The 63084-nt window shown below is 55.8% G+C and overlaps 3 protein-coding genes across 3 annotated transcripts; 1 reads left to right on the forward strand and 2 right to left on the reverse strand.

Moving 5' to 3' along the window:
- Positions 1–1836: 1836 nt before the first annotated feature.
- On the reverse strand, positions 1837–10562 carry SLC30A2 (solute carrier family 30 member 2). The gene is made up of 8 exons (XM_001516216.3): positions 10482–10562; positions 7878–8086; positions 6393–6539; positions 5861–6014; positions 3917–4076; positions 3301–3406; positions 2285–2419; positions 1837–2203 (listed from the first exon to the last, which is right to left on the reverse strand). Exons 1-8 carry the CDS (start codon positions 10529–10531, stop codon positions 2058–2060), a joined length of 1107 nt encoding a protein of 368 aa, XP_001516266.1. The 5' UTR covers positions 10532–10562; the 3' UTR covers positions 1837–2057.
- A 2758-nt stretch (positions 10563–13320) lies between these two features.
- Positions 13321–25072, reverse strand: TRIM63 (tripartite motif containing 63). The gene is made up of 9 exons (XM_029080225.2): positions 24815–25072; positions 23836–24002; positions 22294–22462; positions 21374–21469; positions 20012–20245; positions 19066–19088; positions 18377–18501; positions 14677–14751; positions 13321–13955 (listed from the first exon to the last, which is right to left on the reverse strand). The coding sequence occupies exons 1-9, from the start codon at positions 24971–24973 to the stop codon at positions 13945–13947; spliced, it is 1059 nt and encodes a 352-aa protein (XP_028936058.1). The 5' UTR covers positions 24974–25072; the 3' UTR covers positions 13321–13944.
- A 13633-nt stretch (positions 25073–38705) lies between these two features.
- On the forward strand, positions 38706–50626 carry LOC114817167 (serine/threonine-protein kinase PDIK1L-like). The gene is given in 7 exon segments (XM_029080294.2): positions 38706–38955; positions 44634–44935; positions 49825–49909; positions 49912–50196; positions 50199–50213; positions 50216–50475; positions 50477–50626. Coding segments are annotated over 7 exon segments (1188 nt in total). The 5' UTR covers positions 38706–38819; the 3' UTR covers positions 50582–50626.
- Positions 50627–63084: the final 12458 nt, after the last annotated feature.

Here is a 63084-nt window from a genome sequence, read left to right on the forward strand (position 1 = left end):
TGGTATTTGTTAAGCGCTTACTATGTGCCGAGCACTGTTCTAAGCGCTAAGGTAGATACAGGGTAATCAGGTTGTCCCACGTGAGGCTCCCAGTCTTAACCCCCATTTTACCGACGAGGTTACCGAGGCAAAGAGAAGTGAAGCGACTCGCCCACGGTCACACAGCTGACGAGTGGCAGCGCCGGGATTCGAACCCATGACCTCTGACTCCCAAGCCCGGGCTCTTTCCACTGAGCCACGCTGCTCTGCACATGGTAAGCGCTCAATAAATACTAGTGAATGAACTAAAGAGAGACAATCCCTGCCCGCAGCGGGTTCACAGTCTCCCCTGTCTCCGGTTGGGCGGAGGATATTATCCTCCCAAAAAGAAGATTCTCCTCTATTTAAATACCCTCATGGGGGCAGAGAGTTCCCAGCTTCACCCAGTCCTTCCCACCTCCCTGGCTCACTGTCTTTTAAGTCTGCCCCCAATCCCTATTGCTGCAGTTGGAGTGACTGTTAATGATTACCTGGGAGGGAAAGCCAAAAGCTGGGCGGGGAGAAGCAGTGTGGTCTAGTGGATAGAGCACGGGCCTGGGAGTCAGCGGGACCTGGGTTCTAATCCCCGGTCAGCCCCTCATCCGCCGTGTGACCGCGGGCGGGTCACTTCACTGCTCTGTGCCTCAGTTACCACATCTATAAAATGGGGATTAACTGTGAGCCTCACGTGGGACAACCTGATTACCCTCAGTGCTTAGAACAGCGCTCTGCACCTAGTAAGCGCTTAACAAATACCAACATTATTATTCTTACTTCACTCTCTGGGCCTCCGTCCCCTCATCTGTAAAATGGGGAATAAAGCTGCGAGCCTTATGTGGGACGGGGATTGCGTCCAACTTGATTATTTTATATCGACCTCAGTGCTTAGTACGGTGCCTGGCACAGAGTAAGCGCTTAAGAAATACCATTAAAAAAAAAATATATTGCAGAACTGCAGTTCGGGGCGCCGGCGAAGAGGATCTCCAAAGGTCAGAGGCAGGCGGCCGGGTAGCCGAGTCCAGGGGCAGGTGGAAATGGGCACCTGCGGGCGCCCTGCCCGCAGCGTCATTCATTCATTCAATAGTATTTATTGAGCGCTTACTATGTGCAGAGCACTGGACTAAGCGCTTGGAATGGACAGATCGGTAACAGATAGAGACAGTCCCTGCCCTTTGACGGGCTTACGGTCTGATCGGGGGGGACGGACAGACGAGAACGATGGCGATAAATAGAGTCGAGGGGAAGAACATCTCATTAAAACAATAGCAAATAAATAGAATCGGGGTGACGTACATCTCACTAGCAAAATAAATAGGGCGATGAAGATATAGACAGTCGAGGGGACGAGTACAGTGCTGAGGGGACGGGACGGGAGAGGAGCAGAGGGAGAGGGGGGAGAAGAGGGTTTAGCTGCGGAGAGGTGAAGGGGGGGTAGAGGGAGCAGAGGGAAAAGGGGAGCTCAGTCCGGGAAGGCCTCTTGGCGGAGGTGAGCTTTAAGTAGGGTTTTGAAGAGGGGAAGAGAATTAATTTGGCGGAGGTGAGGAAGAGCGTCCCGAGAGAAGCCTGGAAGCTTCAGTGGTCGCCGCCGCTGACGTCCTTTGGCACGGGTGCCAGCCAGGGTGGGAGCCACCAGCCCGCAGCGGCCCCTCCCCGCCTTCCCGGCGCGTGCGTCGTTCACTCGCCACCCCCTGCCAGGCTCAGCCACTCCCCGGCACGAGGGCCGGACCACGCTCCACCCCAGACGTGGCCGCGTCCTCCCCCTTCTCCCCGTCGGCCTGCCGGGGGACGCGAGGGAAGTGGAGGAGAAACCGCTAGAGATGAGTTTTTTGATTAATGTTTATTATCTCAAAGTAATAAATAGACTTCACGGAGCGGGGGCCGGGGGAGGGGAAAGAGGGGAAGGGGCTGGTTTACAAAAAAAGGGAGAGACCCACCTCCCTCCAAGGCTTCCGGCCGCTCAGGGGCCAGGGGAGGCCTAGCCTACGGGGGGGATGCCGAGGGGAGGAGAGCGCGTGAGCGCGTGTGCACGTGCGGATCCGTCAGTCCGGCGGACTCTGGCACTCCCGGCAGTCCCGCATGTCGTCGCAATAATCCTCGATCTGGATGGTGACGGTGTGGAAGTTGAACTGGCCCTGCAGCTTGGCGTTGGCTTCCTTCAGCACGGCTTGCGGGTCCGTGTTCCGGGCTGCGGGGGGGGGCACGGGGCGGTCAGGGACTCCCCGCGGCAGCCCCCCCCGCGCCTCGCCCCCGGGGTCCCCGGGCTCACCGATGGCGATGTGGACCGACAGCACGGGCTGGGACACGGTCAAGGCCCAGATGTGGAGGCTGTGCAGGGCGGCCACGCCCTGGACCGACAGCAGCAGGTCCCGCACGTTGTTGAAGTCCACCCCCTTGGGGGTTGCTGGGAAAGCACAGAGCCGCCGCCTTCAGCCCTGCCCGACGGAGGGGGGGGCTCGGGGGCCGGGACCCCGCCCCGGGGGGCCATCTGGTCGCCCTGCCTCCTCGTGGGGTCGGCTAGAGTTGGGCCAGAGGGTCCGCGGGAGACTTCCGGGGAGGCCTGGCTTCCGGTCCCGCTCTGCCTCCTCTCCCCGGGAGACCGTGACCAAGTCCCCAACCTTGGGCCTCAATTTTCCCCATCCGCAGGGTGGGCGGGTAGGCTTCTCGGAGACTGGCACATCCTCCTGGGCTTGGGATTTGAGATGGAAGTTGTTGCTCTCTCCCCCTCCCCCTCCTTCCATTATCGAGTCTTGAGAGTCTCTCTCTCTCTCTCTCTGTCTCTCACTCTGTTCTTATGCCAATCTGACCCCGGATGACCGGGAACAGCAGGGTCCCCCGAAGCCCTTCCGCTACCAAGAATCGCCAGCGCCCGTGGGCGGGCCCGGGCCGGCTGGCGATGCCGCTGGGGTCAGATTCACGGCCGAGCCAGTAGAACGGCTTCGCGAGCCAGCTGGGGGGGGGGCCGACTTTCCTCACCCGCGAGCCGAGTCCCGCTCGACTGCACGCTTACCCCCTTCAACCCCGACTCGAAATCATTTCGGCGTCTGCCTCCCCAGCGCGAAATCATTTCAGCGTCCGCGGTCCCGGCTAGGCCGGGAGCTGCCTGAGGGCAGGGATCGTGTCTCCTAACTCGACTGCACTCACCCAGGCGTCCAGAACAGTGCTCTGCACCAATCGCTCAGTACATACCGGCGGACTCCCGAGCCTCATCTGCGGGAGCACCTCTCCCCGGCCCCGCCGGCGGCCACGGGGCGGGAAACGGAGCGGGGTCGGGCCGGGGCCTACCTTCCATCAGCACGAGGAGAACGTCCCGGAGGATGGTCAGCGTCGTCCCCAGCACCAGGATCGAGAACAAGAAGGTGCAGACGGGGTCCATGAACTTAAACTCGGGCTGGAAGGTTAGAGCGGAGACAGCGGGGCTTACTGGATAAAGCCCGGGGCCCGGGAGTCAGAAGGACCTGGGTTCTAATCCTGCCTCCTCCACTTGCTTGCCGTGTGCCCTTAGGCAAGTCGCTTCTCTTCTCTAGGCCTCAGTTATCTCATCGGGAAAATGGGGATTAAGACAGGGAGCCCCGTGTGGGACAGGGACCGTTTCCAACCTGATTAATCATCCTAATAATGATGATGGTATTTGTTAAGCGCTTACTCCGTGCCAAGCACTGTTCTAAGCGCTGGGGTAGACACAAGGTGATCAGGTTGCCCCTCTGTGGGGTTCACAGCCTTAATTCCCATTTTCCAGTTGAGATCACTGAGGCACAGGGAAGTTAAGTAACCCGCCCAAAGTCAGCCAGCTGACAAGTGGTGGAGCCGGGATTAGAACCCAGGTCCCTCTGACCCCAAGGCCCGTTCTCCAGCCACTAGGCCCCGCTGCTTCCCCCCTGAGGGGAGGGGCCCGGCTCACCTTGAAGAAGATGACGAAGGCGGCCACCATGACACCGATGCTCTGCAGGAGGTCTCCCACTACGTGGATGAAGGCTGCCCGGACGTTGGGGTTCTGCTGGCTGTCTCCGTGGCCCCCGTGGCTGTGCCCGTGTCCAGACTGGTGCAGGGTGAGCCCCATACTGAGCGATAAGCAAATCGACCCGTTGCATTTATTAAGCGCCTATGGCTTGCCGAACACCGTGCCAAGCACTTGGGAGGGGACAAAAGGTTTAGAGAACATGATCCCTGCCCCTATAATAATAATAATCATGTAATTTGTTAAGCTCTTACTATGTGCCAAGCACCGTTCTAAGCGCCGGGGAGGATACAAGGTAATGAGGTTGTCCCACGCGGGGCTCCCAGTCTTCCTCCCCATTTTACAGACGAGGGAACCGAGGCCCAGAGAAGTGACTTGCCCAAAGTCACACAGGTGACAGGTGGCGGAGCCGGGATTAGAACCCACGGCCTTCTGACTCCCAGGCCCAGGCCGAGAAGCAGCGTGGCTCAGCGGAAAGAGCCCGGGCTTGGGAGTCGGAGGTCATGGGTTCGAATCCCGGCTCGGCCACTTGTCAGCTGTGTGACTGTGGGCGAGTCACTTCACTTCTCGGTGCCTCAGTGACCTCACCTATAAAATGGGGATGAACTGGGAGCCTCACGCGGGACAACCTCATTACCCTGTATCTACCCCGGCGCTTAGAAGAGTGCTCTGCACATAGTAAGTGCTTAACAAATACCAACGTTGTTGTTGTCTATCCACTAGGCCATGGATAGTAGAAAGCCTGGACAGTCCTTGCTCGCAAGGAACTTCCACTCTAATGGGGGAAAGAGAACTAGAGAAATCACAATAAAGAAAAAAAAATCACTGAGACTTAACGGGGAAGGCCTTGAGACTCCTCAGGGAAGACGTGTTCAAGTATGGGGGCCAGAGACCAAGAATCCCCCCTTGCTCCCTCCAACTCCTCCTCTACTTATTAGATATAGTAGCTCGTTTTGGGGCAGGGAACACATCTACCGACTCTCTTGTATCGTACCCTTTCGCTGACTGAATGGTCTGCATGCCCAGAGGTCACCGAACCTAGGGTGGGGAGGGGAGGAGAGACTGAGTCAAAGTAGCCCCCACAGGAGGGTGGACGTCAGGGGACTCTGCTAGAAAGCAGACTCGAACGCATTCGGTACAGTGCTCGGCACAATAGTGAGTGCTCAATAAATACCACTGATTGGTCAAGCGTTAGATCTGCTGTGAGAAGCAGCGTGGCTCAGCGGAAAGAGCCTGGGCTTGGGGGTCGGAGGTCAAGGGTTCGAATCCCGGCTCTGCCACTTGTCAGCTGACTGTGGGCGAGTCACTTCACTTCTCGGGGCCTCAGTTGCTTCATCTGTAAAATGGGGATTAACTGGGAGCCTCACGTGGGACGACCTGATGACCCTGTGTCTCCCCCAGCGCTTAGAACGGTGCTCTGTACCTAGTAAGCGCTTAACAAATACCGACACTATTATCTGCTCCAGGAGAAAGAGAGAGAGAATGAGAATATGTAACTGGGACAAGCACGGGAGAGGGGGAAGATGTTTAACTGCCCTCCCTGCCACAAAAAAATAAAAGAATTGGCTCATTTTAAAAACTCACTGCTCAAGATGGTGGACTCTGGCTCCGCCTACCCCGGTTTTAGGCCTTCCTTTCATTCATTCAGTCTTATTTGAGGGCTTACTGGGTGCGTAGCATTGTACTAAGCGCTTGGGAGAGTACAGTACAACAATAAACAGACACATTCCCTCCCTCTGCAGCCCCAGAGGCCCCCCACCAATGAGAGGAACCGGCTCTGGCCGGAGGCTGGTCACGGCCCCCGCCTCCTTCAGCTCTTTTCCCCGGGTCAGCCCCCTCCCCAGGGTGGGGCTCCCTGGCCCGGGACAGCTGAGCCCGCGTACTCACATGAAATTCACGGCCACCGCGCAGGCAGAGGTGATCAGCATGGTTTCGCTTTTGATCTCGTACTTCCCAGAGATGAGCCGCTGCACCGCCAGGTAGACCAGCACTCCGGTCACCACCCAGATGGACAGTACGGACACCAGGGCTCCCAGGATCTCTGAGGACCAACCAGCCCCCACAGCCATCAGGAAAACAGGGCCTGGGAATGTCGTCCTCGTCACCCCCCACAATGACATCAATCGGGGCGGGGGGTCCTGTGAGCCGAGCGTTTGGGGGCCCTGCTTCAGAGGACGTGACCGGGTCTAGGTTTCACCTCGGCTAGAGACGTCGCGTCCGCCTCGGAGGGCCCCGGATCAGAGGGGCCGTGCTCGGGTCAGACGTTAACAAAGGGCACACCGTGCCCCGACTTCCCCAGACCCCTCTGAGGTTCTACGGGATGGCGAGGAAGTGGGGTGAGGGCCAAGTCCCCGACCGTCGCCCCGCCAGGCTAAGTCATGGTCCCGTTCGAGAACGGCCAGGAGACCACCCCCCTCACCGGCTCGCTGCCAGCCGAAGTTCATGGTTTTGGTGGCCGGGCGGGAGGCCATCCAGAGGGAGAAGAGGCTGATGAGCATGCTGGCAAAGTCCGTCAGCAAGTGGGCGGCGTCCGTCATGATGGCCAGGCTGTGGGCCAGGTAGCCCCCTGATAAGAAAGAAGAGAATGATAGAGAAGCAGCATGGCTTAGTGGATAAAGCGCGGGCCCGGGAGTCAGAGGTCACTTCCCTTCTCTGGGCCTCAGTTATCTCATCTATGAAATGGGGATTACGATCGCGAGCCCAAGGCGGGCCAGCCTGATTAGCGTGTGTCTACCCTAGTGTTTAATACGGTCCCTGGCACGTAGTAAGCACTTGAGTGATTGAAGCGCTTAATACCATTAATAAAAATAAGACCACAGCACTTAGGTGTGCACTCTGTACCAAGCGCTGGGGCCGATTCAAGATAATCGAGTCAGACACGGTCTCTGTCCCGCATGGGGTTAACAGTCTAAGTAGGAGGGAGAACGGGAGAACTGGGGCACAGAGAGGTGAGGTGACTTGCCCAAGGTCACACAGCAAACAGTGAGCAAAGCCGGGATTAGAACTCAGCTCCTCTGACTCCCAGGCCCTCACTCTATCCAGTAGGTCATACTGCTTCAACGAGCCTCCCCCCGAGCCTCACGAGCAAAGGAGGAAAGTTGGATGGGACCCCTCTCCCCCAACCCTGGAATTTTGCTCCTGCCTCTAGGCAAGGCTACATCAGAAATGGACCCAGGTTTCCTGGAAGTCTTGATGGGAAGCCAAGGAAACACCTTCCCCCCTACCCTTCAAGGTTCAGGAAGCTTTTCCCTTCTACCCCGCATCCCTCTTGCTGTAGTTTCAGCCCACGGCCTCCATTTCCAAGGAGGCAGCGTGCCCCGGTGGGTCTGGGAGTCGGGAGACTTGGGTTCTAGTCCCACGTCTGGTCACGTCTGACTTTGGGCAAGCCACTTAGCCTCTCTGGGCCTCTCTTTTCCCCCCTATTTGGGGGACGAGATCCTCGTTCACCGTCCCTTTTAAGTTGGGAGCCCCATGTGGGACAGGGAGTGGGTCCGACCGGTTCATCTTTTCCTAGTCCAGTGGTGGGCACACAGCGCTGACTAGATCGCACGACCCCCCCGAGTGGAACGAGCCAGCCGTTCCCAATCTGCGGGCACAAACCCTTCGAACCATCTGAGCTTCGGGACTTTGCCCCCTCGGGCCCGGTCGAGTCTCCGAACCCGTGGGCCCCTCTGAGCTATCTCAGGGGACTCCCGGACACGTGCCTATAGGGAAGCTACACTTTTCCGGGGGGTGGAGGAGCAGCCCCTCAAGGCTTCCCCCTTACTGCGATGTCACAGAGATTACCAGCCATCCTGGAAGCCGCCCCCCCAATGCGGGGGGGAGGGGGGGGTCTGCCGTGCCGACCGGTGGCGGTCAACGTGACGACGACAAGGGCTCGGAACGGGGAGCCGGCACCCCTTACCAACGGTCTCCCCGATCATGAAGACCAGGCAGATGGCCGACGCCAGGTACAGCTTGCGTCGCGCCCGATCCTTCTCTTCGTTTCTGTGGCGGTCCGTGCTCCACCCATCGTGGCAGTGCGGGTTGCTCGGGGCGGCCAGTTCGAAAGCGTCCGTGTCCCGTGGGGGGCTTGGCTTGGTGCCATTCTTCCACGGGGCTCCGGAGTAGGACCTGGGAACAGGCAGAGGGAGGAAGGGCAGATACCCTGCATTCATAATAATAATAATAACTGCGGTACTCGCGAAGCACTTACTACGTGCCGAGCACTGCTCTAAGCGCTGGGGTAGACACAGGGTAGGACCCGGTCCTCGTCCCACCTGGGGCTCACAGTCCTCATCCCCATTTTACGGATGAGGGAACTGAGGCACAGAGAAGTGAAGTGATTCGCTCGAGGTCACCGAGCAGATAAAGGGCCGAGAGCCAGAATTAGAAGCCAGGCCCTTCGGACTCCCAAGCCCGTGCTCTCGCCACTGCGTTAGAGTGGAAATTCCTCGTGAACGGGAGATGCGTTTTCTGCTTCTGTTGCCCTTTCCCCATGCGCTTAGTACAGTGCATTGCACTCAACAAACAGCACGCTTGCTAAGCTCCTCGAGCTAAGCCACAGGTGCCGGTCAAGCCGCGGTTACCACTTACTACAGCCCACAGCGTCTGGTGTAAGGCTTGCACCAGGAAGCAGCATGGCTCAGTGGAAAGAGCACGGGCTAGGGAGTCGGAGGTCATGGGTTCGAATCCCGGCTCGGCCACTTGCCAGCTGTGTGACTGTGGGCAAGCCACTTCACTTCTCTGTGCCTCAGTTCCCTCATCTGTAAAATGGGGGTGAAGACTGTGAGCCTCACGGGGGACGACCTGATGACCCTGTATCTCCCCCAGGGCTTAGAACAGCGCTCTGCACATACCGACATTATTATTATCTGCCCTTCCCCTCATAAGATTGGAAGCTCCTTGAGGGCGGAGCTGTGTCTTCCTCTGGTGGACTCTCCCAAGCGCTTGGTACAGAGTTTGGCACAAGGTAGGTGCTCAGTAAGTACTACTATTGGATTTACTGATTGTATTAAATGGCAGCACCTGGGATCTTGTGGCAGCACAAGAACAGACACAGCCCTGCCCTCCAAAGCATTAAAGCACGAGGAGTGAAGAGGGCCAGACAGGGCAGACCACTTTTCCTACCATCACCAGAGGCAGAAACTCAAACTGGTGGTCCGGGTGGCTCTCGAAGCCTGGTGCCTTTTTCTTCTTTACTGGTATTTGTTAAGTGCTTACTAGGTGCCAGGCACTGTTCTAAGCCCTGGGGCAGGCAACAAGCTAAATCAGGTTGGACACAGACCCCGTCCCACGGGGGGGGGGGGTCACAGTCGTCACCCCCACGTCACAGATGAAGTAACCGAGGCCCAGAGAAGTGAAGAGACTTGCCGGAGGTCGGGCGGCAGAGCCGGGACTGGAAGCCGGGTCCGTGGTCTGCGCACCGGGCCCCGCTGGGGTTCCGGGAGTGGGATCGGGGCCATCCGGTGGGAATGGGGTGGGATGAGATCATTCCAGAGGGTAGCCGAGGTGGTGGGAAGGGAAGGGAGGGGGGGCTGGAAGGAGAAGAAGGAAGGGCCCTCCAAGCCAGGTAGGGAGCTGGGATTCGGGGCTTTTGGCCAGGAATTAAGGGGATCACGGCCAGGGAGAGCCGAGCCAACAAGCCCTCCGGCCACAGCCTGAACAGGAAGGGTTTGGGGGGGTTTTAGGCGGTTCCTGCTCTCCGGGGGAGCCAGGAGCCTGGGGGACACTTCAACAGAAGGGTAAAATGGGGGGCAGGGAGGGGGCTACGCTCACAGCTTTTCATTCATTCATTCAATCGTATTTACTGAGGGCCTCCCGTGTCCCGAGCACTGTACTAAGCGTTTGCAAGAGACACGATCCCTGCGCACAACGGGCTCACAGTCTGGGGGGGGGGGGGGGGGGGGGGGGGGGGGGGGGGACACAGACATCAATATAAGCCACCAGGCATCAATATAGATATAAACAGAATCACAGATCTATACCTAAGAGCTGAGGGGCGGGGAGGGGGTCAGGGTGACGCGGAAGGGAGGGGGAACTGAGGAAAAAAGTGGGGCTTAGTCTGGGAAGGCCTCCTGGAGGAGGTGAGCCTTCAGTCGGAGGGATTTGAGCCGCCCCGCGGAGGTAACATTCATTCAGTCGTATTTATCGAGCGCTCGCTGTGTGCAGGACACTGGACTAAGCGCCGGGAAAGGCTTAATTGGGCGCCAAAGAGAGACAATCCCTGTCCACACCGGGCTCACGATCTAGCAAGGGGGAGACGGGCGTCAATATAAAGAAAGAGAATCAGAGCTATAGGCGCATCGAAACGAGGAAGCGGGCGTCAATCGAAATACATGGAATTGGAAAGATGGACACATCAATCCACAAGGGCCGGGGGGCGAGTGGAGGGCCGGGCAGGAGGAGGCGGCCGAGTCCGGGAAGGCTGCCCGGAGGAGGTGGGGTGCGGGGGAAGGAGGGGAGCCGGGGTGGTCTACCCGTCTGTTGCCCAGCGCTCAGCACAGTGCTCCGCGCGCGGCCCGCTCACCGGCTCTCGTTGTCGACCACCAGCAGGTGCTGCTTCTCCGTGAACTCCATGGAGCGGCGGGAGGCCGGAGACCCCCCCCCCCACCCCCCACCCCCGGACACCCCGCCGCCCCTGTAGACCCCACCACCGGCCCCGCCGCCACGTGCGGGACCCTGCGCGGCGCGCGTCTCCTCCTCCTCCCGCTTTATCCGGCCCCGGTCCGAGCCGCCGAGTCGTGTGCAAAGGGGAGGGGGGAGGGGGTCCGGCCGCAAAGGGAGCCCCCACCCCCCATCCCCACCCCGGGCCGTGTGCAAGGCCCCCGCCCCCCCCCCGCCCCCCCGGCCTCGAGGGCACGGGGTCTGCCCCGGCTCTGCCCTCGCTCTGCCCCGGCTCCTCCCCTCCGCCCCCCACCCCTGCCCCAGGCCGGTCCAGGGTCCCCCGGTCCAACGGGACCGACCCCCTGCCCTCCCCTGGCCCGGGGACCCCGGCGCCCGCCAAGCGGCCGGGCCCCGTCCGAGTGGCCCGCGGCCAGGCCCGCCGCTGTGACCCCGACTTCGCCCCCGGCCCTGCCCACGACCGCGGCTACGATTTTGCCCACAGCTTCGCCCCCGACCGTGGCTACAACCTGGCCACGGCCACAACTTTGCCCGCAGCCCCGCCCACGATCACGGCTACGACCTGGCCTCGTCCGGGCCCGCTGCCATGGCCGCGGCCTGGCCCCCAGCTATGGCCACAACTTTGCCCGCAGCCTCGCCCCCGACCGTGGCTACAACCTGCCCACGCCCGTGCCCACAGCCCTGGCCACAACCTGGCCCACAACCCTGGCCACAACTTTGCCTCCAGCCTCGCCCACGACCGTGGCTACGACCTGCCCACGTCCGTGCCCACGTCCCCGGCCACAACCTGGCCCCCAGCTATGGCCGCAACTTTGCCTCCAGCCTCACCCACGACCGTGGCTACGACCTGCCCACGTCCGTGCCCACGTCCCCGGCCACAACCTGGCCCCCAGCCATGGCCACAACTTTGCCCACAGCCTCGCCCCCGACCGTGGCTACGACCTGCCCACAGCCACGCCCACAGCCTTGCCCACAGCCATGGCACAGCTTTGGCCAACAACCTTGCCCACAGCCATGGCCAAGGCATTGCCTCTAGTCAGGGCAAGGAATGCATCTGTTTATTGTTGTATCGTACTCTCCCAAGCGCTTAGTACAGTGCTCTACACACGGTAAGCGCTCAATAAATATAATCGAATGAATTAGGGCATGGACGACGGGGGGCCCCGGAGCAATACAGCAGCAGACCGACCAACCTGGTGGGCAGCAAGCCCACCTAGGCCGGGCAACGGCAAGGGGCTTATTCAGTTGAAGCAGTGATAGCACTTAGGGAGCACTCATTTAGTGCGACGCACTGTGGAGACTACTTGGAAAAGTCCCCCAAGCCCTTAGTACAGTGCTTTTACCTCAGTAGGTGCTCAGTAAATACTTCTGATGGACCTATAATAATAATAATAATAATGTTGGTATTTGTTAAGCGCTTACTATGTGCAGAGCACTGTTCTAAGCGCTGGGGGAGATACAGCGTCATCAGGTTGTCCCACGTGAGGCTCACGGTTAATCCCCATTTTACAGATGAGGTCACTGAGGCCCAGAGAAGTGAAGTGACTTGCCCACGGTCACACAGCTGACAGGTGGCAGAGCTGGGTTTCGAACCCATGACCTCTGACTCCCAAGCCCGGGCTCTTTCCGCTGAGCCACGCGGCTCATTTTGACCAAAATATTCCTTTAGCCCATGAGCCCCTAAGATCCTTCAGTTGCGGCTCAGGCCCCAGACCACTGGGAGAGTAACATCTGCACTCATTCTAGGTGGACGGGCTGGCGGGCTTCCCGACACAGGGTGTGTGTATATGTGTGTGTCGTTTGTGTGTTGTGTGTGCGCATACGCTTGCGCACAAAAGGGCACGCCTGTGAGTGTTCGACTTCAGAGAAAAGGGGTTATAAAAATAGAAAAATGAATGTAAAGATAATGAGAGGGTGAGCTATTTTCAGAGACCAGCCCTCTGAGGATCTGAATCCCAGCAGCGCTTACCCTTTGGGGGGGCCTTGGAAGAGGCTGTTAATTGTATCTGGGGCCCCCCTTCCTCCTCCTCCTCCTCCTTTTCCTTCTCGGCCTCCTCCTTCCCCTGTTCCGGATCTACTCCTGGAGTTTGCACCCTGCCCTCTCCGGCCAAGGGGCGCCGATCACCAGATTGCTGATCCTTCCTCCCGACAAGGTGTCTGGACTGTTTTACTTTCCAGGGAGCCGTGGCTGGGCAATGTGGGCGACAAAGCCGGGTGCCTGGCCCGCCGGGCCCCTCGGAGCCCCGGGTGGGGTGGCGGGCAGACCCGGCGGAAGCGGGCAGGGGTGGGCAGACGGGACCGAGGCCGGAGGGTTCATCTTGTTCTCTTGGGACCCTGGGTCAGAAAAAGGGCGGGATTGGCCTCTCCCTTCCTTTCCCATTCTTGATCCTATTCACTCCGGACCCCGAGACCCCTCCAGCCAGATCTCCCTCCATTCCCCAGGCCCCGTCTTTGGAAGCGGTCCCTTTCTCAGCCCCCTCCCGACCCAGGTGAACCCCAACTAGTAGCTTTCCTGTCTGTGGGAGCGGTCGCTCTCTCTCCGTCTCTGTCTCGGCCCCCTCCCCGCTCAGGTGAACATTAACTATTAGCTCTCCAGATCGGGCAGTACATTCCGAGCGCTTAGTACAGTGCCCTGCACATAGTAAGCGCTCAAATAAATACTATTGAATGAATGAATAATTCTGGACCCTCCCCGCCTCCCCCACCACGGCCCTCGCCACCCCACCGCCGACTGCCAGGCCAGCCCGACTGCACTGTGAGTTTATTTAGTAAACGACTTATGACAAACTCAATAAATAACCCCGTGAGGCAGGAATAGTCCACGAAATACAGTACTGCACGTTTTCCTTCTCTAGCTCCCAGCCCCTTCCTCCCGGCACAGCAAGGGGACAGAATATGAGCCAACTCCCCCCCACCCCCGGCCCCCGCAGTGACCACCATCAGATGGCAAGCTAAGGGTCCTATTACAAAAAGCACCAAATTCCCATCCGTTTACAAATTATGTACAAAAATGACATTTAAAAAAAAAAACCCCAAAACTCTACAAAATATCCCATCTCGCCCCAGTGTAGAAAAGAAAGTGTCGTGTGTGTGTGTGTGTGTGTGTGTCTGTGTGCGTGTGTACACGTGCATCTGTTCAAGCAAATTTCCGATCCCGGTTCGGCAGGCCTCTCGTGGATGCTCCCCGGCCCTCTGCGCTCCGGCTAGAGGGTGGGGGCTGTTCCCCCTCCCTGAAACCTTCCCCCCTCCTCCCTCCTGGGGTCCCCCGCGAAGCCCATAACAGCTCTCCCTCCCCGCCCTCCGCGGCCTCTCGCCCTCTCGGGGCGGCTGGACTGTCTCTCGTGCTGGTGACTTCTCCGGCACAGCGATTAAAGAGGGCCTGAAACGAAGAGCACAGAAGAGTGGGGTGAGGGGTGAGGGGGAGGAGGCCCGAAGCCCCTGAGGAAAACCCTGGGCCTCTCTCCGAACCTCTTCCCCCATCCCCTCTAGACGCTAAACTCGCCGTGGGCAGGGAACGTTTCTGCCGACCACGTTGTGGTCTCCCGGGCGCTTAGTAGAGTGGTCTTTTTTTATGGCATTTGGCAATCGCTTATTTTGTGCCAGGCACTGTACTAAGCCCTGGGGTAGATACGAGCTAATCAGGTTGGACACAATCCATGTCCCACAGGAGGCTCACACTCTTATTTCCCATTTCACAGACGAGGGAACGGAGGCACGGAGAGGTCAAGTGACTTGCCCGCGGTCACACACAGCAGACAAGTGGCAGAGCGCTATCCTAGGCCGTTCCGCCTCACAGTCTGCACGTAATAAACACTCAAATACCACTGAATGATTGATTGATCTCCTCTAGACTGTAAGCTCCTTGTGGGCATGGAACGGGCCCACCAACTCTCTCTCAAGCGGTTAGTACGGTGCTCTGTACCCAGTGAGCGCTCTATAAATATTATTGATCGATTGATTGGTTGGAAAGGTTGAGGTCGATCCCATAGCCACTGAATATCAATCCCCCGGGGCCTCACACCCGGAAGAAGCATAAAGAGTTAATTAACCCCACCTGCTCATCTCTGTCTTCCAGACCCAGGGCCAAAAAACATTCCTACCTTCCCCCTTCCCCTCTGGACACTCCTCCACTTCCGGAATTTCCTCTTCCTCCACGAGCTCCTCCTCGTCCTCATCTGCGGGGAGAGAAAACAAAGGATCGGAAAAAATCGGAAGCTTCTTAAGGGCAGGGATGGCTTCCACTCGCTCTTCTGAATCCTCCCACGAGCTCAGGCCACTGCTCAGCAAATGCTAACGGCTGAACTGGAGCAGCTGGGAGCGGGGCTGATTGGAGGAAGGTGGGGGGCCATCTAAGATCCCGGGATTTGAGGAGGAAATAATAGTAACGGCGGTATTTGTTAAGCGCTTGTCTACTGGTTTGGTTCTGTTGACTGTCTCCCCGCTTCTAGACTGGGAGCCTGTTGTTGGGTAGGCATTGTCTCTATCTGTTGCCAAATTGTACTTTCCAAGCGCTTAGTACAGTGCTCTGCACACAATAAGCGCTCAACGAATACGATTGAATGGATGAATAATAATGGTACTTTTTAAGCACGCACTAGGTGCCAAGCATTGTTCTAAGTGCTGGGGTAGAGTCAAGTTAATCAAGTTGGATTAACCTGACCCACATGAGGCTCCCACTCAGAGAAGTGAAGTGACTTACCCAAGATCACACTGCAGGCAAGCTGGGGAGACAGAATTAGAACCCAGGACCTTCCGACTCCTAGGCCCGGGCTCTAGCCACAAGGCATTCTGTTCGACTTCAACCCACCGGGGACGAAGTCATTCCGATTAGACCGTCAGCCTGTCACTGGGCAGGGATCGTCTCTATCTGTTGCCGAATTGTACATTCCAAGCGCTTAGTACAGTGCTCTGCCCATAGTAAGTGCTCGATAAATATTATTGAATGAATTCCCTGTATACTGTTGTACTGTACTCTCCCAATTGCGTAGTACAACCTACAGTAAACACTCCATAAATACGATTGAATGAATTCCCCATGGGGATGCGTGGTAGAGAGAGGTTAAAGATCTCCTTAATGGTGAATAGCGTATTGTGGGCAGCATTCGGGGTCAGACCAGAGGGTTAATTTTCTCGTTCCTCACTCCTCACCCCCCACTGAGGAGAAAAAAGACATCCGTCTATCAATACAAAGCCAAGGCCTCTGAATCGCTCCTCTGATCTGCGTATGGGGAGCCCAGAGGGGGGATGGATCGCCCTCAACATGGAAGATAAGTGCTGCCCGGAAGTAGGGAGAACCGAGACCATCTGTCTTCCAAGGTCAAGATCCGAGAGGGCAGCGTTCACCCTCTGGCTCCGCTCTGCTCTGAAAGACCCCATACACCTCCCCCCATTCCCTTCTGCGTCGCCCTTGCTCTCGGATTTGCACCCTTTATTCAACCCACGTCCACATCCGCGCTTTTGTCATTTATATCAATGTGTCTCCCCCATCAAGAATGTAAGCTCCTTGTGGGCAGTCGGTCAATCATATTTATTTTTTAAGCTCTTGGGGGAGTACGGTGCCCTGCACACAGTAAGCGCTTAATAAATTAGACTGAATAATAAATACGATCGAATGAATACAATACAGCAGACTCAGTCCCTGCCCACAAGGAGCTTATAGTCTAGAAGGGGAGATAGACAATATAAATAGATAAATTACAGATGTGTACATTTTGCATTTAATCTACGTCTCCAGCCCCGATCTCTCTCCTTCTCCGCGGTCTGGCATTTCCTCCTGCCCTCAAGGCATCTCTACTCGGGTGTCCTCCCGTCACCTCAAGCTTAACGTGTCCAAAATAGAGCTTCTTGTCTTTCCACCCAAACCCTGTCCTCCCCCTCAATTTCCCATCACTGTAGACGGCACCGCCATCCTTTCTGTCTCACAAGCCCGTAACCTTGGCGTTTTCCTCGACTCCTCTCATTCAAACCACACATTCGATCCGTCACTAGATCCCGTCAATTCCACTTTCACAACATCCGCCCCTTCCTCTCCATCCCAACTGCAACCAGGCAACATGGCGTAGTGGCTAGAGCATGGACCTGGGAGTCAGAAGGTCATGGGAATCTAATCCCTGCTCCGCCACTTGTCAGCTGTGTGACTTGGGGCAAGTCACTTAACTCCTCTGTGCCTCAGTGACCTCATCTGTAAGATGGGGATTAAGACCGTAAGCCCCACGTGGGACAACCTGTATCTAACCCACTGCTTAGAACAGTGCTTGGCACATAGTAACCATCATTCTTATTAATACAATCACTTATCCTATCCCGCCTTGATTACTGTATGAGCCTCCTTGCTGACTTCTCAGTCTCCTGTTTCGGTGACTCCCCACGCCCGTCCATACTTCACTCTGCTGCCCGGATAATTTTTCTACAAAAACATTCAGGACATGTCACCCCACTCCTCAAGAAACTCCAGTGGATGCCCATCCACCTCTACATGACACAAAAACTCCTTACCATTGACTTCAGAGCAGTCTCAACACCTTGCCCCCTCCTGATTCTCCTCGCTACTCTCCTACTACAACCCAACCCCCACATTTCGCTCCTCTAATGCCAACCTTCTCACTGAACCTCGATCTCATCTGTCCCGCTGACGCTGACCCCTCGCCCATATCCCGCCTCTGACCGGAACGCCCTCCCCCTCCTCAAATCCGACAATGACTCTCCCTTCTTTTAAAGCCTTATTGAAGGCCCATCTCCTCCAAGAGGCCTTCCCTGACTAAACCCTCCTTTCCCCTTCGCCCGCTCGTTTCTGCGACACCCTGGCTTGCTCCCTTTATTCATCCCCCCTTCCAGCCCCTCAGCACTTATGTACAAATCTGTAATTTTATTTATTTATATTGTCTGTCTCCCCCTTTAAACTGTAAGCTCATTGTGGGCAGGGAATGTGCCCGTTTATGGTTCTATTTACTCTCCCAGATGTTTAGTACAGTGCTCTGCACAAAGTACCCTCAATAAACGTGTTCGAACGAATGAATGCATCCGCCCCGATGCCTAGCAAAGTGTTGGTCACTTATTAAATGTAGAAGAAATGCCGCAATTCTAAAAGGAAGGGAAGTCAACCTTGGGCAATAGGAGGGTTTAGCCACGGGAGCTCCCCCAAGGACCACCTCAGCACCCCCTTTTTTATAGTATGGGTTAAGCACTCACTACATGCCAAGCATCGTTTTCTAAGCACTAGGGTAGAAACAAGTTAATCGAGCCTGACAGAGTCCCTCTCCCGCATAATGTTCACAGTTTCAATAGGAGAGAGAACAGGTATTGAATTCCCATTTTACAGTTGAGGAAACTGAGCCCCAGAGAAGTCAGGTAATCTGCCCAAGGTCACACAGTAAGCAAGCGGCATAGTCCATAGTAAAACCCAGGTCCTGAGAAGCAGCGAGGCTTAGTGGAAAGAGTCGGGAGCCGGGAGTCAGAAGGACCTGGGTTCCACTCCTGGCTCCTTCGCTTGTCTGCTGTGTGACCTTGGGCAAGTCGCTTCACATCTCTGGGCCTCACTTCCCTCATCTGTAAAATGGGAATTAAGAGTGCGAGCCCTGTGTGGGACATGGATCTGCGTCCAACCTGATTAGCGGTTATCTACTTCAGCGCTTAGTTCGATGTCTTACGTGTAGTAAGCTCTTAACAAATACCACCAAAAAAAACCCCGAAAAAACATGACCTGTGTTCAACTTAATTAGCTCGCATCTAGCTCAGCGTTTAGTACAGCGCCTGGCACATAGTGCTTAACAAATACTTTTTTGAAAAAAAAAAACCCCATACCGACTCCAAAGTCAATGGCCCTCAGGGTGTCGGCCACAGGCTCCAGGTCCAAGGAGAAGTAATCCATGTTCTCAAAGCCCTGTTCCGTCTTGCCCAGTTGGCAACCTTTGGAGGCCTCGACGATCCTGAGGGAGCGAGAAAGGGAAACTTGCCTGCGGCTCCAGCTTCCCGTGGTCCGAAGGGCGCCCGGCCTCAGGGGGAGGACCTGCTCCGGAGTTGCTCCTTAGCCTGTGTCAGAAAATGCTCCCCACTCCGTCCCCTCTCCCACCCAGCTCCTCACCCGTGTTCCCTTCCCTCACCCTCGGGGCCCTCTCTGGAAATTCCAAGGTTCCCGTCTCCCGTTCGGGGCCTTCTCAGCTCCGTTAGGAGGAATGGCGCTAGAGATGGGTCGGGAAGGCTAAGGCCGCGGGGGGGCAGGGAGCAGGGAGACTTATTCAATCAAGCACTTGGGTGGGGAGGCTAGCTGGGCTTCATTAAGGGTCCCATCGAGATTGGCTGGACTTCAGGGGGTCCCATAGTGATCGACCGGGTTTTGGTGGGGGTCCTGTAGAGACTGGCTGGACTTAGCGGGGGACCTGAGGGAAGTGGCTGGGCTTTAGAGGCGTCCCATAAGTGACTGGTTGGCTTTAACGGCGGGGAAGGAGGAGGGGAGGGTCCCGTAAGGATTGGATCGGGGAGGGGAGACTCACGTCTTGATGAGTTGCTTGGCGTTCTGTGGGGAGAGAGCATAATCAATCAGTGGTATTTGTTGAGCACTTCTTATGTTCAGAGCACTGTACTAAGTGCTTGGGAGAACACGATACAGTACAGAGGTTAGAGCTCAGAGTCTGGGCACCCTGGAGCCAATTTCCCGGGCTGACTCTGTATGAAAGCCTCCTTATCAGGGTGCAGACTAGCTACTTTTTTTAATGGTATCTATTGCGCTTACTATGTGCCAGGCCGTGCTCTAAGGGCTCGGGTAGACATAAGGTAATCAGGTTGGACACAGTCTCCGTCCCACACGGGACTCACGGTCTTAATCCCCATTTTACAGATGAGGGAACCGAGGCCCAGAGACGTGAAGTGACTTGCCCCGGGTCACCCAGCAGACAAGTGGCTTAGTGGGTAGAGCACGGGCCTGGGAGTCAGCGGGACCTGGGTTCTAATCCCGGTCCCGCCACAGATCTGCTGTGCGACCTTCTCTGAGCCTCGGTTACCTCGTCTGTAAACTGGGGATTAAAAGCGTGAGCCCACGTGGGACAGGGACTGTGACCCACCTGATGAACTTGTATCTACCTCGGTGCTTAGAACGGTGCTTGGCACAGAGTAAGCACTTAACAAGCACCACTACTGTTAGTATTATTACGAAGTGGGGGAGCCCGAATTAGAACCCAGGTCCTTCTGACTCCCAGGCCCGTGCTCTAGCCAAAAGGCCACGCTGCTTCTCGGTCACCCGGGGTCCAACGAAAAGCCCCAACTCTGGAGAAATCTGGGAGTTGGCTTCCCCTCCTCCCCCTCCCCCCAACTCCCGGCACGACGTGGTTCAACCCCGACGCTTTTGGATTTTGCCTTCCTAGGGCCCTGCTCCCATCCTACCGTCCCTTTCCCCACCCCCCGACACTCCGTGGGCCTGGGTTCGAGTTCCACCCCGCTCACCAGGAGGAAGGCGGCCCCTCCCGGCTCATCCATGGACTGGATGGCGGTCTCCACCAGCTTGGTGGACTTTTCCAGCTGCTCGCGGTACTGCTGGATCAGGGCCTCGATGAAGCCGATCTTCTCCTCCTGCTCCCGGGTGACCCTCTGCAGCAGCTCGCTCTTCTTCTCGTCCAGGATGGCATAGAGGATGTCAAACTTCTGACTCAGAGACTCCTTCACCTGGTGGCTATTCTCCTGTCGTGACGACAGTCGGGGAGGACGGGGGGCGGGGAGGGGGGGGACGCTCAGATCCCCAGGCGGGGCAGGGCGACCCCAGCCCTCACCCCCACCACTGGGGATCCGTGGCAGGGATATTCTGGGCCGGTCAGGGCTGGCGGGAGGAGGGATCCACGAGGAACGCTGTGGGCGAGGGGAGGAAAACGCCACGGGCTCGGACAGGCCCCGGCGGCTACTGGTTGGGCCCCGGAGAAGCGTCCAGCCTGGTTTTGCCCTCCGCTGGCCACTGGGCGTTTCAGTCAGTCAGTCATCGTATTTACTGAGCGCTCATTCTGTGCAGAGCATCAATCAATAGCATTTATTGAGCGCTCACTCTGTGCAGAGCGCTGTACTAAGTGCTTGGGAGACTACAATATGATAATAAACAGACACATTCCCTGCCCACAACGAGCTACAGTCTGGCTGTGTCACAGAGATGCGTCCGGCCTGGTTTTGCTCTCCGCTGGGTATTTCATTTATTCATTCAATAGTATTTATTGAGCGCTTACTATGTGCAGAGCACTGTACTAAGCGCTTGGAATGGACAAATCGGTAACAGAGACGGTCCCTGCCCTTTGACGGGCTTACAGTCTAATCGGGGGAGACAGACAAAAACAATAGCAATAAATAGAATCAATAGAATTTCAGTCAGTCAGTCGGTCGTACTTACCGAATGCTTACTGAATGCAGAACACTGTACTAAGCGCTCAGGAGAGGACAATAGAACACTATAGCAGACACAATCCCTGCCCACGATGAGCTTACGGTTTAGAGGGGGAGACAGACATTAATAGAAAGAAATAAAATTACGGCTATGACATAAGTGCCGTGGGGCCGGGATGGACGAGGAATGTGTCCGTTTATTGTAATATCGTCCTCTCCCTAGCGCTTGGTACAGTGCTCTGCACACAGTAAGCGCTCAGTAAATACGGTTGGCTGACTGGCTGAATAAAGGGAGCAAGTTGGGATGACGTAAAAGGGAGTGGGAGAAAAGGAAAAGAGGGCTTGACCTGGGTCCACTCCAGCACTTAGAACGGTGCCTGGCACCTAATAAGCACTTAATAAATACCACAGTTATTATTATTCTTGTTATTCCCCACTCCTCACCTGGGTGACTTTACAGGAGTCCTCCAGCTGCGTAATGATGGTCTGTACCCGGTCATTCCCTGCCACCAGCATGGAGATGCAGTTGCCCAGTTCTGTCTGGAGAGGGAAGGAATAATAATGATAATAACTGTTTGTATTGTGGTTATCTGTTAAGCGCTTACTCTGTGCCGGGCACTGTACTAAGCACCGGGGTGGGAAACAGCATGGTGTGGTGAATAGAGCACGGGCTTGGGAGTGGGTTCTAATCCCAGCTCTGCCACGTCTCTGCCGTGTGACCTTGGGCAGGTCACTTCACTCTCTGGGCCTCAGTTCCCTCATCTGTAAAGTGGGGATCGAGGCCGTGAGCCCCCTGTGGGACAGGGACCGTGTCCAACCTGATTAAGTTGCTGTTTGGTATTGCCGTATTGTAGTGAACTTTTCAAGCGCTCAGTGCAGTGCTCTGCACACAGTAAGCGCTCAATAAATACAATTAAATGGATGAATGAACTGGGATCCACCCCAGCGCTTAGGACAGTGGCTGGCACATAGTAAGCGCTTAACAAATATCACAATGATCATTATAATTATTATTAGGGCCTGGACTACCCCTCAAGGGCCTCAGCAGAGACAGTTGAACCCCTCCCTGGGCCTCAGCCCCTGGGTGGTGATAACCCGAGCCCCCTCTCCCTGAGGATCCAGACCCTCCGTGACCCACCCACCCCCTGTAGCTCTCAAGTGGCACTAGATTTAGCCGGTGACCTCACGCCTCCGTCTTGGACGGGGGGCGAGGGGAGCGGGGAAGTCCCTCCCGTCTATTCCTGAAAGGATCAGCGCATCTCCCGAGACCGGCTCCCCGCGCCCTTAATCCCCCTCCCCGCTCCTCCCCAGGGACAGGTGGTCGACCCCATCCGGCCAAGCGGCAGGGGGAGGGGACCCCCTACCTTCTGGCCCTGGAAGACGTTCTGCAGCGGGGCCACCTCGCAGTCCTTGTGGGCTCCGAACACCTTGCACATGGAGCAGGTGGGCGTCTCACAGGTCACGCAGTAGATGTTGATCTTCTCGTCCTCGTGCTCCTTGCACATGGGGTGACTGCCTTTCTGCGGGGGACGGCTGCGGAGCGGACACGGCCCGGTCAGCTCCCGCCCCGTCGTCCCCAGCCCCGGGGAAGGTCCGAGGCCTGGGGGACCCTCTCCGATTGACCGGCCATCCAATCGGCGGTGTTTAGCGAGCGTCTGCTGAGTGCGAAGCAGCGTCTAAAGCGCTCGGGAAAGCCTACGGGTAGTCCCTGCCCTCAAGGAACTTACGGGTGAAGCAGCGCGGTCTAAGTGGAAAGAGCCCGGGCCTGGAGGTCAGAGGAGCTGGATTCTAATGCCTGCTGTATGACTTTGGGCGAGTCACTTCCCCGTCCTGTCTCTGCGCCTCATTTTTTTCAACTGCAAATAAAACGGGGATACCTGTTCTCCCTTCTACTTAGACTCTGAGCCCCAGGCGGAACGGGGACCATGTCCCACCTGGTTAACTTGTACCTACCCCAGCGTTTGGAACACTGTTTGAAACCTTATAAGCGCTCAACGAATATGATTTTAAAGAAAGAGACGGTGGCTATCTGCTTCCAGATCAATCCATCAATCAGTGGTATTGATTGAGCGCTTCATAGGTGCTGAGCACTGAACTAAGCGCTCGGTGGAGTACAATACAGTAGAGAATGACCTCCAGAGGCGGAGAAATTACAGCTCCTCAGGGCTCTGCCTGCCGTTCGGAGTCAGTGTCGGGTCCCCTTTCCTCCCCCAGCATCCGGCACCCGGGGAAAATTCAGGGACAACTGACCCTTACCACCCCTAGGGCCTCCCCTCCCAGCCCTCCTATTTGAGTCCATCCCTCGCCTGACCCGCCCCTCCAATCAGCGCTAATCATCTCATGACAGGCAGTGCTGAGTGCCAATCCGATGGTGCGTGTGAATTCTTCGGGCCTCGGTTTTGGGACGGGCAGCTCTGCCCCGCCGTACCCTCCGTTATTATTATTATCATCATGGTACTTGCTAAGCTCATACTACGTGTCAAGCGCTGTTCTAAGCACCGGGTAGATATAAGGTAATCACGTTGGACCCAGTCCCCGTCCCACATGGGCCTCGCGGTCTTAATCCCCATTTTCCAGGCGAGGTAACCGCGGTCCAGAGGAGTTAAGTGACCTGCCGAAGGTCACACAGCAGACGCGTGGCGGAGCCGGGATTAGAAACCGGGTCCTTCTGATTCCCGGGCCCGGGTTCTACCCACTAAGCCGCGCCGCTTCTCCATCTCGGCTCACCCCGACGAATCCATCCCCTTCCGCGTAGGAAGTGGGGGAGCCTGCCCCTTGACGGAGGATTCGCGCTGCTGTCTGGGCCTGCCGGGAACCTGTTCGACCGAAGCTCGTTGGGGGAAGGATGGACGGACGGACAGGCGGATGGACCGACGGATGGACAGAAGGGGGCGGGGAGCACCTACCTGGAGCATTCCTGCTTGTAGATGTCGATGATGTTCTCCACCAGGAGATTGCGCTGAAGCCCGTAGACCCCGTGCCGGTCCATGACGACCTCGTGGCGACAGGAGGGGCAACGGAAGCGGCCTCCGGAGAGGGAGCCCCCCCGGTTGGGCAGGTAGGGATTCGCCGCCTGCGGACAGCCGGACCCCCCCGGGAACGTGACAACCTCGACCGGACCCTCCCCGGTCCCGCTCCCGACGGCCGCCGCCGTCAGATCACCGGAACTCCTGCGCCTCCCCGTTTCACAGAAAAAACGAGGCTGTGAATTCCTCCCCGCACAGAGAACTCGGGAGTCCCGGTGACTTGGCCCGGCATCCTATTGGCTTCACCATCGCCGCTCCCCTCGCATCACCCTTTCCACTTCTCTGCCAGGGAGCCAGACTTGGACAGGGAGCGGGAGGCGGGCGTGGAGGTGACCACCAGCCCCAGCCAAACCGAGAGGGCCCTAAGGCTTTCTGCCAGGGGTGAGCGGACGGTGGGATCTGGTTTCTCTCCCCTCTCTCTCCCCCCGCCCCGTTATCGTCTGAGGTATTTGACTGTTGGAACTGCTCTTTGGAGAGTCAACAGGCCCGGCAAATGGGGTCGGGGGGTGGGGGAGGGGGCGAGGGAGATTAGCTGGGGAGGGGGGAACCTACGTCATGGAGAAGGAGGGAGACAGCCAACACCTCCTTCCCCAGCTGCACGTCCCCCCCGCACCGACCGCCCTGAGTCTGAGGAGTGGTGGGGGGGATGGGTAATGTGGGGAGGAAGGGACATTTGGTGGAGAAGGACAAGGAGAAAACCAAGGTTAGAGAGCCAAAGCCTGGGCTGGGGTCGCTGGGAAAAAGCATTTGGTCCGAGGGACCCCCGCTGATCCCAGATCCCCCGGGTCTGGGGGTGACGCTGGGCCGGTTGTTGGGGGCCGGGGCCCCGGCGAGGGGTGGGGAAGGGCCCGGCACCCACCTGGAAGATGTCGCTGGCGCATTTGCGGCACAGGTTGTGCTGGCAGGGCAGGATCACCACCGGTTTGGTGAACATCTCCAGACAGATGGGACAGATGAGCTGCTTCTCCAGGTTCTCCATGGGGTTGGCCTCCTGAATGAGACTCGGTTTATAGTCCATCCCGGCGTCCGTCCGTCTATCCGTCCGTCCCAGCGGCTATACTTCACCGACGGGGGTCCCGCGGCTCCCCTCGGCCTCGTCTCCGCGTCTCTGTCTCTGTCCGTCGCCTCCGGCTATTTATGGCGGGGTGGGCTGGACGGGGGCGTCACATGGGCCCGTGGGATACAGGACCGGGCCCCGCGTGCCGATGCCCCAAATCGGGCGGGGGCGGAGTGGGGGGGGGGGAGGGAGGCGGCGTGCAGGGATGGGGAGGGGTCGAGTTTCCTCCGGGCCTGACTTGCAACCGCGGATCACATGCGGCAGTGAGCTGTCGCTGTTTCCTCCGGCCGAGGTCGTAAACAAGAACGGCCTGTTCGGATCCCGTCGGGCCGGGACTTGGGTTCCGGAGTTTCGGCAAGAAACCGGCCACCGCCCCCCAGGGTGAGCGAGCCTAGGGGTGCGCTCCTTCCCACCCCACCACCACCCTTCCTCTCACAGACCCTCCCAGATAGGGGGTGTCCCTGGCAGCCTGACCCCTTTTCTCTCCATCCCGGTACCCACACCCCCAGATTGATGCTACGGACACCCAACCCTGGCAACCGAACTCTTTGGGCTGATAACCTCCGGGGCATCCAGAGAGAGCAAACCTCCAACTCCGAGCCCAGTGGCTTTATAATAACGACGGTATTTGTTAAGCGCTTACTATGTGTCGAGCACTGTTCTAAGCCCTGGGGTAGATGTAACCCAATCAGGTTGGACACAGTCGCTGTCCCACCTAGGGCTTACAATTTTAATCCCCATTTTACAGATAAGTGAGGCGCAGAGAAGGTAGGTGACTTGCCCTATGCCCCACTTTTTTATTCACGGTGTCGGTTAAGCGCTTACTATGTGCCAGGCACTGTTCTAAGCAGTGAGATAGCTACAAGATAATCGGGTTGGACGTAGTCCCTGTCCCACACGGGGCCCACAGTCCTAATCCCCATTTTACAGATGAGGGAACTGAGGCCCAGAGAAGTGAAGTGACTTGCCCGAGGTCACACAGAAGACAAGTGGAAGATACAGGATTAAAACTCAGGTCCTCCTGACTTCCAGACGTATGTTTTGCCCACTAGGCCTCGCTGCTTCTCATCCCGCTGCTTCTCCCCATTTATCCTATTGTTCTATTGGACTCTCCCATGCGCTGAGTACAGTGCTTAGCACACAGTAAGCACTCAAAAAGCAGTCGATTGACTGACCACTGGCTCTTCCTCCTGTTCAAGTGTGCAGGTTGCTTCTGTCCTCCCTGTGCTCTTTTGGAGGAGAGGGGGCCTTGCCCTGTTGGAAGAGGGAAGGGAAGATGGTGGCTGCCCCAGTGTGGGCCTCAGGAGTGAGAGAATTCCAACTCTGGGAGCTGGAGCTCCCAACCCCGGCACCCCAGGAACCCCGTCGGCCCCTCCGGAGTCGGACCTGGGCGGCTGAGGCATTGGTTCTTGCCACGGAAGTGGCCAGAGAAGGAAGTCGGAGCTCATTCCCTTTGGATCTCGCTCCCACCGCCAGCCTGGTCTTCCCAACCCTCGGTTTGCCCGGCAGGCGGAGGCGACGACTCAGGATCCGGGCTCAGCCCCGCCTCCGCTGGCTTCCCAGAACCTGGACGGAGACCTGGGCCTCCCTCGGCCTCAGTTTGCCCCACGGGGAAATGGGGCCTCACGGTCTGGTCTCTGATGACCACCCAGGCTGATTTCTGCTCAGGACACTGCAGGGGTCAGTGGGCAAGTTCCAAGTGTGGGGAGGGACTGAAGAGCCCCACCCTCCTCTGTTACCCAGACCCCCCCCCCCGGCCTGGACCTCAGCCCCAGCCCCCCCCCCAGTGACCCTCCCAGTCCGGAGGGAGAGAACGGGACCCGTGGAGTGACGGGGGGGTAGGGGGCTGGGGAGAGGGGTGATGCGAGCCGTCAGACGAGCGTTTGGAGGGCGACCCCTCCCACCCGGAGGATCCAGGGTCTCTGGAGGTGGCACCCCCTCCACCCGGGGTCACTTCCAAGCCAGCTGCCCGGTTGGCTCTCCGGCCCCTCCCCAAGCTGAGGGGATTACCACTCTCGCCTGTGGAGTCTTAGAGAGGGTAAACAGGGAACGGGAGGGAAAACAAGCTATAATTAAACTGGCGGCCGATATGGGCCGGGCCAAGCTGAGGTGCTGCTCCTCATCCGTGGCCTCCGGGCTCCCGCTAGATGCTCCGGGCCCTTCTCCGGCAGGCTGCCCGGGATCCCGACTTCCCGGCCCTCTGGGGCTGGGACCGGGGGCTCTACCCGACCCCCTGACCCCCCGACCCAGGACGGGTCAGCCTGCCGCTCCCTCCCCTGTGCATCCCTCCACCCCAGCAGCCCTGTCTCCCTCTTGGGCAGGCATGACAGTGGAGGTGGGGGCTGGTGAATAGTGCTCCCTGCCTCAGTTTCCCCCCTCCTTGAAGAAGAGACCCCTTCGTCCAACCCAGTGGTCAGAGAGGTTTCTGCAGTGGGGTGGAGGGGCCCAAACCCACAGAGAGTGCAAAGGTTCTAAGGTCTCAGGCTACGGACACTTACCTCTCAGCTTTCCTACTACAACCCAACGCACACACTTTGTTCCTCTAAAGCCAACATACTCATAGAGAAGCAGCCTGGCTCAGTGGAAACAGCCCAAACCTGGGAGTCAGGGGTCATGGGTCCGAATGCCGGCTCGGCCACTTGTCAGCTGTGTGACTGTGGGCGAGTCACTTCACTTCTCTGGGCCTCAAGTGACCTCATCTGTAAAATGGGGATGAAGACTGTGAGCCCCACGTGGGACAACCTGATCACCCTGTATCTCCCCCGGCGCTTAGAACAGTGCTCTGCACATAGTAAGCGCTTAACAAATACCAACATTATTATTATTATTACTCGCTCACTGTACCTCCATCTCATCTGTCTTGACGTTGACTTCTTGCGTCGCCTATACACTTGGATTCGTATTTTTGGAGCACCTCTTATTTGCCCCCCTCTCAGCCCCACAGCACTTATTTATATAATAATAATAATAATGATCACAATAAAATTGAATGAATGAATGATGGTATTTGTTTAGTGTTTACTAGGTGCAAGGTCTTGTACTAAGCACTGGGGTGAACTGTTAATGAGGTGTCCATCCCCTTGATTCTATTTATTGCGATTAAGTTGTCTTGTTTTTGTCCCTCTGTCTCCCCCGATTAGACTGTAAGCCCGTCAGTGGTCAGGGATTATCTCTATCTGTTGCCAAATTGAACATTTCAAGCGCTTAATACAGTGCTCTGCACATAGTAAGCGCTCAATAAATACTACTGAATGAATGAATATCCTAGTCCCCCTGTCACTTTCCTTATCTATAATTTATTTTACTATCTCCCCCTTTAAGTATAAGATCCATGTGGCCAGGGCTCATATTTACCAACTCTGTTGTGTTGTCCTCTCCCAAGCTCTTACTACAGTGCTCTGCGCATAGTGAGTGCTCAATAAATGCACCTGATTGATTGATTGAATAGCTGGTGAGGGAGGGTCGGGGCGGGACTCTCAGTGTGGGTCACTCCCCAGGGCCCGGGTTTGGCTAATTCCTGCTGTCCAGTTAGACCAGTTAGAAAATGTTTACGATAAGGAACAGGTCGCAGCAGGTGGGATTAAGGTTAGACCTAAAGAGCAGACAGGTTGGTAGAGAGCGGGACAGGTGGCCGAGGGTGTCACTCGGGTGTCAGAGACCGAAGTGCGATCCGGGGGCAACCTTGGGAACTCCCACAAGTCAGGGTGACCGAGGAGGGTGGAAGAGCCAGAGAGAAAGTCCTTTAAGGGCCCGGGGCCTGCGTCTAGGAAAAGCGGCTTCCGGGCCTGGCCTCGTCTCTTTCCTGTCAGGCTGCAGGCCAGGGCGTCCGCCGGGCCGGAGTCCAGGACAGAAGCGCGATGAATCCAAGCTCTTGCCCGGTCACCGAGCTGACCCGGAACAGTGCAGAGGGAACGGGGAGGGAACACGGCCGTTCGATCGGGCCCAGGAGCTGGGCTTCCTGGGTCCCCTGGATTCTCCATCGAGAAGCAGCGGGGCCTAGTGGATAGAGCACGGTTCTGGGAGTCGGAAGGACCTGGGTTCTAATCCTGACTCCGCCCCTTCATTATAATGATGGTATTTGTTAACCGTTTGCTATGTGCCAAACGCTATTATTATTAATAATAACGATAATAATAGTATTTGCTAACTACTTTCTATGTGCCAAGTACTGTCGTGGCTCAGTGGAAAGAGCATGGGCTTTGGAGTCAGGGCTCATGAGTTCGAATCCCAGCTCTGCCACTTGTCGGCTGTGTGACTGTGGGCAAGTCACTTAACTTCTCTGTGCCTCAGTTCCCTCATCTGTAAAATGGGGATTAAGACTGTGAGCCCCACGTGGGACAACCTGATTCCCCTATGTCTACCCCAGTGCTTAGAACAGTGCTCTGCACATAGTAAGCGCTTAACAAATACCAACATTATTATAATAATCATAATCATAATGGTATTTGTTAAGTATTTATGTGCCAATCACGGTCCAAGTGACATGAAAATGGTACTTGTTAAGCGTTTACTACGTGCTAGGCTGGAGGATAAAAGCAAATTGAGTTGGATAGAGTCCCTGTCCCACGTGGGGCTCACAGTCTCAATCCCCATTTTACATATGAGGTGACTGAGGCGCAGATAAGGGGAGTGACTTGCCCAAGATCACACAGCAGACAAGTGGCCAAGCAGGGATTAGAACCCATGACCTGACTCCCAGGCCTGTTCTCTATCCACTACTCTATGCTACTTCTCTGTACCGGGAGTAGATTCAAGCTAATCAGGTGGGACACGGGCCCCGTCCCACATGGGCTTCACGGTCTCGATCCCTAATTTACAGATGAGATAACTGAGGCCCAGAGAAGCGAAGTGACTTGTCCAAGGTCACTCAGCAGACGCGCGGTGGAGCCGGGATTAGAGCGCTCTGACTCCCAGGCCCGGGCTCTTTCTACTGTGCCACGTTGCTTCCCATTTGTCTGCCCTGCTTCTCTGCCCGCGGTCTGGTGGGAAAAGGCAGGCGTCCCTCCAGACTCTAAGCTTGCTGTGGGCAGGGAACGGGTCGACCAATTCCGTTCTCTTGTACTCTCCCAAATCCTTGGGAGGGTGCCCGGGGGAGAGCGAGCGCTCGATAAATAGGAGGGATCGACTGATTGCAGGGGGTCCCGCTCACGGAACGGTCAGAAGGGGGAGGTTGCTTCACGTAGGAGCTGGCCGTGCGGAATAAACAGGTCACTGCCCCTCCCTGTGCCCACAGAGAACGTGGGAAATCCTGGCAGGGAAGGGCAGGGCAAGGGAGGGGAGAGTGGGGGAAGGGAGCGGGGGTCACACGGCTACTTATATATCATGACTCAGTCTTGGGGCCTGGCGGAATAGAGCTTCTTGTCCTTAAGGGCCTGTCGCTCTCAGAGGCGGGCGGCTGCTTAAAGGGGAAGCGAGGCAGCTCCGAACCCCTCTGAGGGGACCCCACCCCTCGCCGAGAAAAGAGGAGAGGCCTAAGGGCGCCCAGGCCCTCTGTGTGATGGGGAGCCGGTCTCTCAACCTCTCCGAGCCCCATTTTCCAATCTGCAACGTCCACAGAGTGCTTCAGGTAAAGTTCCCCAATCAATCAATCGATGGCATTTATTAGGAGCTCACGAGGTGCGGAGCAGTCAGTCGAGCAATCGTATTTATTGAGCGCTTACCGCCTGCAGAGCAGTCATGAGGCGATCGCATTTATTGAGCGCTTAATGTGTGCAGAGCATCGTACTAAGCGCGGGGGGGGAATACAACGGAACCTGCCCATAATGAGCTGCATGGCTCAGTTTCCCCACCCTGTCTTGGGGAGAAGGCCGGGGGGCCCAGAGATCAGCCTGGGAGGGCCAGTGCTCTAATGGGTTCACGAGCCACCCGCCTCAGGCCCAGCCCACTCACAGGCGGGCACATCTGCTTCCCGGGGGGCCGAGCTGGGGGTCAACTGAGAGCCAGGTGAGCAGAAGTGGAGCCGGGGAAGATTTCCCGCCTTTCTCCCCACCCCGGGCTGCGGGTTAGGGGTGAGGGGGCAGCGAGGACCCCCGGGCAAGGGCCTGGGAGGCCGAGGTCGCAGCTGACAAAAGGCAGGCACGCAGGGAGGGCCGGAGCTGGAGCCCTGCCCGGGATGGGGCAGCTGCAGGGCTCCAGCTGCAGCGGCGGAGAAGCAGCGTGGCCCAGTGGCTAGAGCACGGGCCTTGGAGCCAGAAGGACCTGGGTTCTAATCCTGGCTCCGCCTCCTGGCTGTTGCCTAGCCTTGGCCAAGTCATTTCACTGCTCTGTGCCTCAGTTTCCTCATCTTTCAAACGGGGATTAAGACCGGGAACCTGATGTGGGCTAACATGATTTACTTCTATTAATGTCTGCCTCCCCCGCTAGACTGTCAACTTGTGGGCGGGGAATGTGTCTGTTTATTGTTCTACCTAGTCTCCCAAGTGCTTAGTACAGTGCTCCGCTCACAGTAAGCGCTCAATAAATACGACTGGATGAATGAACACGGACTGTGTCCGCCTGATTACTCTGTATCTACTTCGGTGCTTAGAAAGCGCCTGGTACGAAGTAAGCACTTATCAAGTATCAAAAAAGAAAGAGAAAAAAAAAAGACACCCGCTTCCCCAAGCTCCCCCCGGGCCGAGGCCATCCCAGGGGCCGGGTCTTCCTCCCGGTCCGGACTTCGGAGAAGGGGCGAGACCTGAGGAGGCCTCCCCGGGAGGCCGAGGGCAGAGCGCAGCGGCCCCGGATATAAATAACTCCTCTCCGGCTGCGATAAGGGTGGAATTTGCTCCTTTGCAGCGAGTTGGCGAGGGGGCCGCCGGGGGGTCAGCGGGGGCCGGACCCAGAGGGAACCCGGACGACCTGGTCGCCGGGCTCCACGGTCGGTCCGGGGTCCGGCCCCCGGGGCCCTCGGCTTCCAGGAGAGGAGCCGGGCCCGGCGGCCGCAGCTTCCAGGAAGCTCGAGCCCCCCGGGGGAGGGGAAATCTGGGCCTCGTGACGGCCGGGAGGCCCACGGCCAACGACGCCAAGGACTCCGGGCACCGTCCGAGCCCGGAGCCCGGGCTGTTTGTCCCCTGGGGAATCAGGTGACGGGAACATCTGTTCCCGCCTGGGAACAGTTCAGCTGACGGAGTGCAGGGCCCTGTCCCCACCCGTCCACCAGAGCGGAGCGTTCCAGAGTTCACCCGGGGCCCAAACACTCCCTGCCCTTCCTGCCGAGGGGCACGGTTCATTCATTCAATCGGATTTATTAAGCGCTGACTGTGCGCGGAGCACTCTTCTAGGCGATTGGGAAAGTATTACAATAGACAGTGACACTCCCTGCCCGCGACGACCTCGCAGTCACCAGCCCCCTGTTTTTCCCATGCTGGGCTTGTCAGTCAATCAGTCGTACTCGTTGAGCGCTTACCGTGTACGGAGCACTGCGCAAAGCTAATAATAATACTGGTGTTTGTTAAGCGCTTATTACGTGCCGGGCACTGGCTCAGTGGAAAGAGTCCGGGCTTGGGAGTCAGAGGTCATGGGTTTGAATCCCGGCAGCTGTGTGACTTAACTTCTTTACCTCATCTGTAAAATGGGGATGAAGACCGTGAGCCTCACGTGGGACAACCTGATGACCCTGTATCTCCCCCAGCGCTTAGAACAGTGCTCTGCCCATAGTAAGTGCTTAACAAATACCAACATTATTATTATTACTAAGCGCCGGGGTGGGTACAAGCCGATCGGGTTGGACACGATCCCTGTCCCACGTGGGGCTCACTGTCTCAGTCCCCAGTTTACAGATGCGGTAACTGAGGCCCAGAGAAGTGAAGTGACTTGCAAGGTCACACGGCAGACCAGTTGAGGCGGCGGGATTAGAACCCGTAATCTCCTGACTCCCAGGCCCAGGCTCGATCCACTACGCCTTGCTGCTTCTGAGTACTAAACAACAGAGTTGGTGGAAACATTTCCTGCCCAGGTGCAGCTCACAGTCTAGAGAAGCGGCACGGCTTAGTGGACAGAGCTCGGGCTTGGAGCCCGGCAACCAGGTTGTCTGCAGGTTGCAACGGAGCCCACCCTAAAACGCTCCACCTGGAAGGAGGGGAGGATAATAACGAATAATAATAGCGAAGAATAACCATAATTGGTTGATTGATGGAGTACGTTGGAGCACTCAATGAGTATGATTGATTATTATTGTTATTATCATAACCCCCTCCCCACGCCCTCAAGCTCTCCTGCCATGTCCACCCCCTTTGCCATTCCTGCCCAGTCTGGACATAGTACAGTGCTCCGAAGTGGGAGTTGTACTCTCCTAAGCATTTAGTATAGTGTAAGTGTACGGTAGGTACGACTGAATTAAATGAATATAATATAAAAGAGTCGACAGACACGTTCCCTGCCCACAAAGAACTTGAAGTGACTTGCCCAGGGTCACACGGCAGACATGTGGCAGAGCGGGGCTTGGAACCCAGGTCCTCTGACTCCCAGGCCCGGGTTCTTTGCCTTTGGCCAGGCCGCTCCGTGTGGCCTAGTGAAAGAAAAGAAAGATGTTACAAATACGGGGAAATTGAGAATGGAAAGGTGGCGTTCAGAGAGTTGAGTAGGTAAATCGATATTTACGAAACGCAACAGGTGATGGCACGGTGCCTAGGTTGTGGTTGGGCGAAGATAATCTAGGCTAGTGTTTAATGACGGTCATATTCTCTGCCCTCTCCCGCCCCGGTCACCCTCTTGGGGGAAAACCCGGCCTCTGTGCTGAACTTTCCCCGGGGCCCTCCCCTGATCCTGCCCCGACTCTCCCTCTCCGGGGAAAAACCAGTTATTATTGTATTTTTTAAGCGCTTACTAAGTACCAGGCCCGCATGGGCTCAGGGTACCCACTGGTGTTCCCGAAGGCAACGCCTCCTGCGACTATTATTATAATAATAATTATATTTGTTAAGCGCTTACTATGTGAGAAGAAGGAGGAGAATGGACCCGGGGGTCAGAAGGTCATGGGTTCTAATCCCGGCTCCGCCACTTGCCTGCTGTGTGACCTTGGGCAAGTCACTTTGCTTTTCTTTACCTCAGTGACCTCATCTGGAAAATAGGGACTGAGATCGCGAGCCCCCCGTGGGACCGGGACTGTGTCCAACCCGATTTGCTTGCACCCATCCCGGAGCTTAGTACGGCGCCTGACACATAGTAAACGCTTAACAGATATCACAATTATTATTATTAGGGGAAAAGAGAGGTTAACCAGGGAAGACCTCTTGGAGGAGATGTGAATTTAGTAAGGCTTTGAAAGTGGGGAGAGTGGTGGCCTGTTGGATAGGAAGCGGGAGGGAGTTCTAGGCCAGAGGGAGGATACGAGCAAGGGGATGGCGGCGAGACAGATGAGATCGAAGTTCGGCGGGTAGGTTGGCATTAATAATAATAATAATGTTGGTATTTGTTAAGCGCTTACTATGTGCAGAGCACTGTTCTAAGCGCTGGGGTAGACACAGGGGAATCAGGTTGTCCCACGTGGGGCTCACAGTCTTAATCCCCATTTTACAGACGAGGTCACTGAGGCCCCGAGAAGTTAAGTGACTCGCCCACAGTCACACAGCTGACAAGTGGCAGAGCTGGGATTCGAACTCACGACCTCTGACTCCAAAGCCCGTGTTCTTTCCACTAGCCACGCTGCTTCTCATTAAAGAAGCGAAGTGCTCAGAGTGGGTTGTGGTAGTGTTGAAGCAGCGTGGCGTAGCGGACAGAGCACAGGCTTGGGAGTCAGAAGGGTCGTGGGCTCCACCGCTGACTGTTCTGCTGTGTGACCTTGGGCAAGTCACTTCACTGGGCCTCGGTTACCTCAGCTGTAAAATGGGGGGGATATAGACCGTGAGCCCCTTATGTGACAAGGATTGTGTCCAACCTGATTTGCTTGTATCCACCCCAGCGATTAGTCCAGGGCCCGCCCAGAGTAAGCGCTTAACAAATAGCTCAGTTATTATTATTATTGGTAGGACGTGAGCTGGACGCCCCCGCACCCTCTCCCGCCATAACAGCTTGTGTCCACTAGGGGGCAGACTTGTCCTAGTCAAACTACATTGGCGGCGTATTCATTCATTCAGTCGTATTTACTGAGCGCTCACTGGGCGCACAGCACTGTACTAAGCGCTGGGAAAGCACAATTCGGTGTCAGTTAGAGACAATCCCCACCCAACAACGGGCTCACAGTCTAGAAGGGGGGCAGGCAACAAAACAAGTAGACGGGCATCAATACCAACAAAATAGCTAGATAGTAATAATAATGTTGGTGTTTGTTAAGCGCTTACTATGTGCAGAGCACTGTTCTAAGCGCCGGGGGAGATACAGGGTACTCAGGTTGTCCCACGTGAGGCTCACAGTCTTAATCCCCCTTTTCCAGATGAGGTAACAGGCACCGAGAAGTTAAGGGCCTTGCCCAAAATCACACAGCTGCCAAGGGGCAGAGCGGGGATTCGAACCCATGACCTCTGACTCCCAAGCCCGTGCTCTTTCCACTGAGCCACGCTGCTTCTCTATACACAACATCATTACTAAAATAGAGTAATAAATAATATATACAAATATACACCAGTGCTGTGGGGAGGGGAAGGGAGTCCGGGCGATGGGGAGGGGAGGAGGAGCAGAGGGAAAGGGAGGGCTCGGTCTGGGAAGGCCTCCTGGAGGAGGTGAGCTCTCAGAAGGGCTTTGAAGAGGGGAAGAGGGTTAGTTTGGCAGAGGTGAGGAGGGAGGGCGTTCCGGGTCAGAGGTAGGACGTGGGCCAGGGGTCGACGGCGGGACAGGCGAGAACGAGGCCGGCATAGAGGGCTGGCAATCTCCTTTTTATGGGCCCGGGTCAAATTCCGGGTGCTGCCGGGAAGAAGGGAGGATGGGCAATCAATGAATCAATCGGTGGTATTTATTGAGCGCGTGTGCAGAACACTGTACAGAACGTTTAGGAGAGTCCACCAGAGTTGGTGCCCACAATCCCTGCCCACAAGGAGCTTACAGTCTAGAGATAGGGCTAACGGGTCCCTCGCCGCCAAAGAAGAAATAACTGAGGCCCAGAAAAATCAAGCGACTTACCCGAGGTCCCACAGCAGACAAGTGGCAGAGCCGGGATGAGAACCCCAGGCCTTCTGACTTCCAGGCCTGGGCTTTATCCACTAAAGAAGCAGCAAGGCCTAGTGGCATGAGCCCGGGCTTGGGAGTCGGAGGTTGTGGGTTCTAATCTCGACTCTGCCACTTGTCTGTTGTGTGAACTTGTGCAAGTCACTTAACCTCTCCGTGCCTCAGTTACCTCCTCTTTAAAAATGGGGATGAAGACTGTGAGCCCCTCGTGAGACAACCTGACTACCTTGTAACCCCTCCACTGCTCACTACAAGGTTTGGTACAGAGTAAGCGCTTAATAATAATGTTGGTATTTGTTAAGCGCTTTCTATGTGCAGAGCACTGTTCTAAGCACTGGGGGAGATACAGGGTCATCAGGTCGTCCCACGTGAGGCTCACAGTCTTCATCCCCATTTTATAGATGAGGTCACTGAGGCACAGAGAAGTGAAGTGACTTGCCCACAGTCACCCAGCTGACAAGTGGCAGAGTTGGGATTCGAACCCATGACCTCTGACTCCCAAGCCCGGGCTCTTTCCACTGAGCCACGCTGCTGAACAAATACCATGATTTTATTATTATAGGCCAGGCTGCTTCTCACTCAACCCAGGATCCCCTCTCCAACAGCGGGAACAAGTCATATGGAAAACCACACAACGGCTGCCTTTCCGGACAAGGTCAGGAAGCACATAGTAGGCGCTCAATAAATACTACTGAATGAATGAATGGGCCATCCAACTTCCCCAACTTTCTTTCCCAGTAACCTATTCTGGACATTTCTACTAATGCAGATCCCAAAGTTTTAGGTGAGGGGGTGAAGGATGAGAGGGGGCAATAAATCACATTGATTGAGGGGACCACCCTTCATCCCTCTAATACTAACCTTCTCGCTGCGCCTCGATCTCGTCTATCTCGCCACCTGATTAAACCCTCCTCTCCTCTTCTCCCACTCCCTTCTGCGTCGCCCCGACTTGCTCCCTTCATTCATCCTTCCTCCCATCCCCCCAGAACATATGCCATTTATTTACTTATATTAACGTCCGTCTCCCCCTCTAGACCGTGAGTTCGTTGTGGGCAAGGAATGTGTTGGTTGTTCTGTGGTACTCACCCGAGCGCTTAGTACGGTGCTTCGAAGGACCTGAGTTCTAATCCCGGCTCCACGACTTGTCTGCCGTGTGAACTCGGGCAAGTCGTTTCGCTTCTCCGTGCCTCAGTTACCTCATCTCTAAAATGGGGATTAAGACCGTGAGCCCCACGTGGGACAGGCACTGGGACCAATCTGATTAGCCTGTATCTAGCCCAGCGCTTAGTACAGTGCCCCGGCACATAGTAAGCGCTTGATGTAACACCATAAAATGAAAAAAAGAGCATGGGCTGGTGAGAGGGGAAGGAGCCAGCTCCTCTGCAGGAAGGCGTGAAAGGATGAGATGACAGATGGCCTCTGATAGACGGGGCGGACTGGTGTCCGGGGTTTGACCCCCGGGCAAGGGGACCCGGGTGACTGCGTCCGGGAAACCCCCATTAACCCTCTTTGGGCTGCAGGAGCTGATTGTCCCTTCCCTCCTCCCAGCTCCACGTCATTCATTCATTCAATCGTATTTATTGAGCAATTCCTGTGTGCCCAGCACTGTACTAAGCGCTTGGAATGTACAAGTCGGCAACAGATAGAGACCATCCCTGCCCAACGACGGGCTCGCCGTCGTCACTCAGACAGGGGCATGGATCCGAACCAGGCCCTAGCCGGAGAACCAGCACGGCCTAGTGGCTACAGCCCCGGCCTGGGAGTCAAAAGGTCATGGGTTCTAATCCCCTCTCTCCCACTTATCTGCCGTGTGACCTTGGGCAGATCACTTCACTTCTCTGGGATTCCCCCATCTGTAAAATGGGGAGGGAGACTGCGAGCCCCTCGCGGGACGGGGACCGTGTCCAACCCGATAGAGAAGCAGCGTGGCTCAGTGGAAAGAGCCCGGCCTTGGGAGGCAGAGGTCACGGGTTCGAATCCCGGCTCGGCCACTTGGCAGCTGGGTGACTGCGGGCAAGTCACTTCGCTTCTCGGTGCCTCAGTCACCTCATCTGCAAAATGGGGATGAAGACTGGGAGCCTCACGTGGGACAACCTGATGACCCTGCAAGCAGCGTGGCTCAGCGGAAAGAGCGCGGGCTTGGGAGTCGGAGATCACCGGTCACCGGTTCTAATCCCGGCTCTGCCGCTAGTCAGCTGTGTGACCTTGGGCAAGTCACTTAACTTCTCTCTGCCTCAGTTACCCCATCTGTCAAATGGGGATTAAAATTGAGAGCCCCACGTGGGACCAACTGATCACCTTGTATCCCCCAGCGCTTAGAACAGGGCTTTGCACGTAGTAAGCGCTTAACAAATACCGCAATTTGATTTCTTTTTACCCCAGCGCTTAGTACAGTGCTCTGCACATAGTAAGCGCTTAACAAATGCCAACATTATTATTATTTGCTTGTATCCACCCCAGCGCTTAGTACAGTGCCTGGGAGCAAACACCACCATTATTATTATTAGCGCTGAGCCCCAGGGGGCCTGCAAGTCTCCCATTCTGGAAGAACAATGGGAAACTGCCCCTTTAAGGGAAGATACCAACGCGCTCCCCGCGGGGGGGGGGAGGAAGAAGGCCCTTTCCAGATGATCGCACCCTGCAAAGTGCCTCGCAGCCGCCTCAGGCCCCGAGTGGCGTGTGACCATGGCCCAGTGACAGGGACAAAAGGTGCAGTCCTCCCTGTGGGATGGGGGCCAATGCTCCCCCGTCCGGACTGCGCCTCCCCACCAGCCCCAGCCCCTCGGACGCCTCACTCCCCAGGGCGGAAGAAAATGCAAAAAGCGTTAAATTGCGGAGAACCCTGCAAAAGAGGCGGCAACACGGTAGGTGCGAGAAAAAGGGGGGAGGCTTTGTCAGGGAGCTGGGGTGACCCGTCTGCAGGCTCAGCTTGCTTTGTGCAATTCAAAAGAGCTCGGGGGGAGGCAGGCCTCGTTGCAAAGTGCAGAAGGGGCCCGTGGCGGTAGCCTCGAGGTGGGGCGGGGGGGGGAGGCAGGAGTCGTCCGTCCCCCCCTCCCCCGCTTCTCTGGTCCTGTCCGGGCCTCCCCCACGGGAGGGCCCGAGTGGTGCATTCCGGCGCGCGTGCCCGGCCTCCCTCGGGTAGGCGCGCGCGGGCGCCGCCGGCCAATGGGGGAAGAGGCGCCGTCGTCCGGGGCGCGCGCCGCGGGCCCCGCTGAGCCAACGGGGCGCGCGCGGCCGGGGGGAGGGGGAGGGGGGGGCGCGCGCCGGCCTCTGACAGGCGGCGCGAGGCGTCCGATAATGGCGGCCGGCAGAGCCCGCGAGAAGGAGAAGCGGCGGCCCTGAGGTAAAGCCTGCCCGCGCCCGTCGCTTCCCGGACAGAAGCGATACCGGGGAGACCTGCCGGGCCCGGGGAGGCCGAGACGGGGAGAAGAAGAACCGCGTCCGCAGCCTCACACCCCACCGGCCCTGTCAGGGAAGAGGGGCCTGGGCCTGTCAGGACTGGTCAGGGCCTTGTCGGGCCCTGTCGGGGAAGGGACTTCCGGTCATGCCAAGGGAAGGGGCTTCCGGTCATGCCAAGGGAAGGGGCTTCGCGTCATGCCAAGGGAAGGGGCTTCCGGTCATGCCAAGGGAAGGAGCTTCCGGTCATGCCAAGGAAGGGGCCTCTGGTCATGCCAAGGGAAGGGGCTTCCCGTCATGCCAAGGAAGGGGCTTCCGGTCATGCCAAGGGAAGGGGCTTCCGGCCATGCCAAGGGAAGGGGCCCCCGGCCTCCATCCCCCTCCATCTCCCTCCATGCCCCCTACCTCCCCCAGCCCGAGCTGGGCAGCCCCGTCAGTGCCCACTGAAAGCCTGGGGGCGGGGGGCAAGGGGGTGCCCACCCCGGGCACCCCCCTTCCATCAATCAGGGGCATTTATGGAGTGTTTACCATGGGCAGAGCAGCAGCGTAGCTCAGTGGAAAGAGCCCGGGCTTGGGGAGTCAGAGGTCATGGGTTCGAATGCCGCTTCTGCCCCTGGGCAGCTGTGTGACTGTGGGCAAGTCACTTCACTGGGCCTCAGTTTCCTCATCTGTAAAATGGGGATTAACTGTGAGCCTCACGTGGGACAACCTGATGAGCCTGTATCTCCCCCAGCGTTTAGAACAGTGCTCTGCGCCTAGTAAGCGCTTAACAAATACCAACGTTATTATATTAAGCGCCTGGAAGAGGACAGCTGTGCCTTATAATGGTGGTATTTGTTAATAACAACAATAACAATGTTGGTGTTTAAGCGCTTACTAGGTGCAGAGCACTGTTCTAAGCGCTGGGAGAGATACAGGGTCATTAAGTTGTCCCACGTGAGGCTCAGAATCTAAATGCCCATTTTCCAGATTGAGGCACAGAGATGTGAAGTGACTTGCCCACAGTCACCCGGCTGACAAGTGGCAGAGCCGCTTGTTTTTCGGTGTTAAGGACTTACAGCGTGGCTCGGTGGAAAGAGCCCGGGCTTAGGAGTCAGAGGTTGCGGGTTCTAATCCCAGCTCTGGCTGCTGGGTGACTTTGGGCAAGTCACTTCACTTCTCGGTGCCTCGGTCCCCTCATCTGGAAAATGGGGATGAAGACTGTGAGCCCCACGTGGGCCAACCTGATTCCCTTGTCTCTACCCCAGTGCTTAGAACCGTGCTCGGCACGTAGTAAGCGCTTAACAAATACCAACATTATTATTCTTCAGTCAGTAGTATTTATGGAGCACTTACTGTGTGCAGAGCACTGTACTAAGCGCGTGGAATGGACAATTCGGCAACAGATAGAGACCATCCCTGCCCATTGACCGGGTTACAGTCTAATCGGGGGAGACAGATGGACACATTTTTACTATGTGTAAATGGTAAATAATGTGCACTTTACTATGTGCAAAGCACTGTTCTAAGCGCTGGGGTGGGATACAAGGTGATCAGATTGTCCCACCTGGGGCTCCCAGTCTTCATCCCCATTTGACAGATGAGGGAACCGAGGTCCAGAGCAGTGAAGCGACTTGCCCACAGTCACCCAGCTGATAAGCGGCAGTGTGGGGATTAGAACCCATGACCTCTGACTCCCAGGTCCAGCACTGAGCCACGCTGCTTCTCCTTTATGGCGGGAAGGGGTTAGGGGTACAACAACCTGGCCACTCTAGGGCTCTGGGTAATAAGCGTGGCTCAGTGGAAAGAGCCTGGGCTTGGGAGTCAGAGGTCATGGGTTCGAATGCCGGCTCCGCCACTTGTCAGCTGGGTGACTGTGGGCAAGTCACAACTTCTCTGGGACTCAGTTACCTCCTCTGTAAAATGGGGATTAAGACTGTGAACCTCAAGGGGGACAATCTGATTACCTTGTATCTCCCCCAGCGCTTCGAACAGTGCTCTGCACGTAGGAAGCGCTTAACAAATACCAACATTATTATTATTATTATTGTGGCATTTGTTAAGCTCTCACTCTCGGCCAAGCAGTGGGATGGATACAACGGAAGATCGGGCACCATCTTCTGGCCCGCCTAGGGGGCATAATCTAAGAGGGAGGGAGACTAGGTATCCCCATTTTTCAGATGCGGTAACTGAGGCACAGAGAGGTGAAGGGACTTGCCCCCACAGCAGGCAAGCGAGGGATCCAGGATTAGAAAGAGGTTTTCTGAGTCAGGCCTGTGTTCTTTCCACCAGGCCATGATGCCTCTCGGTTTAGCCTCCTAGGCCGAGCCCTCAGAGAAAGCCCCTGCCCACCCCTTCTGGGTGTTACATAAACAGCTGGGGTTTGAACCGCTCCCACCAGGAGTCAAGACTCTGGTGTTGATCACCGCTTGGCCCTTGACTTGCATCATCCGAACGAGTCATCTGGGCATTATCTTTTGCCCATGACCCAGGAGCTCAGATCTGGGCTATTTTTCGGCTGGCAAAACGCCGCCGTCGCGAAGACGGCATTTGGAGTGGGGCTGATTCCTGATTGATTTGCTTTAGGTCCCGTAGAGTGGCAAGCCGGTTTAGGATCAACCAAGTATCCGTTGTGTGCTTAATTGGGATAGTCCAACAGAAGCCAGACCAATAAATCAATCAGTGGTACTAATTGAGTGCTTATTATGCGTGGAGTATTGTACTAAGCGCTTGGGAGAGCACAATACAGCAGAATTAGCGGACGAGTTTCCCTGACGGTCATAAGCTTGCAATCTAGAGGGTAAATTCAAATTACAAAGAGCGGGAGCTGGAGGGGAAAAAAATGGTTAGATCAAAAAGTAGGTGCCGAAGTTTAGGTTGGACCCTTCTAGGTAGTTGGGGAGAATGGAAGAGTAGAGCAGCTCTCATAAGAAAGTCATCATCCTCAGTGGTATCTGAGTGTGTACTAGGTGCAAAGCATTGTACTAAGCGTCTGAGAGAGTACGCTGAGAAGCAGCGTGGCTCACTGGAAAGAGCGCGGGCTTTGGAGTCAGAGGTCATGGGTTCGAACCCCGGCTCTGCCACTTGTCAGCCGTGTGACTGTGGGCAAGTCACTTCTCGGTGCCTCAGTGACCTCATCTGTAAATTGGGGATGAAGACTGTGAGCCCCACGTGGGACAACCTGATTCCCCTGTGTCTACCCCAGCGCTTAGAACGGTGCTCGGCACATAGTAAGCGCTTAACAAATACCAACATTATTATTATTATTACAATGCAGCAGAGTTGTTCGGGACACATTCCCCGCCCACGGGGAGCTTCCAGTCTAGAGTCCCAGAGCAGCAGAAAATCTCTGGCAGAGCAAACGGTGGTATTTATTAAGTACTTTCTATGGGCGGAACACCTGGGAGAGTGCATGACAGTAGAGGTTTAGATACTATCCCTACCCTCAAGTAACTTACACTCAGGTGGGCTCGAACTAGGAGGTTGGAACTGGAAGATTCAGTAGCTTAAGCCAAAGAAAAAGAGGCAGGGAAGGGGGAAATTAGGCGTGCTCAGCTTCTAGCTGCTCCTTCGGGGTGTCCCAGCCTCATTTGGAAGGGTCATCCAATCATAAAAACAACTGTGGAAGAGAAGCAGTGTGGTTCAGTAGAAAGAGCCCGGGCTTGGGAGTCAGAGGTCATGGGTTCTAATCCCTCCTCCGCTGCTTGTCAGCTGTGTGACTTTGAGCAGGTCACTTCACTTCTCCGGGCCTCAGTTACCTCATCTGTAAAATGGGGTTTAGGACTGTGAGCCCCACGTGGGACAACCTGATTACCTTGTATCTTCCCCCCCCCCGCAGCGCTTAGAACAGTGCTTGGCACATAGTAAGTGCTTATCAAATGCCATCGTTATAAGGCTGTGGGTGCTACTGCTGCTTCCCGATTCCTCTCCCTTTCCCACCCCTGTGATCAGCTGCTACCGCTGGGCCTTCCCAAGATCTGACAGAGCGGAGCTAGCCTAGTTCACGACAACAGGGTTATATGAAGGTAGGGATGTGTCTGCTTACTCCATTACACTCTCCCAAATGTTTAGTACAGTGCTCTGAACACAATAAGCGCTCAGTAAACGCCATTAATTGATCGGTCGAAGGCAGCCTCTTGTTCGGAATTCTCTCGTGGCTTGCGGCCACTCTTTCTTATCCTTTTCTGGGGACACTCCTTGGGTTTTCCGGTCACTTCTGAGCCGTTTCTCACTTCTCCATCCGCTGCAGGTTATCTGGTATCGTCAGGTTGTGTTGGAGAGGCGCTGTATCGGGCGCTCCTTAGCTTGGGTAGGTCTGATCTTGCCCAAAATGCCCTGAAAAAGCCGTCTTTATTATTAAGCAAAGAAGGGAGGTAGAGTTATCACAGGGCATATTCACTGGCTGTCTGTTTAGAGAGGCCCCATCGCTTCCCCCCAAAAGAAAAATTCCACTTGAATGTCATTTGGGGATCCCTAGAAATCCGTGCCAGAGTCGAGGGAGAAAAATAGAAATGCGTAGAAGTTGGAGCAAAGGCCTGGGAATCAGAAGGTCAGGGGTTCTAATCCCAGCTCCGCCACTTGTCTGCTGTGTGGCCTTGGGCAAGTCGCTTCACTTCTCTGTGCCTCAGTTACCTCATCTGGAAAGTAGGGATTGAGACTGAGCCCCACGTGGGAGAGGGATCGCGTCCAACCCGATCTACTTCTGTCCACCCCAGCGCTTATTGCGATGCCTGGCACATAGTAAACACTTAACAAATAACACATTCAGAAATCTGTTTTTCCTCCTGTGGCACGGTTTGCTTTCCGTTCACTTTAAGGAAAACGACCGAGCGGTTTCGTGTTCCATGAATAGGCAGTTTCACTTTCAGGGGCTCCAGGACTGAGCTCCAGCCAAGTATGTGCAGCAGAACTTTATTCCGCTTCAGAGTGCCCCTTCGTGACCATCTCCAAAGCCGCCCCCCCGGAGGGAGACGGTTTCCCCACAGTCCCCCCCGGAGACAGCACATGGCATGGAATCAAGCAGTCTGGCCCGCCTGCATCAGGACCCCCTCCCAGGAGGGAACCGGGAGATGACAGCCCGTGGCGGGGGACGGGCGGGGGTACCCGGGGCACCCCCTGACCAGGAAGGATCCTCCACCTCACCGGCCCCTCTCTTAAACATCCCCAGGCGCCGGGACCTTGAAGATGGTGAGCAGCCAGCCGAAGTACGACCTAATCCGGGAGGTGGGCCGAGGAAGCTACGGCGTGGTGTACGAGGCGGTCGTCAGAAAGACCTCCGCCCGGGTGGCCGTGAAGAAAATCCGCTGCCACGCCCCGGAAAACGTCGAGCTGGCGCTGCGCGAATTCTGGGCGCTGAGCAGCATCAAGAGCCAGCACCCCAACGTCATCCACCTGGAGGAATGTATCCTGCAGAAAGACGGGATGGTGCAGAGGATGTCACACGGCTCCAGTTCTTCCCTCTACTTACAGGTACGGAATAACCGGGATAACCACAGAGTGCTCTGTGGGGAGGTGGGGCTGGCGGGGGGGGTGGGAGAGAAAAAGAGAGGGCAGGAGCATCGGGTGCGAGCCTGTAAGGAAGCTGCATGGCCCAGAGGGAGAGAGCACAGGTCTGGTAGTCAGAAGTGCTGAGTTCTAATCCCAGCTCCGCCCCTTGCCTGCTTGCTGTGTGACCTGGGGTAAGTCACTTCACTTCTCTGGGCCTCAGCTTCCTCATCTGTGAAATGGGGATCCAATACCCGTTCACCCTCCTATTTAGACTGTGAGCCCCACGTGGGACTGGGTCCGTGCCCAACCTGATCTAACCCCAGCCCTGAGAACAGTGCTTGACACATAGTAAGCGCTTAACAGATATCATTAAAAGAATAGTCATCATAATAGTACCGAGTTCGGAGTAGTAATAATAATAATAATAATGTTGGTATTTGTTAAGCGCTTACTATGTGCCGAGCACTGTTCTAAGCGCTGGGGTAGATACAGGGTAATCAGGTTGTCCCACGTGAGGCTCACAGTTAATCCCCATTTGACAGATGAGGTCACTGAGGCACAGAGACGTTAGGCAGAGGGTTGGGTGGACCGTTTCGTAGGTCCGGTTTCGATCTGGTGGATCCCTGGTCAGTCAGTCGTACTTATGGAGCTCTTACTGCCTGCAGAGCATTGTACTAAGCGCTTGGTAGAGAACACTACAGCAATACAGGGACCCATTTCCTGTCCACAACAAGCTGACAATCTAGAGAGAGCTTTTCTGAGTTGTAGCCTCCTCGTGCCCCGACAAGACTAGCTTGCAGTAACAGTGCTATTTATTAAGTGCTTCTTCCCCCCCAGGTGGTCGGGCTGAAAGCTGGGGTACAGCGTGGCTCAGCGGAAAGAGCACGGGCTTTGGAGTCAGAGGTCATGGGTTCGAATCCCGGCTCGGCCACTTGTCAGCTGTGTGACTTTGGGCAAGTCACTTAACTTCTCAGTGCCTCAGTTACCTCATCTGTAAAATGGGGATGAAGACTGTGAGCCCCACGTGGGACAACCTGATTCCCCTGTGTTTACCCCAGCGCTTAGAACAGTGCTCGGCACATAGTAAGCGCTTAACAAATACCAACATTATTATTATTATTATTAGAGGCTAATCAGGCTCAGGCCCACTCCACATGGACCACACCAAGTGGAGGGGGGAGAGGTGTTGTGCCCAGTGTACAGGTGAGAAAACTGAGGCCCAGAGGTGACAAGCCCAGGGTCACTCGGCAAGGCTGGCATTAGAACCAAGGCATCTTGACTCCCCGGCCCGTGCCCTGTCCATCCTGAGACAAGGGGAGGGCTGGGCCGCAGGGGACAATCCCAGCGGAGCTCCTTCCCAGGGTTCTCCCCCCGACCCCGTGATTCCCGTCCACTTCCCCGGCTTCGGCGTGGCTCGGTGCTTGAGCCCCTTTTTTAGAAATTTGGAAGCCTGGGTTAATCCCGGGAGATCGACGGACAAGGTTGATGGCCCCCCTCAGGGAGCGTCCCGAGGCCCAGACGTCCCAGCACCTTCGAACTGCTGAACTGACCCAGGCCGGTTAACTGAGCTCGAACTGCTTGTTCAGAGAGAGATTTTCAACCGCCAGCCGAGTTTGGGAAAAGGAAGGGACTCTCTTGGAGGAGAAGATCCTTTGGGAATCCGGTCGGGAGTCCCCCAATTTACTGACAGTGGGGGAGGGGGAGAAGAGGACCAAAGTCTGTTTTTCAAACAACCGGGAACCTTTGGCGAGCTAGCCAGAGAGCAAAAGCAAACACCGTCACCTGGGCAAATAGAAAGTCGCATGGCGCAATGGGGTGTCAACACAGCAGGGGCACACGGTGTCTCCCCCGATCCCGTCGCTCGTTTCGGCTTCCACGCGTCGAGGGGCCTCGCCCGGAGAAACGGGTCGGTGAGAAGGCCGTCCAGACTCGTCGCATGCTTCCCAGACCCTCGGGGGGGGGGGCTCTCAGGAATTGTGGGAAGTGATCTGACCCAGTGATTTCCCCCTCCCTCAGCCCCGGGGCAGAGCTCGCCCCGGGATTTAAAGGCCCCGAAGCGCCGGCCTTCGGAGCCCGGCCCCTGCCCTATCAGGATGGTGGAGAGGAGATCACTCCTGTGTTCTTCCCCAAAGGCCGGGCGCCTCTTGGGTCTCCGCAGACCTCTCCCGAGGCGCCCCTTGGTTCATTCGAGCATCTTTAGGGCTTGAGCAGGACGCAGGAGGAAGGGGCTGCCATCAAGGAAGGGCACCGATAACGTCTACCCCTCCGGCGGTGCGGTGCCGAGCAGTCTCTGCCCGGGTCTTTTCCGACCCCACCGGCCTCCATTCGCCAGAACCAAAGGAGGCCCGATTTTGGGAAAGGAGCTTGTTTTGGCGGGGCTCCATACCCTAGCCGGGCAGCTGCAGACCGGGATGTGAGCTCCCTTTTTTCTCCTCCCGTCCGTTCATCTCCGCCGTGCCACAGCGCTTGCTGGGAAGTGGAGACAAAAGGGCAGAGGGCAATCCAATCCCGAAGACTGACTGTCATCCACAGCAGCGGGAGATGCTGCCTTGGACATCTCGAGAAGCAGCACGGCGTGAGGGGCAGCCTGACTTAGTGGATAGAGCACGGGCCTGGGAGTCAGAGGATCATGGGTTCTAATCCCTGCTCCACCACTTGTCTGCTGGGTGACCTTGGCCAAGTCACTTCACTTCTCTGGGCCTCACTGCCCTCATCTGTAAAATGGGGATTGAGACTGTGAGTCCCACGTGGGACAGGGACCGTGTCCAGCCCTATTTGTTTTGTATCCAGCCCAGCGCTTAGTACAGTACCTGGCACATAGTAAGTGCTTAGCAAATACAGTAATAATTGTTATTATTATTATTAAGGGCCAGGGTCAGATGAGGAAGTGGCATTTCATCCAGAGGTGAAAAAAGGTCGCTCACTTGGCCAGTCGTCCAGTTTCTCTGCCACTTAGTAGCTAGCTGGACTAAAACGTGGCCTGAAGAACGGTTTTCTAGCGTCACTGCCCAAAATGTCAGGCTGCCGCAGTCTAGGTGGGCAGCTTGTTTTTTCACTGAGGGATTGTGCTGTGGGGTCAGAGGGGGTTGGAAGGGATGCTTCCGACACATCCAGGCCCGGTGCCTTCCCTACCCTAGAACGGCAACCACCGAAAGGGCTGAACCGGGTCCCCTGGGAAGCAGCTTGGCCTAGTGGCAAGAGAACGGGCTTGGGCGTCAGAGACCGTGGGTTCTAGTCCCAGCTCCGCCACTTTTCTGCTCCGTGACCTTGGGTGAGTCACGTAATTTCTCTGTTACCTCATCTGCAAAATGGCGATCAAGACTGTGATTCCCAGGTGGGGCAGGGACTGTGTCCAGCCTGATGCCCTTGTATCTACTCCAGTGCTTAGAACAGTGCTTGGCACATAGTAAGTGCTTAACAAATACCGTAATTGTCGTCGTTATCATCCAGGGCAGGATTTTTTCATCCTCCGTTGGCAGACACGCGAGGACTCCTTGGCCTCCCAGATTTGGGACGGAAAGGCCAAAGCGTGGGGCATAAAGTCATGCTCCCCCCCAACGCACCCTGGGGATTGAGCAGACATCAGAGAGCATCTCCATTTCGCCCGCAGAAGTGGAGCCGGCCGGTAGGGTCACCAACCTCGGATCGGTCGGGCAGCTGGGGTCACCGGTGTCTCAGCCGGGTCCCTGCCACCGTAATGGCTGGGTCCTGCCCGTGACCCTCCTTGCCCCTGCAGGGTGCGAGCATCATGGCGATAACAATAGTCATAATACTAATAATAGCGGTATTTATTAAGTTTTACTACTATGTGCCGTAGTAAGTGCTAGGGTAGATACGAGCAGATCACGTCGGACACAGTCCCTGTCCCATGTGGGCTCACATCCCCATTGCACAGATGAGGGATCCGAGGTACAGGGAAGTGAAGTGACCTGACTAAGGTCACACAGCAGACAAGCGGTGGAGCCCACCCACGGCAAAATGGTGCAGGCAGAGCCTGGCTCGTGTTCCAAGAGGGCCGGACGCTTCTAGTGCTCGGGTTCAGTGACCCAGTTGAGCTGAGAAGGACGGGCGATTAAGAAACGGAGGTAGTCTGGGTGGGGTGTCTTTCCCAGTAAAGCGTGGGCAGCACGTTCCGTGCCCTGTTCGGCCAGGGACCCGACATCCGCGTGCCCTCATAGCCTGTGCCTCTCCTGCCGGGCTCTAGGTATAGCCGAGGGATGTGACCAGCCCCAAGCGCTACCTCAGCCCTAGAGTTCCTGGGGCAGGTCCAGGGGCACAGTCAGGGATGCCCAACTCCAGACCCCCGGGCCGGTTCCCCCCAAGCAGTCCCCGGGCTGAGTTTGGGCCGGCCCCGGGCATCAGACTGAGCCCAAGTGTGCATCCTCTGTGGGAGGCTTCTCCTCCAGGGGCAAGAGTGGAAGGTTCTGCCCCTGGAGTCTGCGCAGAGAGGGAAGGGGGGCACTTCCGGCAGCCACACACGTCTCTCGGGGCCCAGCCAAAGCCCCAGCTAACCGCCGGCCGGATCTCGCTGCTGGCGTTCGATCTCCGCCTGCAAGCCGGGAGCCCAGAGGGTGGGTGAGCGGGTGGGTGGGCGACTGGCAGGACCGGGCCGGCAACCCGGGGCTCTCCAGAGCCCGCGCCTCTCCCTAGAAATGACCCGCCTTCCCTCTCAGGTAGCCCTCGGCGGGAGAGAGGCCCGTGGAGGGCGGCGGAACTCTATCGAGCCCTCCGAGTGAATAGAACAGAGGAGGAAGAATCGGTCGGTTTGGCCTGGGTGTTTGGGGACTTTACCGGGCCCCGGGCCCGTGCCCGAACCGCGTCTCCCGGATTGGCGGCTGAAACCCCCTCTGTTCTGTTTTCCCCGGCGGCAGCTGGTAGAGACGTCGCTCAAAGGAGAGATCGCCTTCGACCCCAGGAGCGCCTACTACCTGTGGTTCGTGATGGACTTCTGTGACGGAGGGACATGAACGAGTTTCTGCTGTCGCGGAAACCCAACCGCAAAACCAACACCAGCTTCATGCTGCAGCTGAGCAGCGCCCTGGCCTTCCTGCACAGGAACCAGATCATCCACCGCGACCTCAAGCCGGACAACATCCTCATCTCCCAGAGCCGGGCGGACTCCAGCGACTCGGAGCCGACGCTCAAGGTGGCCGACTTCGGGCTGAGCAAGGTCTGTTCCTCCGCCTCCGGGCAGAACCCGGAGGAGCCGGTCAGCGTGAACAAGTGCTTCCTGTCGACGGCCTGCGCACGGACTTCTACATGGCCCCGAGGTGTGGGAGGGTCACTACACGGCCAAAGCGGACATCTTCGCCCTGGGGATCATCATCTGGGCCATGGTGGAGAGAATCACGTTCGTGGACACCGAGACCAAGAAGGAGCTCCTGGGCAGCTACGTGAGGCAGGGGGGCGAGATCGTCCCCGTCGGGGAGGCCCTCCTGGAGAACCCCAAGATGGAACTGCTCATCCCCGTCAAGAAGAAGTCGATGAACGCCCAGATGAGGCAGCTGATCAAGGAGATGCTGGGCCGCCAACCCCCAGGACCGGCCGGACGCTTTCGAGCTGGAGCTCCGTCTAGTCCAGATCGCCTTCAAGAGAGCGGCTGGGACACGTGACGGCCGGGTCGCGTGACGGTAGAGCCCCCCCCCGCCCCGCCCAGGCCGGTCCGGTCGTGTGACGTCGGACGCCCCAGCCCCCGTCGAACGGGCTGACGATAGGGGTGAAGCCAAACTCCGCCTCCGGAGGGTCGAGTCGGCACGGCGGGGTGTTCTCTCTTTTGGTTTTGTCTCTCGATCTCGTTGCGGACCATCCACCCGTACACATTGGCCATTTTGCCCCCAGGACGTCGACGAGGGAATCCCCCCGAAGCGTTCCGCCTAAGGCGTGTAAATAGAAACGACCCCCCGGGAGGCCGCCTGAGGAAAGACAGGAGAGCGCCCCCCCGCTTCCTGGGAACAGAGCCCGAAGGATCTTCCACATTCCGCTTCCCCGTTGGTTCCCTGTCTGGTCCTCCCGCGGAAGAGAGTTGCATGCTGGCAATGCAGAACACGGGTCTCCGGGAGACGACAGACCCGCCTGTACATATTTGTGGATAAGTCGGCCCGGGGATGTGGGCACTGCGCATTCCCCAGGAAGAAAATGCCACTTCTGTTTAAGTTATTTGCCGTGGTGCCGTGGTGAGGCGTTTGGGATTTGCTGGTGAATTCGGGATGGCCCACCCACCGCCCGCTAAATGAAATTATTCTGAGTTTTTATTCTAGAGTCCCGAAGGATTTTGGAGGGGCTGAAAGGTCCAGATCCCCGGACACAGATGAATACGAAAGAGCTGCAAGGTCTCCGGACAGGCCAGAGGGACCTCTCGCTGCTCGGCCTGCCGGAGAGCGAGGGAGTTGAATTTCAGAATCCGGCATCCGGGGCTGTGAGAGGAGGGGAGGGGTGCGGAGGTTAGGTAGGAGGCCGGCCAGGCTATTAATCATTCAGCCCGACTCTCTTTTGGGTAACCGGACACTTGTTTAGCCGATTAGACCCAGAGCCCGTCTTCACCCGTGGGCCCACGATCAGGCCGAAACCAGATCGCTGGAAAGTGGTCACCCCGGCGAAACGGGCAGGTGAAGCCCTTCCAGGTCCCGATGCCACGACCCGGGGACCTGAAAACATTTCCGGAGGTGCCTCCGGGGGAGGCGGAACCCCGAAATGGCCCCGCTCCGTCTTACCCCTCCCCCCGCCCCTTTTCCCTGGTCCCTTCTCTCGTTCCCCCTTTGGGTCTCCTCTGTTCCAGCTGGCGCTGCCGCTCTTTGGTGAACCGGCGATCGAGGCTTCCCGCCGCCTCCGTCAAGGAAGCCCCTTCCCCTAGCCGGGGAGGGCAGCGGGAGGCGCGCGTTGGGAACTGAGCCAGCGCACCACATCGCTCAAGCGGCACCCAGCCGACTCTAGCCCGCCACTTGGTCGACCGATAACATCGTCAGGGAACGACTGTTGGGGTTTGGGGGTCGCTTTCGTTTTAACTCCAGAAGCGACGGGGTTGACTCTTGGCGCTAGGTAACCCGTATCTAACGAAAGGGAGCCGTCCCAGAGCACACTACTAGTCTTTTAAGATGGGCTCGGGACCCGTCGGTGGTTGAGTCGGTCTTCGGAAGGCTTTGCTGTCCTAGGATAAGGATGTCGTAAAGGGATTTATCGGAAGGTGAAAGTGAACTTTAGTTTTGTCTTGTTTCCCCCGTTCTTTTTCAACTTCCGGAAGTTCTTAAGGACTTCCTCCCCAACCACCCATTTACCTGAAGTGGGCTCTGGTCTTGTGGTTGGAACAAGGCCCGGGAGCCGAAAGCATGGAGCTTTCAGGCATTTGTTCAGCGCTTCCTTTGCTCAGTGCACTGTACTAAGCACCGGGGTAGATGATATAAGCAGATCGGACACGGGTCCCTGTCCCACGTGGAACTCGCAGTTCGGGAAGGAGAAGCGGGGACTTATTCCCATTTCGACAGATGAAGAAACTGATGCCCAGAGAAGTTAAGGTGACTCACCCGGGGTCACTCAGAGGGCAGGCGGCGGAGCCAGGATTATCACCCAGCTCTCCTGACTCCCAGGCCCGTGCTCTTTCCGCTAGGCCTCGTGGCTTCGGAGCAGATGCGAGGTTCGGAGCAGTGAGCTTTGAATCCACCCCAACGAGCCCATCCGTTTGGAAGGACGGAGTGGTTGGCTTCTGTCGTCTCTTTAAATCAGTTCGAGGGACAGACTGGAAACGTCCGCGCCGTGCGTGCACCTGGGGCCGTTTCCCCATTTCTGGCCGGGAAGTCTTGAGGAGAATTTATCCTGTCCGAGAGTCCCCGAGCCAGGCTCGGCACCCGACTCCCGTCGCCAGCCCCTTCAGACCTCCTCTCCCCCGACGTGGAGGGATGTTTTTAGCGCGTTAGTTAAATTTGGAACGTGTTTCCCTGTGTTCAGAGATGACCCTGGTACGTAGCAACGGGCTTTCCTCCTGGGACGCAAAAGGTAGTCCTTGGAAACTTCCTGGTAGTTTAAGATAGAATCAGAACCGAGGCAGGAATGAGAGTCATTTTTATTGGTCTCCAATGAAGATGCCTGAGTCTTAGGAGAGACTTCTGGACTGACTCACAGAGGCCTGACCTCAAACCTCTTGGTGATAGCGATGGTATTTATCGAGCCTCCCGGGGGCTCGGTGCGCTGAATTGAAGTGCACCAGAAGCACTAAACACATTCCCTGCCACAAAGAGCTTCCACTCCGAACGGGGGTGACTGTTACGGAAATCTTTTCCCAGAAATCCAGAATAAGCAATCGCGGATAACGGTGGCTACAGGCGAGGGCAGAGGGACGTATGAATTCATCTAGCGGGGTTGACGCGGCCCACGTCGAACCTGCGGAGACCCGAGATCGAACGTGGTATAAAGGACCGGCCATCGGTGTGGGTCGTAGCAGTGGCGATGTCTAGCGTTCCTAGGGAATGGTAGATTCACGCTGTGGAGTTTTTGCTTTCCAGTATTGAACAGCGTAGCCGCCCGAACACTTTTGCATCTGTCTCCGTGTCTCCCCCCCCAGCCCCAGAATGACGTTTCACAAATCAAACTATTGTAGCAGCTACAGAATATTTCACCAGCATGACAGAGCGGTCAAAAAAATAAATCAATCATCAGCACTTCAGAAATGAAACAAACTTTTGAAATTTTTCTTTCAAAGTTGTAAATTATATTTTATGAAGAATTTATAGAAAGGGATGGGAAATGATTGTAATTTATTGTTCATGACAGTTTTCTAAAATAAAGTCTGACTTCAAACCAAAACTCCTGAAATTCTCCATTCTTTCCCCTCCCCGAAGGCCAGAGGCGCGGGAGGGCTGCCCAGTTTTAATCTATTTACTGTTCGTAACCTTAAAAAAAGCCAACCAAACAAAAACAAACAAAAGATGGTTCAGGCTGATGGGCTCTCCTATCTTGAAGATGGATAATAACTATAATGATAATATTCGTTCATTCAGTCGGGTTTATTGCGTGCTTAGAATGTGCCCGAGCACTTGGAAGAGTACGCTTAGAATAGTAAACAAGACACATTCCCTGCTACAGTGAGTTTACAGACTTAGAGGAGGAGGCAGACGTTAATAGAAATAAATTACCGATATGTACATGAGTGCTGGGGGGCAGAGAAGGGGGATGATGATTGTGGTGTTTGTTAAGCTCTTACTATGTGCCGTGTACTGTACCAAACGGGTAGATACAAGCTAGTCAGGTTGGACACGTCCCTTTACCCCATGGCATTCACAATCCCCATTTTAAAGATGAGATAAGTGAAGCGCAGAGAAGGGAAGTGACTTGCCCAAGGTCACACAGCAGACAAGCGACAGAGCCGGGATGAGAACCCACGGCCTTCCGGCTCTAGGTCCGTGCTCTATCCGCTAGGCCGACTTGGCAGCAGAGAATCCGGGTGAAGGAATGAATTACGGTTCTAGTGGTTTGCACGCTGGTTAGGTGTTATCATCGGTACGGAATTAAGTACTTACGTGTCCACCTAAGCCCCCCGGGGTAAAGGCGTGATCGGGTTGGAACCAGTTTGTGTTCCCTCATGGGACTTCCCCAGTCCACGGGGATCTTATCCCCACTTCGCAGATGAGGTAAACGAAGCCCAGAGAGATTAAGCGACTTGCCCAAGGTCACCCTGCGGGTCCGGGGCCGACCTGGAACTAGATAGCAGCCTTTCTGTCCGGGGTAAAAATCACCGACCAGAAAGTGGGCCGCTTCCTGAAATTTGGACAATTGAATCTCCATCTGTGTTACCCTTGTGACTGCTTTCCTTCTTGGTCTCAGAATAGGCAAGCTGTGCTGACGTAGCATACGCTATCCGCCATTTGAGTCAGTGCCGTGTTTTTTTTTGTTTTGGCTTGGTAAACTGAAACCAGAGTTTTTCATCCGTGAAAGAAAAGTCCCGGGGAACCACCCTCCCCGCTCTTTTCAAGTATGCACTAGCCCGAGAGGAGGACGGAGGCCTAGTGGAAAGTGCCCAGGTCCGGGTGTCGGGAGACCTGCGTTCTAATTCCGGCTGTTGCGTGACCTTGGGCAAATCACTTTACTCCTCTGTGCCTCAGTTCCCTCCTCTGTAAAATGGAGATCGGACACTATGAGTCCCATGGGGGACAGGGGAATGTGTCCAACCCGATTATCCCGTATCTACCTGAGCTCTTAACTACCTAGCAAGTAGTGAGCCCTTAACAAATACCAGATATATAAGCACGTGGCATAGTGGATAGAGTCCGGGCCTGGGAGTCCGAGGGCTCTGGGTTCTAATTCTGCCTCAGCCGCATGACCGCGGTGTGTCCTTGGGCAAATTGCTTGCTTATCTGGGCCTCAGTTACCTCATCTGTGAAATGGGGATGAAGAGTGGGAGCCCCGGTGCGGGACGGGGATTTTGCGTCCAATCTGATTAGCTTGTATTCCACCCCAGTGCTTAGAACAGTGCCGGGCACATAATAAGGCTTAAAAGTACCATTCTTATCTATGTATATGTACATTTATTTATATCAAGTTCATCTCTCTCCTCTTCCTGTTGTTTCGGATTAGGGATCTGTGAGATTGGCTTGGGTGGGCTAGAGGAGCTCTATCTGCTCCTATCCACTATGTGCTTCTATCCACCTCACTGTTCAGTACAGTGCCTGCTACATAGTGAAGGCCTAACAGATATCGCAGATTATTATTCATCGTTCCATCCGGCGCCAATTTCTCCATGATGCCCAGACAGGAGAGCCCGCGGCCCGAGGAGCACTTGGCAACTGAACCTTTGCCCGGTTGCTTCATCTCCGACTCCCCTTTAACCCGTGTTTACTGACCGGGCTCCTCTGGGGGCGCGGGGTTATCTCGGCCGGGGAAGGCCCCGACTTGGTTTCTGCTTTTCCTTTTGATTCAAATGTTGCAGCTTCGGGCAGCCAATCGTGGGCACTCCGGAAACTGCAGCGTAATGGCAGAGGGCGTTGCGTGGTGAGATAAACGGGTCCTGTTTGAGGAACCCCCAGATAGGAACGCCCCTGGGCGGGAAAGTGCATCTTTTGAAGGACCGGGCGGACGATTCTTGTTTTGGCAGGAGGCTGTTCGCGCCACCCCCGATGAATCTGGGCCCCAACTAACTCTCTCTCGCCCTCCCGACTCATAATCCCCGCTCTGCCACTTGTCTGCCGTGTGACCTTGGACGAGTCGCTTCACGTGGAGAGGCCTCATGGCTTAGTGGATGGAGCACTGGCCTGGGAGTCCGAAAGACCTGGGTTCTAATCCACGATCCACCGCCTGTCCGCTGTGGTGATCGCTGGGCAAATCACAACTTCTCTGTGCCTCAGTTACCTCTAAAATGGGGGTGAGGACTGTGAGCCCCATGAAGGACAGGGATTGTGCCCAACCTGATCAACTTGTATCTACTCCAGTACTTAGTACAGTGCTTGGCACACAGTAAGCGCTTAACCAGCGTCGTAATTATTCATTGTTATTCTCTGGGCCACAGTTCCCTCATCTGTAAAATGGGGAATAAGATGGGGAGCCCTTTGTGGGACAGGGACTCTGTCCAACCTAATTTGCTTGGGTCTACCCCAGCGCTCAGTACAATGCCTGGCACATAGTAAGCACTTAACAGATACCACTGAAGCCCGTGTGTGGGGTAACCCGGACCGGAAACCGGCCTCATCGCCAAACCGATATTTAAAAATGCCACTCGAAAACTCCACTCCAGACAGTAAATTCCTCCTCCAGACTGTAAAGCCTCTGTGAACAGGAAGGAGTCTGCTAATTCTGTTGTCTTGTACTCTCCCGAGCACTCAGTACAGTGGTCTGTACATAGTAAGCGCTCAATAAATACCACTGATTGATCTAAAAACTCCTCTCGAAAAATTACCGCCCCTCACGTCACAAAGCAGGTGGAGCCTTCGCTGGTGGAAACCTTAAAGGGACAGAGACTCCAAAACCCTGTAGGCGGAGGAGTAATCAATCGATCGTACTGAGCGCTCACTGTAGAAATAGTTATTAAGCACTTACTGTGTGTGCAGAGCACTGAACTAAGCGTTGGGAGAGAGTGTACAGGTAGGAATGGGACACACCGTCCCTCGATCTCTTACACACACAACAGGGGAGGCAGAAGTAAAGATATTTACAAAGATATGTACATGCATTGGCTAAAATCAACTGAAAAACCAAGTCGGTGGGATATCGAGCCGCGCTTTCCACTTGTCTCGTGTCAGGAAAAAAGAACGATATCACGTCACAGTCAGAATTCCATTTCCTGTTCAATTTCCTGTTGTCCTCCCGTTTTCCTAAAGCTGTGAAGGACCTCAGGAATTCAGCAGTCGAATCCCACAGGGAAACTCAGAGGCTAAGGCCTGGGTTGTATTTTGCCGGAGCGTTTCGCTTTCTTGTCAGCTGGGCAAATGAAGTCGTTTCCACGTGGAGTCAGCGGGCCGAGCATCTGGCTCAGAGCAGCCTGGCCCAGTGGAAAGGGCCCGGGAGACAGAGGAGGCCGGCGGAATGGCTTAGTGGAAAGAGCCCGGCCTTGGGAGACAGAGGTCGTGGTTCTAATCCCGGCTCCGCCACTTGTCAGCTGCGTGACTTTGGCAGGTGGCTCAACTTCTCTGGGCCTCAGTGACCTCATCTGTAAATGGGGATTAAGACTGTGAGCCCCATGGGGGGCAATCTGATTACCTTGTACCTACCCCAGCAATTAGAACAGTGCTGGGCACACAGAAGGGCTTAACATCATTATCCCGGCTCCACCCACGTGTCTACTGTGTGATCTTGGGCCAGTCACTTCACTTCTTTGTGCCTCAGTTCCCTTCATCTGTAAATGGGGATTCACACTGTGGGCTCCATGTGGGACAGGGACTGGGTCCAGCGTGATTATTTTGTGACTGCCCCAGTTTTTAGAACTTAGCTTGGCACATAGTAAGTGCTTAACAGATGCCATTTATATATATACGTGTATATATATATATATGGGGGCGGAGGGGCGTTTGTGTGTATATATATGCATCGTTAGGCTCCTCTTTCTGTGGTTTTTGGATGAGGTATCTGTGGGATTGGCTTGTGTGTCCGAGAGGAACTCTATCTGTCCTGAGCGGACGATCTGCCCTGTGTATCTGCTGATTAGGGACCCAAGGGAGCAGTTTCTGTGAATCTGTTGAGAGCAGACACATTGGGAAGGGGCTTCAGGGTCCCTGCTGAGGGTAGGAGCATGGGGGAGGGGTCCCGGGTAACTGCTGCAAAATCTGCAAGACGGGCTTTTAGTCTGAGAGCCACGGGCAGCGGGGAAGAGGTGGGTTTGGCCAGAGGCAGTGTGGCTCAGTGGAAAAGAGCCCGGCTCGGGAGTCAGAGGTCGGTGGGTTCTAATGCCGCTCCGCCGCCGTCAGCCGTGTGACTTTTGGGTGAGTCGCGTTAACTTCTCTGGGCCTCAGTTACCTCACCTGTAGAATGGGGATTAAAGACTGTGAGCCGCACGCGGGACCATGGACCGTGTCCAATCTGATTGGCTTGTATCTACCCCGGCGCTTAGTACAGTCTCTGGCACGTAAGTGAGTGCTGAACAGATGCATTAAAAATGAGGAATCTGAGGCACAGAGACGTTAAGGAATCTGCCCAGGGTCACGGGGCAGGCAAGCGGCCGAGCCGGGATTAGAACCCAGATTCCCTGACTCCCAGCCCTTTTCTCTTTCCTTTAAGCCACTCTGTTTCCCAGTCATGTCCCTGGCTGAGATTTAGTCCAATAAACAATAATAATAATGCTATCTGTCAAGCCCTTCTGTGTGCCAAGCACTCTACTAAGCCCTGGGTACATAGAAGATAATCAGATCGGACACAGTCTCTGTCACACATGGGCACAGGGTCAAAAGAGAAGAAAGCCCAGCTACTTAATCCCCATTTTGCAGTACGTCGAGAAGCGGCATGGCCTAGTGATTAGAGCCCGGGCCTGGGACTCCAAAGGACCTGGGTTCTAATCCCGGCCCCTCCACCGGTCTACTGTGTGACCTGGGGGAAGTCCCTTCACTTAATAATAATAATAATGTTGGTATTTGTTAAGCGCTTACTATGTGCCGAGCACTGTTCTAAGCGCTGGGATAGACAGAGGGGAATCAGCTTGTCCCACGTGGGGCTCACAGTCTTAATCCCCATTTTACAGATGAGGGAACTGAGGCACAGAGAAGTTAAGTGACTTGCCCACAGTCACACAGCTGACAAGTGGCAGATCTGGGATTCGAACTCATGAGCCCGGACTCCAAAGCCCATGCTCTTTCCACTCCTCTGGGCCTCAGTTCCTTCAGTTGTAAAATGGGGATGAAGACTGTGAGCCCCGTGGAGGGCAGAGTCAGCGTCCAACCTGATTAGCTCGTATCCACCCCAGCGCTTAGTACAGTGCCTGGCACCTAATAAGCGCTTAACAAAATACCATAAAAGAGGAAAGGGGGCCGGGACTGGGCAGTAGATGGCGCCTGGGCCGGCCACCGAGGACTTCCGCAGGGGGACTGGAAATGGCCTCCTTGGCCTAAGGCCCTCGTCGTCGTCCCAACCTTCAAAGCCTCACCGGCCGCTACGTCCTGCTTTAATAATAATAATAATGTCGGGCATCTGTTAAGCGCTTACTATGTGCAGAGCTCCGTTCATAGCGCCCGGGGTAGATACAGGGTCATCAGGTTGTCCACTGAGGCTCACAATCTTAATCCCCATTTTCCAGTTGAGGTAACCGAGCACCTGAGAAGTGAAACTTGGCCACGGTCACACAGCTTGCCAAGTGACAGAGCCGGACTCGAACCCGGGACCTCGGACTCCCAAGCCCGGGCTCCTTGCCACGGAGCCACGCTGCTTGTCGATAATAATGTTGGTATTTGTTAGGGCTTACTATGTGCAAAGCACTGTTCTAAGCACTGGGGGGATACAGGGTCATCAGGGTGTCCCACGTGAGGCCCCACAGTCTTCATCCCCATTTTACAGGTGATGTCACTGAGGCACAGAGAAGTTAAGTGACTTTAAAACAGCATAACCTAGTTGGTTACGAGCGGGGAAGAGGTCTGCTGATTCTCTTGTGCCGTCCTCTCCCAAGCGCTTAGTACAGCGTTTGGCACGCGCTCCCTTCTGCGTCGCCCCGACTCGCTCCCTTTGCTCTTCCCTGTCCCCAGAGCACTTATGTCCATATCTGCCATTTTATTAATTTGTATCGCTATCTGTCTCCCCACCTCTAGCTCGATGTGAGCAGGGAATGTCAGTTTATTGTATTGTACTTTTCCAAGTGCTTAGTACAGTGTTCCGCACACAGTAAGCACTCAATAAATGTTGGTATTTTTAAGCGCTTACTATGTGCAGAGCACTGTTCTAAGCGCTGGGGGAGATACAGGGTCATCAGGTTGTCCCACGTGAGGCTCCCAATCTTCATCCCCATTTTAAAGATGAGGAAACTGAGACACAGAGAAGTGAAGCGACTTGCCTACGGTCGCACAGCTGCCGAGTGGCAGATCCGGGATTCGAACCCATGACCTCTGACTCCCAAGCCCGGGCTCTTTCCACTGAGCCTCGCTACGACTGGATGAAACATGAATAAATACCACCGATCGATCGATTGACTGATGGGCCCGATCCTGTACTCCTTCATTCATCCCTTCAATCGTATTGATTGAGCGCTCGCTGTGGGCAGAGGACTGGACTAAGCGCTTGTCTAGCTCAAACTCGGTGGGTTCAACCTTCAAGACGTCGCTAAAACCCTCCCTTTCCTCGACCTCAAACCGTTACCCCTTAATCCACAGTGAAGCGCCACAGTGGTGTTCATGTCAGGACGGAGGGGAGGCGTGTGAGGTGAGAAAGAAGGGGTGCTTAGCCCCAAAATCTCTGGAGCAAATCGTTACCAACTGTCAGATGACGATAACATTTGGTAAGCGCTTACTGTGTGCAAAGCACTGTTCTAAGCGCTGGGGAGGATACAAGGACATCGGGTTGTCCCACGTGGGGCTCACGGTCTTCATGCCCATTTTATAGATGAGGTCACTGAGGCCCAGAGAAGTGAAGTGACTTGCCCGAGGTCACACAGTGACAAGCGGCAGAAAGCGGATTTGAAATCAGCACGCTAATCCATCTGTCAATCAATGTATTATTGAGCGCTTGCTGGTGCGCAGAGCACTGGACTAATCTCTTGGGAGGGGTCCAGTGGTAACAGAGTGGGAAGACACACCTCTCTGCCCACAAAGATACTTACAGTCAAAAGACTTCCAGATGGTATAAAAATATATATTTATATATATATAACATATATATATATAATGTATATATATAAATAATAAATGATATTTGTTAAGCGCTTACTATAGAGAAGCAGCGTGGCTCAGTGGAAAGAGCCCAGGCTTGGGAATCAGAGGTCATGGGTTCTAATCCCGACTCCGCACTGGTCAGCTGGGTGACTCTGGCCAAGTCACTTCACTTCTCTGTGCCTCAGTACCTCATCTGTAAAATGGGGATGAAGACTGGGAGCCCCACGTGGGACAACCTGATGACCTTGTATCCCCCCCAGCACTTAGAACAGTGCTTGGCACATAGTAAGTGCTTAACAAATACCATCATTATTATTACTATGTGCCGGGAACTATACTAAGCGCTGGGGTGGATACAAGCAAATCGAATTGGATACAGTCCATGTCCCACGTGGAGCTCACATATAGTAAGCGCTTAACAAATACCATCATCATTATTATTATTATTAAATGGGGATGAAGATCGTGAGCCTCACGTGGGACAACCTGATGACCCTGTATCTCCCCCAGTGCTTAGAACAGTGCTGTGCACATAGTAAATGGAGAAGCAGCGTGGCTCAGTGGAAAGAGCACGGGCTTTGGAGTCAGGGCTCATGAGTTCGAATCCCGGCTCTGCCACTTGTCGGCTGTGTGACCGTGGGCAAGTCACTTCACTTCTCCGTGCCTCAGTTCCCTCATCTGTAAAATGGGCATTAAGACTGTGAGCCCCACGTGGGACAACCTGATTCCCCTATGTCTATCCCAGCGCTTAGAACAGTGCTCGGCACATAGTAAGCGCTTAACAAATACCAACATTATTATTATTATTATTATTAAATGCTTAACAAATACCAACATTATTATTATTATTATTATTATTATTACAATGGGGATTATGATCGTGAGCCCCACGTGGAACATGGACCGTGTCCAACCTGATTAGCTTGTGTATACCTCAACGCTTAGTACAGTGTCTGGCACACAGTAAATGCTTGACAGAGATCATTTTCAAAAAAGAAAAAAAAGAGCACAGGGACTGGGAAATCAGGGGACCTGGGTTCTAATCTGACTCCTCCACCTGCTGGATGGCCTTGGGCACATCTCTTGTCAACTCTGTGCCTCAGTCTCCTCACCTGTAAAATGGGGCCGAAAATGCCCGGTCCCTTCCCCCGCCTTAGGACCGTGAACCCCATGTGGAACAGAAACTGCGTCTGCTCCGATTGCAGCGTATCCTACCCCAGGATTTATCCCACTCCTTGGTCCTTTATCAGCTCTTAACAAATGCCACAGTTATTATTAGAAAATTATGTGAGCCCTCTTCAGCTCTAGGGGAAGAAATTGAGTACAGAGGAAATGAGGCGGGGAGGGCCGGGGGAGGTGAAATGCTACTATTGGCTTTTCCCGACAAGGAAAGGAGGTGTGGGAGACCCTTGAGGTCTCGGCCCGGGCATGGGAACAGACAGCTTCCGCCCGCGGCGGGAGAGACGAAGAGCCCGGAGTCAGGGCCAAAAGAGGGCGGAGGGTTCCACGCTAACGTTTCCCGATCTGCCCGTGGTGCAGGCACGAGACACCCCCACCCCTCGCCTCCTCCCGGGCAATCCAACCACCTACGCGCCAGGGGATCCAAGCCGGGCAGGCCCGAAGCTCTGTGGGTAGTGAGGAGGGGTGGTGCCCCTTGAGGTCAGAGGTCAGCGGGCTCCTGAGGGGGTGAACGGGTGGTCCCCCGCCACCCAGCCCCAAACCGTTTCGAAACTTTTCTGAGAATCGAAAGGATCGAGAGCCACTTTCCTCTGTCTAGACTGCGTTGAGGGTGAGGGGCCCGCCCAGGGGCAGGAGGATGATGAGGATGACCCCTCAAAGGCCCCAGAAGATTGAAGGGAAGTGTGGGAAAGC

Source organism: Ornithorhynchus anatinus, chromosome 16 (genome assembly GCF_004115215.2).
Source record: "Ornithorhynchus anatinus isolate Pmale09 chromosome 16, mOrnAna1.pri.v4, whole genome shotgun sequence".
Taxonomy (NCBI): domain Eukaryota; kingdom Metazoa; phylum Chordata; class Mammalia; order Monotremata; family Ornithorhynchidae; genus Ornithorhynchus; species Ornithorhynchus anatinus.

Coding starts and splice junctions, on each gene's coding strand:
- SLC30A2 (XM_001516216.3), bottom strand. CDS start 10,531: ATGGAGTTCACGGAGAAGCAGCACCTGCTGGTGGTCGACAACGAGAGC. Junction 6,015..6,392: donor CTTCGGCTGGCAGCGAGCCG/GTGAGGGGGGTG, acceptor GTTGGTCCTCAG/AGATCCTGGGAGCCCTGGTG. Junction 2,204..2,284: donor GTCGGTCCACATCGCCATCG/GTGAGCCCGGGG, acceptor CCCCCCCCGCAG/CCCGGAACACGGACCCGCAA.
- TRIM63 (XM_029080225.2), bottom strand. CDS start 24,973: ATGGACTATAAACCGAGTCTCATTCAGGAGGCCAACCCCATGGAGAAC. Junction 24,003..24,814: donor GCGCCAGCGACATCTTCCAG/GTGGGTGCCGGG, acceptor GGCTGTCCGCAG/GCGGCGAATCCCTACCTGCC. Junction 22,463..23,835: donor TACAAGCAGGAATGCTCCAG/GTAGGTGCTCCC, acceptor TCCGCTCCGCAG/CCGTCCCCCGCAGAAAGGCA.